The following is a 63096-nucleotide window of genomic DNA, read 5'->3' as shown; positions in this document are numbered from 1 at the left end:
TGTAGGAAAAACATTAACAGATTGACAGTAGAGACTAAGGGCCCAATCTTATCCAGCTTTCCAGCTCCGGTGTAGCCACAATGCAGCCCCATGGAAAGGGAACGCATGTTCCCATACCTTGAGAAGGCCCCAGTGACTGCCCCTCCACCATGGCACAACTGCACCAGTAACTGGAAAATTGGATAGGATTGGGCCCTAAGTGTAAATACAGAAAGATGCACTCAGTGAAAATAGCCACAAATGCAGTCATAAGAAAAATGTCCAAGAAAATCAAAGTACAAGTTCCACAAAATCATCATAGCTCTAACTGCTCATTTCCAGTGGGCACAATATACCTGACAATGCCTGCTCTCAGTTACAAAGCGACAGGTCCTTCTGTTCCCATGTCCATCAAATTTGCAGGTTCCATGAAGGCTGTGCGTGACTCCACACATGTGCAGTGAATCCAGGGCTCTAGAGCAGGGGTCTCCAAACTTTTCCGTACAAGAGCCTAATCATAGCCACACAGTATATTTCATACTTTTTCACAGGCCGAAAAGGATCAGTTTTATAAATGAATGAATGACATTTAAATGAACGCCTAAGTTCTATTGGGATCTTTTTTTGTAATCAGCATAATATAATTCAGAACAAAAGAGAAATAGAATTGGAACCTAATAGGTCGTCTAGTCCAACCCCTATTGAAAGCGTGAGTGAGAGACAGTTACAAAGAAATAATACCATGCTCAAACTGAGAAATGATATATAATGAGTAAAAATATCAAATTTCAAATTAGCAAATGCTCTGATAAAAAAAGATAAGTTGCTGAGGGTCAAATAAAATCTTGTGGTGGGCCAGATATGGCCCCTGGACTGCAGTTTGGACACCCCTGCTCTAGAGCTAGAGAATGGATGATACTCAAACCAACTCCCTTTGAAAATCCCAGATGAGCTTGTAAGAAGCTGCACCAATCCATGCAGGTGTTTTGATATCACCCTTTGCTCCACCTGATGGCTGCAGGTATCAGGATGCAGCCTGCTTGTCTGAAATACTCTCGTATCATCTGATGCAGAGGAAGATTTTTAATCATGTCTATTATCCTGATATCGTGGTAAGCTTATTGCAAAGATTCCTGAGACAGTATATGTGGAGCACTTGGAACATTCAGAAAGGGCGATCGACAATTATCCGCAAGGGGGCAACGTAATCATTTTGATTATCATCATAACTTCTCCGCCAAACGAGTCCTCGCTTACTTCTGTGTTCGTTGGTCAGACATCTGTTGTTGGTTCATGGATTTCTTCAAGGGACGGGAGAGATCAGACTCCTTCCCAGTCCTGACAACAGAAGGCTGGGTGTGGCTACAGCTCAGCTGGGTGTTGCCCAAAATATTACCAGGGTAACGATACAGCAAATATAACTTGTTCCTATGGTTACTAAAACAAAGAAACACATAAGGGATGCAAGAAAGGGTTAAAGCCTGGGATCTGAATACTACCTCCCACTCTCTAGATTAGGAAGGGTTGGGGGAGGAAATAACTTTTTTAGCTGCATTATTGTTTGTTTCCTTAAACCGTTTATATCCAACTTTTCCTGCAAACGGCATCAAAGAGTAGTTTACCTATGTGCCAAGACACAGAACAGTGTGCCATAAAAATAAAACACACCCATTAAATGTGACAGGCAACAGTTCCCCCCATCTGCTTCATTTCTAAACCAGGTCAAAGCTGCACCTGTTGAATCTCAGCATAGGATCCTTGCCAAGACAAAGGATGGCATCAAGCAGGAGCTAGGGAAAAAAAAATAATTTATATGGCATCCACCAAATTCACTAGACAAAGTGCTAGTCTCACTTTCTACACTCCACTTAAGTCTTCACTTAAGTCTCACTGTCCAGTCTAATAAAATATCAGACAGAACATCTATTTGATTTTTCTTCTCCATAACTTTATTTCTGTTCAGCCATAAAGCTCAATGGGTGACCTCAGGCTGGTGAGTTCCAGTTTAACCTGCCTCACAGGGTTGTTGTGAAGAGAAAATGGAATAACTCTAAGCAGCTTGGAATGTGATGGCCATAGGCGCATGTGCCCTGAACCAATATGGTCCAAGTGGAGCAGATAAAAGTACCTGTGGTAGGAGGACAGAGTTGTTCTTGTTACAAAATCCTTCATAATATATACTTAGCATTGCATAAGACACTTCTGAATAATCCATGCTACTGATAAGTTCAGCTCCTGCATTAACTATGCTATTACCTCATTCAAACACATGCATGAAGGTGACATGTTTAATTTTAGGGGGGAAGTTCTTGGGGGGGGGAGCAGAGAGTGGGAGTGAACTTTCTTCAAACTGCCTTCCCCTGGCCACTGCAGACTGTACTGCCTGTCATCAATCTGCAGACCTGAATGCTGCGTTCTGTGAACATGGAGAAGGCGCCAGGAAATTTCATACGTTGAAAAAAAGCTTTGTTAACAGTAACGCTTGTTCTCTGAGGTTGGCCACCCAGCAAAAAATCCAAGGACTGGATTGTTTTCCAGAAGCACTGCCATCCCTGTCAGAATGAAATAGCGAGGAAACTGGTGCAAAATGGGTAGCAGATTCTTCTCCCATTGGGAAAAAAAGCAACACCACAAAAGAGCGATCTGAATTTATGACCAAGCCCTTGGAAAATGTTACAGTCTGCCTCATCGGATGAGACCAGAAAGTCACCAAATCCAGCAGCATTCCGCCTCTGGAAGCCCACGGGTAGGGCATGACAGAGTAGCCCTTCCCTGGTGTTTATCCCCTGGATCTAGTCATAGCTACATGCCAAGTCAGATGAGCTGTCATGGTCCACCGGTCCAGATCAACCTCTTGTGTGCCTTTTTAAAGTCAAACACAAGTGAGCTTTGCCACAAAACACATTCTATAAGTCAGGGGTGTCAAACTTGTTTCATACCGAGGGCCGAATAGCATTCATGATGCCTGCTGAGGGCCGGAAGTGATGTCATTAGGCAGGAATTAGTGACATTAAACAGGTCATATTAAAAAATAAGCACATTTTTCTTACTTAGGCACTCATTAGCTGCAAACAACAGAAGAGAAAATACACAAATCTTGATCATATTTCAAGATATGGGAGAGCCCAATTTTCATGTTGGCTGCCCTTTCAGCAGTAACACCACAACACTGCCCAGCAGATAAGAGCCTGAGGGCCAGATAAAAAGCTACTGCGGGCCACATCCGGCCCCCGGGCCTTATGTTTGACACCCCTGCTATAAATTAATTATGCACTGCATAATTCTGAAATCTGACACCCTTGCAAGACAAATCGCATGGAGCCTCCTTATTCCTTTTCCCTTTGCAGTTGTCAGCTCCCTCCTTTTGCAGAGGTCATCCTAATCTGCAGACTACTCTGAATTAGAAACATAGCACAGAGTTGGACTTGATTTCCAAAGTTTAAAAACTTCTACTCCCTCCCAAGAATTCAAGAGAACTGTGGGTGATCAGGCCACAAATCTAACTAGCGGAATCTTTAGAAGGAGAGTACAAGACTGAAATGCAGGCCAAAACATGTTATTTCCAGACATCAGCTAGATTCTGGACGTTACGCTGAGCACTATATCATCAAAGAATACTGGTTGTTGCATTGGTAGTCAGACAAGCATGTGCCAGGGCAGTTGAAAGCTTAGGATGGAGAGACCATGGGAGACTGGCAGTCACAATCTGCAGCTTTGGATGTATCCTGTTGATCTTTTTCTCCATGAAACGCAGCTTGTTTCCAACACTGTTTTAATATTATTTTTAAATAAAAATCTTTCAAGCTTTCAAGCTGTATAGCTATTTGAATGGGGGGGGGGCAGGATGCTGCTCAACTGAAGCCAAACCTTGGCTGCTGATAGGCCATTCCACTGAATTGGGGAAGTGTGGCAAAAGGGCATGTGGCATTTGGGCACATTCTACACCCTTTCTGTCGCTTCCGGTGGGCTGATCAGATCCTTTCTGGCTCCATCCAGAAGGAAGTCTTGCCTGTTAATCAGGGGAGTGGTGGTGGACTCTTGTTTTATTCATTTGCTCAGGTGATGTCCCCTTTGAGAGGTGTTTAGCATTCTCCAGGCTGCAAGAGAGGGCATGTAGCTCAGAGGCTGCTCAGCTAGCGTGTGCATGGGAAAAGGGCTGGTGTGTAAGTGAACAAAGGGGGCAGCTTCCCTAAGAGGCAGATCAGGGGAAGTTCCATCCCCTTCACAGATGCTTTTCTTTCTGGAACTCAGGTCATGCTCCCAGGATTCCATCTGGACCCCTACTTGCTACTGGACGCCATCTCAAGTAGGCCACTTGCTCTGGGGAATGGGATGATGCTGCAAATTCTGATCTCCTTTTCTGAATGGGAAAACTCCATTCTCCTGTTGATATCTGTTGGACTTCTGCCGGCATCTGCACTCGTGATAAGTCAGGAACACCTGTATCAGTGCCCACCTGGAGAGTGAGTCACACAATAACACATCACAAAACCCCTGTCCTCCCAGTGACATATAGGCAAAATCCCAAATCTGATCAATATAGGGGTGTTTTGGTCAGTCAGGTGATCTACCTGATGCAGCAACTCCTTTGGGTGCCGCTGGGTGGAGTCATAGTATCCAAACTGCTGCACAGAATTGGGTGTACCAGGCCTTGGAGGGCTGTCTTCTGGAACTACCATCGTGCTTCCTTGATCTCCTCTCCGAACCCCACTCTGAACTCTTCCCCCTTCTAAGCTTAGGAACCAGCATAAAAGGTCAGGAATTTTCTTGTGCAATCCCTTCCCTTTCCACTGGTGGCTACCACCTTTCACCCCTAAGCTGCACCCTAGATACGCATTCATTTTGTGCTTGTTCATGCCCTTAATAGAGCCTCATCCTTTGAGCCGAAGCACCTTCTCTCCCAGTCTCTTCTTTGCAAAGGGAGCTCCACTGAGTTCTGTGCAATGCTGCTTTGCGCCCAGTCTAGACTTCTTTATCAACAGCAGCAGCTTTTGTCATTCCGGTCATGTTTTCCCTGGAAGGGCTGCTCTCCTGTGTCTTTTTGATAGAACCCATTGATTAATAATTCCTCACGCAGCTAACACCTTGGTAACAGGTGAGGCTGGCAGCAATTCCAGCCGCAGAACACATTTCAAGCAAGGGCTAAGGGCCTCCGTTACAATAACAGCACTGATATAATGTCCTCGTTAGCCTGGGAAGGCAGCTCATCTGAGAGAAGGAAAACTCTGATCCCAAACCTCCACTGCCTTGTGGCTACATCCAGTTATGGAAAAGGCTTCAGGAGTCAACCTCGAGGCAAAATCCGAAGCCGGAGTCCCTAAGGCAGTTCATGGCTGAACACAGTCACGTTCTGGCAACTCCTGCCACGCCGCTGGAACCAACCGTATTGGCCTCTGCCTTTCCATTGGACCATTTCAGCGACGTGGAGAGGGGGGATTTGCTGCATGGGAAACAGTCTATCCTCCATATCTACTTTACCCAGGCTTCGTGCACTGGAAAGGACACTGTTCCAGAACCACTATTCAGAGTGCAATACCAAAGTCTTCCAAGACTGAAGGATGCCAACAGTCCTGTATAATGTCCGCACTGTAAATTACTAAGGCACCTTCTAGCTGTGAGTCTAAAGTTACCTGCTGGAGATTCAATTGTTCCTCTGGTCTCTGGAGGACCTTCACTGCAAGAGCATAGAAAGGTGCTTAGCAGTCCAATCTTTAATTGGATTAAAGATTTGGACAGCCCTGTCTTACGTCTCTTTTAGCAGATTTGTAAAGACAGTGCATTATGGAGAAAAAAAGCATTCTTTGCCCAGCAAAAGAAAGACACCTGACTCAAGCAGAACACCAGGTGCAAGGCAGTGGCAACAAGATGCAAGTATCTTGTTGTCTTGTGCGTTCCCTGAAGCATCTGGTGGGCCACTGAGATACAGGAAGCTGGACTAGATGGGTCCTTAGACTGATCCAGCAAGGCTTTTCTGATGTTTTTATGCTTAAGTTCTTAAGCACTGGCTAAAAACACAGATGTCAAGGCCTGCAGATTGAAGTCTAGCTGAACCACCTCAGAAAAAGTGGGGTTCAAACTGGAACTCAGGAAACCCTGCGAGTTCGTGAAAGGTGATCAGGTACACCTCAATGAGAGGAGTCATAGTAGGAGGGCAGGAGGTCTGGTAGGGCAGGAGGTCTGGTCTAGAGGGTAGAGCCTCCATCTGCCTGAAGATAACATCCACAAGGTCGCCAGTTCGAGGTCACCGGCACCGTGCGACCTTGAAGCAGCTGACAAGCTGAAGCCGAGCAATTCCATCTGCTCTGAGCGTGGGAGGATAGAGGCCAGAATGTGAAGCCAGATCAGAATGAAACACCTGAATGTAGTGGTTCTTGAAAGAAAGAACCTTCTTTCAATTGTAAAAATCCCTATTTAATAAGGGATTTAATAAACCGCCTTGAAATAAGTCTTGAATAAAGACCAAGAAAGGCAGTATATAAATACCTGTTGTTATTATTATTATTATTATTAATAATAATAATAATATTATAGCATACAAGCTTTCCTGAAAAGTAACCTTGCCATCTTCTCGCACATCATGCTGCTACAGGTCAGTATTGGGTGCGTGCCAGGTTGCCATTGTGAAGCGTTGACACTGTCCCCATAAGTGAAACTGGAAGTCCCGTGCACCTGGGTTTGCATAGCAGTGCACAAGGAGAACAGGAAGGAGAGGATGAGCTGCTGGAAAGGCAGCTGAGATGCTACCTACACCAGGTGGCTGCACAGGTGAGCAGCTGTGGAGAAGGGTGGATTCTAGAGACACTTTTGGTTTTGCAACTCTTGCTTTCTACGAGGTCAGATCCAGCAAGCTCAGGGTTGGCTACTGCCTTGACTTTCAGAGGCCTCCCTGGATGTTAGGGACTGAGGGCCCAATCCTATCCAATCTTTCAGTGCCAGTGCAGCCATGCCAATGAGGCAAGCACTGCATCCTGTGGTGGGGAGGCACTCAGAGACCTTAAGGGATGGGAACATTTGTTCTCTTACCTTGGGGTCGGAAAATTGGATAGGATTGGGCCCTAAGAGCCTAATCTAATGCATGTCTATTTAGAAGTCATTCCATTATAGTCAATGGGGTTTACTCCCAGGAAAGTGTGGCCAGGATTGCAGTCCAAGTCCCCTTAAGCCCTTTTGCTGCAAAGCTGGTGCTCTACCATTGAGCTATGGCCTAGAGTAGGGATCCCCAAACATTTCAGTATGAGGGGTATATCATATTTTGTACATTCTCGCGCATTGGAAAAAAATCAGTTTTATAAAAGAATGAATGAAATTTATGAATGAATGAAATGAATGTTTTACTTGATCTTTTTTTGTAATCAGCATGATACGATTCAGAACAAACGAGAAATGTGACAATTACAAAGAAATAATCTGTAATGAGTAAAAATGTGGAATATTAGCAAAGTTGCTGAGAGTCATGCAGCATTCTGTACTGCAGTGAGTCATGGACTCTTCGCTCACAACAGGAGAGGAAACTGTGCGCTTTCCACATGTGCTGCCTCCGACGCATCCTCGGCATCACCTGGCAGGACAAAGTTCCAAACAACACAGTCCTGGAACGTGCTGGAATCCCTAGCATGTATGCACGGCTGAAACAGAGACGCCTGCGTTGGCTTGGTCATGTCGTGAGAATGGATGATGGGTGGATCCCAAAGGATCTCCTCTATGGAGAACTCATGCAAGGAAAGCGCCCTACAGGTAGACCACAGCTGCGATACAAGGACATCTGCAAGAGGGATCTGAAGGCCTTAGGAGTGGACCTCAACAGGTGGGAAACCCTGGCCTCTGAGCGGCCCGCTTGGAGGCAGGCTGTGCAGCATGGCCTTTCCCACTTTGAAGAGACACTTGGCCAACAGACTGAGGCAAAGAGGCAAAGAAGGAAGGCCCATAGCCAGGGAGACAGACCAGGGACAGACTGCACTTGCTCCCGGTGTGGAAGGGATTGTCACTCCCGGATTGGCCTTTTCAGCCACACTAGACGCTGTGCCAGAACCACCTTTCAGAGCGCGATACCATAGTCTTTCGAGACTGAAGGTTGCCAATACAGAGATGCTGAGAGTCAGATAAAATCTTGTGGGCGGGCCAGATATGGCCCCCGGGCCACAGTTGGGAGACACCTGAACTACAGGAAGATTTGGACAAAGGGGGTCTTTTTTGCTATGATCTTTAAGTGCCTGCTCAGCCTGGCTTTATTTCTGTGAGGTAGCCAATCCCAGCATCCTAGAATAAACCTACCCCACCCCTCTCACATCCAGGCACCTCCCCTGCGCACAGCTGTTGAGGGCACAGGTTGGAGTGGCAGCCCTTATGGGGCAAATGACCCGTGCAAAACATCCCTCCCTGCATAAGCAGCCCTTCTCCATAGCAACAACCACACAGCCCCTGAGATGACTGGCTGTTCTTTAAACCCCTTCCTCTACCCCACCCCCCATGCACTGCCTCCCCAGTGTTGAGAAGGAGCACAGACATGGGCATCTTCCAAACCAAAAGTTGTTTATTTAAAAGTGTAATGAAATTTTCTTCATATTGCTTGGATGAAATGAGAGACAGCAGCTTGCAGACAAGAAATTCTTTTTTTTTTTTTTTTACTACAAATGGAAAATGGAAAAAGGTAAAAATAAAAGCATTTTAACTTGTACCTCGAAGCACAATATATACACAGAGAAAAGCCAACAGAGCGGTCAAAACCAAGATGTTTCAATCAATACATTAGATAATTACAGATTGTGTCAATAAATACCCATTTTGTTTTGTTTTCAAAGAAAAAAAGTGTTTAAACAGGCAACATTTTACACATGGGATGGGGATACACACATACACTCTCAGTCTCACATACATACATACAAATCAGTGCACCCTGGGGTGTGAGGGGGTTTGGCACCAACACAAATAAAATGAATAAATTAGAGAGGGGAAATGATATATCTCATCACATGCAGGCACAGAGAAACCAAGGAATGTTCTCAAACTTGTTGCTTTAGTGCCAAAAATACAAAACAGTACCAAAAGCCCCTGTCTTAAAGTGATATTTCATGGAGGCTGAATTAAAAAAAACTCCCACCAATGAAAAATAAAAAACCTGGGATATATTTCTTTAAAAAGTTAACATCTTTTCTGAATTTCATTGGCCTACACTTGAATGTCACTTTGTTCTGTAGACCTTTTCTCTAACTACTGAATTTTGTTTTAAAATTTTTTTGCATAGACTGGTTGGGACAAAGTCTTCCCTATAAAGGTTCCCCCGCATGGAAGAAACTCCCCAAGCTTTGTATCTCACTGGAAATCAAAAGTGCCAGGTTTATAATCTCAGACAGGCAAGGTCGCCAACTTCCTTCCTTCATGAAGCAATGCCGCTATGAGTACCATTGGCACGTGCTGGTAAAGCCGAAACCACAGTGGTGAGCCATAACTGTACCACAGGGGTCCGGTCAACTGTCCAGCCACCCAGCGCAACAAACAAAAGTGAGCTTTTCTCACTTAAGGAGACAGCCATGTGTTGACTACTACATTGTGCCAAATTATTATTCACTGGAAAGAAAAAACTTTGTTTCAACCAAGTGAAGCAGTCTTTCTAAAGATGGGGTTTTTTGGGGGGGAGGGATGAGAAGAAATGCATTTTTGGTGTGTTAGGGACGCCATTCAGCCAAGATGACACCATGTAGGCATTAAAGTATTGCACCTGTGAACAGTCCACAAAATGGAAAGTTGAGCAGAACATGGAACATTATACCTCTTGGCCACAATTCCTCAACACACTCACTACAGAGTCATTCCTACCAAAGTGTTACAAGAGTTGCCAACCTCAGCTGCAAGCTCAAATCACACTGACCTTAACAGGATCAACAAAGACACCAGTCAGCCTTGGAAGGTTCAGACACTTGGGATTTGAACCTTTCAATCTTCGTGCATGAGTGACAGCGCATGGATTCCGCTCAGCACCGTTTCATTCTAAGCACATGAGGCTTCCAACAGCTATAAGGAAGCTCCATCTCCTGGCTTTATTCAGTTACAGAATTTGTGCAGAAGGATTGCACTTTTCTCTTTTTAAAGCTGCTAGGTTCGATGGCGATCTGGGAACAAACTGGATCCATACACACTGGTACTGCTGCTAGAAGCACTTGTAATTTCCTAGAATACAGGCTACGTGTCTAATTTTACGTATTCTGTGAAAATTGCCAAATAAGTGTTCTGCTGCCCCATCCAACTGCCGTGCACACCTGTTTGCCAGGGCCCTTGTACTAAGCAGGACTACGGTTGAGAGATTGCATGTCATCCACCACATGGAGGGTCTTGCTGTGGTCCCAGGTCCAAGAGTGCTATTATCCAGCACACACACGGTGGATGGGACTATACAAGAGGCCATGGCAAGAGCAATGCTATAATGATCACCAGCCAAGAGATGGCAGAGGAACAGAATGGTCAAGCAGGAAAGCAGCACCCATCCTTACTTGCCAACTCACTCCCTCTCCCATTTTCAATGGTACTGTTAGATTCCCCTGCCAGACACACCAAGCCCTCTTCCAAATTGTTCATTGCTGATCTTGGGGTGGGCTTTATAGTGGGGGGGGGGCATTTCTGACACAACGTAATAGCCAACACAGATTGCAATGCCTTCATTTTCCTTTAATTACTTACAACAGCTTGTTTATAAAAAGTACTGGCCTGGCAGACTTCCATGTTTTCTTTTATCCCTCCCTCCCCCACTTCCAAGGACTAAGAAGCATTCTGACAAAGCATGTGTCTAACCAGAGTTTGCCAGGAGCAAACTGGCATCCCTCCCCAGTCAGGGTGCATCACCACTTGAGTATACAATGTGCCCCCCCCCCACAACATCATCTTGTTCTAGTGAAGAGAACTCTTGCTCACTTAATAAGAAAGTTATGCTGGCTGGACCTCATGTGCTAGAAAGAGAGGGTGGGTTGTGCACTATTCCCCTCCTCAGCATGGCAGGAAGATTGTGCCGTAGCCCAACCTCATGGGCTACACACTGGGGCTGATGCTCCCAAATTCCAAAGCTTCTAAGCACAGTGTGCCTTTTTTATTTTTGCTTTCCCCACATCCCAAAGGCTACAAAGTCCTCCAGTGGTTCCCTCTGCACTTTCAGGCACAGTAAGAGATCAGATCTAGAAAGAGCTCATGGCCAAATCCTTATGAGAACAATTAAATAAATTAGAAAATTGTTGTTTTTTTTTATAAATTATTACATTTTTCTTCTTTAAATAGTTCATACAATTTCTTTCGCTTATAATAGTTTAGGGTTTTGTTATTTGTCCACAACAGAATTATGGACAATACATGTAGCTACAAGTCTCTTAAAAGAATGGAACTGAAGAAATAAAGATGATTTTTAACTGAATAGCAATGCACAAATCTACACTCTCCTAGAACAGCAGGTGTCAAACCCCAGCCAGCATTTGGAAAAAGTTGTCCCTGTGTGGTGCTTTCTGTTTCGCACCACAGCATCTTAACTTTCCAGCCAAGTGCATCAGAAACTCCTGATTGGCTGGAAAGATAAGATGCTGCGGCACAGAACAGAAAGTGCTGCACGGAGACACCTTTTACCCAAATGCAGTGGTCTGTGGTTTGGAGACCACTGCCCTAGTAAAACACACAAGCACACCTTGCACACACCGCGTAGCCAAGACTGAGTGGGGCCCTTCCTTTCTGCTCCTATGCAGCACACAGGGAGCCTCTAGGACTTGGACCCACATTCAAGGCCATGGCTGCAATTCAGGAAGCCCCTTTAGCCATACCCTCCATTCCCAGCAGGTCTTCTCACTGCATTGCCGCTGAACTTCAGAAGCAGCTTGTGCCCAAGAGCACGCTGGGTTGCTCTTGCAAAAAGAAACTCCCCCAAACCCTGAAGGTTATGCACACACACCCCTCTGAATTGCAGCCCATATCTGCAAAAGTAAACTGGTTTGGAACTGATTTTACCACTTCCCTCCTTGGAACCCTCATGGTTCTCCGAAGGGGGCAGAGGGACCACCACAAGGGACTTCTCAGCCGCTTCGGAAGACCATGCATCTCAAGGAAGCCTTGAGGACCTCACAACAGCAGAAAGGATTTTAAGATACAGGTCTTGGAGAATACAACCAATCCACTTGAAAGGAAACACCTTCCTGTGTTTTAGCCAAAGGAAGGGGAGCGAAGTGGGTACCCAACAGATACACCTTCTTAGGTTCTGTGCTGCTAAAGATCAACTTTTCCTTCAGGACCAAGACCAACGACATTGCTACTCAGGTATGAAAACATAAATAAATAAAAGACAGATATATTATGTAAGAATATGATTGTACACAATACATCTGAGGTATTACTAATTTAAATAAGGGTCCATGCTCCGTTCAAGCTTCAGTGGCTATTTAAATTGTGGAATTTTGCAATAAATAGAGAGAGAGAAAAAAAAAGGATTTGTATATAATAGTGTATGGGGTCTTTTTTCTCTGTAAACTTTTTTCCCATTTAAGCAACAGCTCATTCTCAAGCAAACCATTTTCACAATAAATATAATTCCCAAAGCAGTTTGAGAAATTGTCTGCCGACATTGACAATGTCCGCAGAAGGTGCTTGGCGGATGATCTTGAATGTTAAACGCAAAGAATACTTCTCAAGAGGTTTTGTTTCCCCCCCCCCCCCATACAAAATGCAGGCAAATTGTACTGGTTTTGTGAAGTGGTCGTCTGCCTCCCCTGCCCAGCCCACCCCACCCCGACACCTTGAAAAGGCCAAAATGTTTTGCACAAAAACAGTAGGAAAACCGATTGTAGCTGCAGTATTTCAAAGTGTCTGAAAAGGAACAACAGATTTCCCCACTTAGGAAGCTCTCTGCAGCCTTTAGGTCTCTTGCGGGAAAGGCTGCCAATTCACAATGAGCTTTTTAGTTCATGCAAGGGTCACCCCTCTTCTGCTCTTGAAACAAAATTAAACCTTCACTGTCTCCATTAGTGATGACTTAATGGCATCTTCTAGAAGCTGATTGTCTGTAAAAGGTGCAGGGGTTTCTGGGACAGACTCAGACAAGCCAATCAGCGATTCGAGAAAGCAGCTGCTCTGGTCCCCAGACTGGGCAAAGGTGGGGCAGTTTGGCAACTGCAGCTGCAATGCTGAGAAGTTGTCCAGGTTCTCGTACTCCTTTAAAGAGTTATAAAGGGGTCCCAGGTTGTAGTCTGAGAAAGACTGAAAGAAATCCAAGGAGTCCGAGGAGAGGCTCAGATCCATGTAGTTCCTGGAGCACTCCTCTGCCACCGACGGCACGCAGCAAGGGATGCCCCCACACAGGGCTCCACCTGAGGTTTCCTCAAGAAAGCAGCTGGCATCCTGATTGGCGTTCTCATCCAAGCATTCCGTGAGATTTGACAAGTGGCTCAAGCAGTTGCCAGCACCAAGCTTATCGACAGAGTTCGTTACGCACTGGTCTTCCACGTCCGCGCTGAAGAAATCGGCGGGGTGGAAAGAGCTCAAGTTATCTTGGCAGGTGCTGGGGGCGCTGCTGTCATCCTCCACATCAGAATCGTTGAAATGGAGTATCCGTGCCAGGCCGTCGTCGTCGATATCGGACTGCGACTTTTCCGACGGGATGGCCTCGTACTGATCTTCCAAATCCTCGCTCTGATTGGAGGACACTGAGGAATCCGTCATGTCACTGCTGCAGCTGTTCTCACCAATCGTCTCCAAGTCAGTGTTGAACTGGAAGGCGGGCGTCAGAGGCACGGTCCTTTCCTCAAACACCGCCTTGCCCACGGAGGACCCAAAGGGATGGAGCCGCTCCCTGAATGGCAGCTCCGGCTCCGGGGTTCTCTCGTTGCTCGGCTGATTCTTTTCCAATTCCAGTTTCATGATGGTATGAATGAAGTGTGTCTGTACACGTGCCTGGTTAAACTCGATTCTCCCTTCCGTGTTCCCACAACCATCCTTTGTGCAGCCACAAGGAAATGAAGTGTGATCCATCTGTGAACACAGACATTCAATTTTAGTCGTATGATGATCACCTTCTGCTTGATTCAAAAAACTAGCCATCAATCCACCTGGATGATCTTGGCTTAACTCAGGGGTGCCCAAACCCCGGCCCTGGGGCCACATGCGGCCCTCAAGGCTTCTCAATGCAGCCCTCAGGGAGTCCCCAGTCTCCAATAAGCCTCTGGCTCTCCAGAGATTTGTTGGAGCCCGCACTGGCCCAACGCAACTGCTCTCAGAGTGAGGGTGACTGTTTGACCTCTCGTGTGAGCTGTGGGATGAGGGCTTCCTCCACTGCTTGCTGTTTCACGTCTGTGATGCAGCAGTGGCAGCAAAAGAAAGGCCAGCCTTGCTTTGTGCAAGGCCTTTTATAAGCCTAGAGCTATTGTAAGACCTTCATTCATTCATATAAGTTTATCTTTAATATATTCATTTATGTAAACTTAGGTAAATTTATTCAATTTTAAATGTAAATTAATTCTTTCCCCCCCTCCGGCCCTCGACACAGTGTCAGAGAGATGATGTGGCCCTCCTGCCAAAAACTTTGGACACCCCTGGCTTAACTGATGCTTTTAACTTATAAATCACTTTGGACCGATGCACACAACCACTACCAGCTCAGGAGAATATCCTGAGAGAATCTCCTTTTTAAAAGAAAATCAAATAGATACAACCCGCCTGGAACAAAAATTTAACTATATATACACATGAATGGCACTAGATAAAATATATAATTTCATTGTTTTTACTCTTAATTCATAAAATATATAGAAACATGAAAGAACGAAGCTGCTTTGCCCATCTTGATGCTTTGAATAAAAGGCATGACAACCCACTTTTAACCCATTTCTGCCCAGCCACTAGTGTACACATTTGATCCCTGTTGCGTATATGCAACGTTGGGCAGAAATGGCTTTAAGCACTGAAAGACCCCTTCAGATACAACATTCAGCTTTCAGGGTCTGGGTCCTCCATGAGGAGCTTTAAGGAAAGGTCACACACCTGACACTTGATCCCTGCCAAGCTGCAGCTGCACGTCTCTGGATCGCAGAACTCCTGGCAGTCACAGCCACAGTCCTCACGGGAGAGGCGGATTCCGTGCAGCTCCCGCTTTTCCTCTTTGTCAATCTTCTTGACACCAAGGGCCTTAAGCAGAGCCCGCCTCTTCTTGGCTGGGTACGGCTGCAGGAAGCCATCCTCCAGCTCCATGCTGTTGAGGTCGATGTCGTCATCAGAGATGTCTTCGGTGGTGAGCCGACTAGCCTCCTCCGACTCTTTCGTACCGTTCATGGTTAGCTGGACAGGGAGAGAGGTCAAGAGGAAGCCACCTGTTAGAGGACAACAACAGCCCCCAGGGAACTCTGAAGCAGCAAGACCAGCTAAGCCCAGTGTGTGAAGTCATGGACTGTCTGGCTATGAGAAAGACCTGGATTCAAATCTCTACTCCACAAGTGTGCTCAATGACTTAAGCATTCTTGGGATGGTTCCAACGGGAGTTTCCCAACTCCAGTTATTCAGGCGCCAACTTACCAACATCACGCTCAACCTTAACTTCTATCAGAGGCCTGCCATTTGCTACTTGCAGTTGGAAAACTACACAGAGCAACTTCTGGTCACGTGAGTCCTTTTTTCTCCTGGACTCTCAAATCAAGTCTACCGAAGGGGTGGTGGTGGTTGCAACCGATTAGGCAAGTCTACTTATGTGTCACTGCATTCCTTTCTTGCTACAGAATTTCTAGATAACACAGTGACAATCTCCAGGTATCTCAAAACAGCCTGGTTACTTCTGATTCAAAATACCAGTTGTTCCTTGCTGGAAACATGCAAAGGCAGAGCTTAAAATGATGCTTGGGAGGCACCATGGTGCCCGCTGCGACCAAACCCTCCGTGCGTTCCCACTTACTTTCCACTTCAGTGCCTCCAATTTCTCCTCTTTCAAGCGCTCCTTCAGCTTTTCCCTTCGAACGGCCTCCTGTTCCTTGGAGAACTCGGTGAGCGTGAACTCCTGGGAAAAGCTGTGCTTGGTGACCATACCCAGGGTGCATCCCCCCCGGCTGGGCACGCTGGTGAAGCCCTGGCAGCGCTGGAAGTAGAAGACTGTGACACGGTCAAACTCCACATTGTTGCGCTTTAGCCGCTTGCTCTTCTTCAGGATGGATGTTGCTGGGGACAGAAAAGGAAGGAACCTCAGCATGCATTCACGGCTATCAACTGTTTCTACAGGATGAATCTACAAGGACTAGAAACTTGCTTTTTTGCAGAAAAACAGCACTTCAAGGTATCTTAGAGACAAATGTTAAAAAGGTTGTCTTCAGGCCTTTTTCACAGGTGGCAAGTTGCCTCTCACACACACTCTGTTATCTTTGCAAGAAGGGAGGTGCTGGCCCAATTATATATAGGCTTACACTTGTGTCTTAACAGACACTTTGTGTACCCTACAGCAAGAAAAAACAGCAAGCCTGAATCCTGTGCCAAGGAGACCCCAAACACTGTCATCAGTCTGTGGAACTCCTTGCCACAGGATGTGGCGATGGCATCTGGCCTGAATGCCTTTAAAAGGGGATTTAACAAATGTATGGAGGAAAAGTCCATCAGGTTAGCTGTGATGGGTATGTGCAACCTCCTGATTTTAGAAGTAGGCTACCTCAGAATGCCAGATGCAAGGGAGGGCACCAGGATGCAGGTGACCTATTGACCAGTGTCCTCCCTAAGGCATCTGGTGGGCCACTGTGAGATTCAGGAAGCTGGACTAGATGGGCCTATGGCCTGATCCAGTGGGGCTCTTCTTATGTTCTTACTGCCATCACTTATGTCAACTGGCCTCATCTGTACAAGTCTGAGATTCAGACACATTCCGGCAAAGGCATGGAAGGAGGAAAGAGTCAAATACTCAAGCTGTCCCTGCAGAGCATTAATGCAGAGCTTTGGAACGTGCAAGCACTGGACATATTCTCAATACTCCTCACAGCAACTCTGTAAGGTAGTACAGCGAGATCTGAATTGTCCAGGCTCACAATCTGGAGCCGCAATACTCCAGCAGCTCCCCCCTTCCTAAGCCACACACATTCTGAGGCATTACAGTCCTGGGGGGACCGTGCCACAAGTCCTGCTGTACATTTCGGCCAGTTCCTATTTCAGCCTGGAGACAGGTGCGGCAATACACATATCACAGCGCTCAGAAGCCTATCCACACGGGGGGCTGCTGCTACACTTGCCATGATTTTCTCCAGGAAATCTGCACTCCAGATAGCACCCAGGGACATGAAATATTCATCAGCCATTACTCAACCGCCACGGCACGACATCCACATGCTGCCGGCCAGGTGACTTGCAAGGACCTTTGCAGGCCAGGCGGTTTAAAGAGAGCACCGCAAAGGGTTTTGTTGCAGGGGGGAGAGAACAAGAGCAGCCGCGCAGCTGCTTTGAGGACATTTCCTTTGCTGTCCGCTGGGAGGACTACAACTCTACAGCTTACTCTCCAGGGGCTAATTTGACGGCAGCTGCAAAGCAGTTAATCTTCATGCAGGTGATCCCAGTATAAACACGGCCAGCTCAAGTGCCTGGTTTATCTTGAAGCGCCTGCAACATGATTTTATGTATTTTAGACGGTTTAATGTTTAACCTTGCTGCTGCTGCTGCCGCCGCCGCCGCCATCAGGTGCTTCCTCCCTCAGCGACTGCCGGTTTAAATAGAAGCAAAAGAGAGCGGGGGGGGGGTGCCTTACATTTCCAGGAAGATGGCAATTCCCGGAGAGGCACAGAAGTGGCAGAGCTGGAGATCATTTGCACAAGGACACGAGGGAAGCACCAAAGGCCCAGATGGCTCTAAACTGCTGGAGTGCATCAAAAAGCCTGATAACTTCGACCATCTCCGTGCCCAAGCAAAAAACTGGGAAGTCTTATGTTCTTAACTCAGACCTCACCTGCAGCCAGGATCAGGCCCAAGGCCCATTCGGCCCAGCAACCTTTATTCCACAGCAGCTAACCAGGTGCCTCTGGGAAGCTTCCAAGCGAGGTTGGTTTGGCGATCAAAACTCCTCTTCTGCTGTATGCCCCCAATAGCTGACATTCAGTGGCAAATTGTCCCTGCACCTCCAGGCTCCCTGCAACCACTGTGACTGATGACCATGAATTCCCTGAGCACCATCTCACCCATCCCCACATATGCCCCACCTCTGAACTGAAGTTAGGGGCCAGGCATCATGAACTGAAAGGGAATAACAGCATTTTCTTCTGCAATCCCATTAGCAACCCTGTAAGGCTAATCGTTTCTATTTGCTGATAGGGATTCCAGGAAACAGAAAAAATGCTTTGCCTGCCTTTAAATCCCAAAGATGCACTTTGCTAAGGGCTGGTGGAACCCTTCCAGGATTTGAACTCAGGTCTCCAGATCTGGAGTCCCTGAGGTATCTGATGGGCCACGGTGAGATACAGGAACCTGGACTAGATGGGCTTTTGGTCTGATCCAGCAGGACTCTTCGTTTGCTCTTATCTACCCCCCCATCCCACACTGGTTGCATATAGTCCCAACCCTTTTACAAGAAAATCAAAATTCCAAGACAAGGGAAAGCCCAATTCTGAACCAAACCGGTCTCAAGCGGCATCAGATTCATTCACATGGCCTGACCATTTCAGGAGTCTTCCGTATTTGGGGCTGCAAAGTCCAGAACGTCAGTCCCAAAAGAAACCCGGGAGGCTCACCAGCTGTGCTCAGCACCTGCTGCGGTTATGCAAATTAACCACATTAGCCAAATTATGCAGATTACTGCAGCCTTGCAGTTTACAGCATGTGCCTATCCAGCTCTTAGTCCCAAATATTTCATTACACCCCCACTGAACTCCAGATGCAACTCCAAAGAGTCAGGGTGTTGCTATAAGCCCAGCAAAATAATTGATTATAAAAACTCTCCCTTGTTCTACTACAAATAATGGGGTATGCTCAGCTTATACCGGTTTACCTTAAGCGGGCAATTTACTGAATTCAATTAAACGGAGACACGCAGAGGTCAAACCAATCTAAGTGCATCCGTGATACACGTTTGTGCTGGTTTAGCCGGATCGATCAGGAATCCATTTACTTAAAATTGGCCCAACTCTTCCTCATATTAAATAATGAGGCCCAAGCCTCCCCGGGGACGGGAGTGGAGCTCAACAGCTGCTCAGGAATCTGCAAGAGGCAGATTAAAAATGCAGTCTCTATAGTGACCAGTTTTCAACCCACCCACACGGACATCCCCTCCACAAAGGGCGTTTGCTGAGGCAGGCTGGCAAGCTTAGTCACTGCAGGGTCATCACTGTGATCCTGAAAGGGGGCGGAATGGCATCAGCACTTGTGGCCGATTGTTTAAAAACATAACTCAAATCATGCAAGCAATCTTTTAAAAAAATGGGCACATATTTTTCCACCATTTAGTGCCCAGGTGATTTGATCCTCCTTACATGGAGTACTTTTACAGGTGCACAATATATTCTAACTTCACCCTCCCCCGGCCAGAACTCTCTAAGACACCCCCCTCCAGGCATGGTATCTGGGGCAATGCAGCCCTCTGCCCCCTTAACTATGCCACTGATGGAGAGTTACAAGCAAGTGGGGAAAATGCCCAAGAAAACAGTCTTAGGATGACATTTCTTGGAATCCAAGCCTTGATCTGGCCAGCAGAGAGGCAGGAGCCTTTTTGGTTTCTCCCCAACCACCTTGGTCAGTGTGTCTTTATCAAGAGTGTGGGGGACAGGCCGATGGCTGGAAGGGGTCTCTCGACCACAGATGCCTGCGGTGGCTGCTGTAAACACCGCCTACTACACACATTCTGAGGCTTCTGCGCAACTCATGCTTCAATCAGACAGAACTACGCAAATCAACCCTCAAAAGGTGCCCAAGATCCTGCTTTGATTTCTGCTGGCTAACCAGGTATTCATTACCAAGGGGGAGCAGAGAGAGAAGAGGAAATTAATTCTTCTTATTATTATACTTAAGTATTTCCAGTCAGTCCTATTCCCTCAAATTGTTTGCAATGATTTCTCAAAAGAGCTGAGGAACACAGAAAGTTCATTGTGGCTGCACGAAAGCCAGAAATAAAAGACAGACTCTCAGTTGTTACTGGACGTCCCAAGCACTCGGAGACTGCGGCAGGTTTGCAAAAGTTTGCTAAGTGGGCCTTAGATGCAAAAATAGTCTTAGCAGTTTGTTTAAAGCTACTTCTCTTTGTTGGAAAGGAAGCGGACTGTATTTTTGCAGGCGGGAGGTGCAAAACTTGGAACCATTTGGAAAGGATGCTAAGTACAGAGGCCTTAACTGATCAGACACAGCTAGAACATTATTTAACGCGCTGGGCATTTTGTTGAAAATTCATAACTAATTTCTACTTGGATTCAATCAGATGGTTTAAAAAAAATACTATGTTTGCCTCAAGCTATTTTGTCAGCACTTTAGAAACATGTCACTTAACTTGGATTATGTATTCTGGCAAAACACTGAAAAGCATGATTTAAATGTGCTACTCAATGGAGTTGACACCTTCAAGGCTCTCTCAGAATCTCCTTCAGCCCTTACTTCCCCCTCCCCCATCAATTAAACCAAGCAAAAGCATTTATGCTTCTTTTGGAAACTAACCAGTCAACCACACTCAAAGGTTTCATAGCCTGACGCACACCCTTAAGTCTATCCAAAGATTTCGTGAATTGGGCAAACCCCTCAGAACTGCACACACCAACCTGCCCAGCGGACAGCAAGACAAGGGGCCGATGAGAGAAAGTGGGGTTCCAAGCAATACTTACGGGTGAAATTGGAGTTTAAGGCCAAGCTGGGCTTGAGGTCTCCTCGAGAGTTTTCATCATCCGATTCCCAACCCAAAGAAGTCGAAGAGGAGGAGGAAGGAGAGCAGGAGGAAGAGGAGGAGGAGTAGGGGGCGTCATCTTCAGATTCGTCATATTTTCTTTTTAACACCCCCGTCATGGTGAGTGTGGGGTTTTCATATAACTGAAAAAAAAGAGGAAGCACAATTTGGGTTACTTTGAGAGATCTTCAGTAACGACCAGTCACTATCGCACTGCAGGAAAGCAAACCCTAAGCTTCCCCTTGGAAACTGACAAGGAGAGCAACACTGGTAGGACAGGCACCTGAACACAATGCTGCCTTCTACCAAGCCAAACCAGGAGTCCCGCTGACTCGGCATCGCTGAATTCGTGCCTCACCAAGACCTCAGGTAGCCAGTCATCCTAGCCAGCTCTGCTACCCAAGAATCTTTCAACTGGCAATGCCAGGGACAGCACCCAGAAACCTGCACGTGGGCTGCCTGTTCTCTGCTACTCAACTACAGACAGAGGAAGCTCGCCACCTCACTGGAGCTTGCAAGAACGAGGGCATGCTGTTGCTGCTCCATGGCCCAAACGAGAACATCAGCACGAGCCAATCGAGCCAGATACCAGCGTCTACAAAACACCTTGCTGGGGTTCTTGCATCACAGACCTGCAGGCAAGATGAAACCCAGCCCTTCCCGATCTAGGCCTTGAGCCAAGGAATGACGCTGGGCACTCTCTCCAGCAGTCACGCACCCAGTAGGTGTTTCGACAATCCCCTCTGTGCAGCAGGCTCCTCGGCCAGGAAGCCCTCCTCTCCTAAGCGTCAAACGTGATTTGTGGTGCAACACATACAAGACACACAGCCCTCTTCAGGGTACACAGAATGACGGCACAGGGTTTCAGAACCTGACTGTGCTCCTCCCCAAAGACCCCCCGACCCCAATGCGACACGTGCAGAGGGTGGAGGAGGAAAGAGACCACCACACAACAGAGGCACATGGAAAGAAGCGTGTGTCACGCTCAACCAGGACTCCCGGTCTTTCATTCCACCCCTTCCTGCCTTGCTGCTAATTCATGGACCCAGAGCTTCAGCCAGCCATACCTCCTTGCAGGGAAGAGAACCGCCTTCCACATTCATAAGTGACCATCACAAAGCAGGCAGGTCTGTCTGCAGTTGCCCATGTCAGTCAAGCCACCCAGAATCAGTCCACGTCGGCAGCAACCTGCCTGGCATCCCGATGCAGCAGTGCAGGCCCTGGCTTAGATTCCAACCTGTTCTTCATTTATTTTCCAGTGTTTCAAACTAACAAAAAACTCACAACCCCACGACAGTGGCAACGTCTTCCCATGCAGAGGCAACCACTCGACAGTGTCTAACAAACTTGAGGGGTTGCCAAGAATGGCCCCCATAAGCGGCCATCCAACCCCCTCCCCACACTCAAATGCCTGCTCCAGGACAGGCCAGGAGGACTGTGGGGCAAAGCAGCGCATTGCTGTTTTATTGCATGCTCATTCTCCCCTCCTCAAGGCAGCACACAAGATTCTCCCCCACCCCACCCCTGTCCTTTAATCTTCCCAACCCTGGGAGGTGAGACGAGTGAGGATGAGAGACAGCAATGGCCTCAAGTCAGCCAACAAGTAGAATCCATTCCCAGAGGAACCGGGGTCCAAATCCTGGTGGTCTTCAACCGGAACACAAACCTTTGCACCACACGCACTCCTGCCCCCCAAATTGCTTTATCTGCCACTCCAGGGGGGCCCCAACTCTTTCCCTTTCTGATTTCTCTTAACAAGTGATATGGTTAGCAGCGAGACTCCATGTGCATTTCATATAAATGCTATTTCAAAGCAATCACATTCACTTCCAAGAAAGGACCACTGCAGATCTGCCCCAGGAAGCATGCACACTCTTCATGCCCACAGACTACACCCCACAAAGGCCTATCTACTAGGAGACACCACCTTGTCAAGGAATCTCGTCACCATGAGGTAGGGTCTTGTTTAACCCCCCCTCCCACTACTGCTTGGATAAGAGACTGGAAGGAGAAGCTGGCCATTTCTAGCCTGTTCTCTCATTCCACCTCCCTACCCCTTGGCTTGGCCTCCACAATACCCCTGTGATCCCGGGCATCCTGTCGCCAACCAAGCCCCAACAGCAGAGTAGGGTTGTGGCAGCAGGATACCACAGGCTGTTCCTGGGAAAGATGCTCAAGGCTTGCCTGGTAAGCCAGAGGGCACTAGAAATCAACTGGCAGAACACTGCCATCGGGGCATGTTGCAGTTGCCTTGTGCAATGCCAAGTGTGCATGCACACACCCTGCCCCAAGCCGGTGGGGCATTTCTCAGCCTACCTATTGCAGGTAGCAAGCTCCACCCAGACTGTGGCACACCCCAGTTTCAACCAGTCTTCACCATGGGCCACACTGCACCCAGGACCAATGGGGCACTCATTCCACAGACTACACCCAACCCCAAAACTCCAACCAAGCCCCAGTTCTTGCTCAGAGAAAAACCAAGAGCTCCTGACTTGCCTCGGGCAGGAAGGTGCTCTCAAAGTGCAACTGGAATGTCATCCAACAGGCTCCATCTGCCTATCTGCCTGTGGATGTCGAGGACAGTTCTCCACCACTCAGGCTTCTGATGTGGGCAAGCCCTTCATGCTCGCAGTCCAGGGGCACATATGAAGGAGGCTTTTCCTTCAGCCCTTCTGATCCTCCAAAGTGCCTTGCTGGGCAGACTGCTTGTTTACCAGAGGCTACAGAGGAGAAGCACACAGCCAGACGTCAGAACAACAAGGCTTATTACTCACACGGTGACTCAAGCCACATCTGCACACACCGGTTGATCCAGGCCACACAAAAACAACCAGTTGCAACGTATGAGAGCAGAGATCCCAAACGGCGGCGGCAGCAGCTTGGGGAATGTGGTTTCCACAGAAGCAGACGTGATGTTGGACAAGTGCAGGCAAACTCCAGGCTCACAGGACCTACTTGGTTTCGTCCCAGAGCATTCCCCAAGCTCCACCAACCAGAGCCAGGTAGGCTGGAAGAGGTGGAGCCCTCCACGAGCCATGGACTGGGATAACCTGCATGCATGGAGCACATATTGACATCAGAGATGATGCAGGGATTCTAACCACTTAACTGAGACCTCTTGGTTGCTGCTTCTGCTGGGCTGCCAATCGGGTGCAAGTCATTCAGTGGCCAACCAGGAGAGCTTGATCTACTTTTGGCCCACCCTGGAACAGGAGAACCAACCTTCCCTTCTAGCATCCAGGTTGGCAAAGGCGTTGAGATCGAACTCGTAGCCACTCAAAGGTTTTCAAAGGGCGGGTGGGTCTTTGTTTTGATTTGGACATTTAGCAAGAGAAAGATGGCTTATTGCTGCCTGCTTTCAGAAACAAAGCAAAAAAAGCTCTGCGCATGCACCTTAAGGCGGTTTGGAAAGTTGGCAGAGTTTTTTGGCTTTGTTTCTGAAAGCAGGAAGTAATATTCTACCTTTCTCTTGCTAAACTTCCAAATCAAGACCCCCTTTCCTGACTGAGGTTTTGCATTCAACAAGCCCCTGTTCTTGTGTCCTCCCTAAAGATATTCAACCATCTCCAACGCTGGTAGACCCTGTTGGTGCTACGCCAAGCAGATCAAGCAAATGCCAAGCTCCAGCATTGAGAACTGCACCCCACACTTTCAAAAACTCCTCTGCGGACCCATTTTAAACTTTGCCGATGTGCCCCACAGTGCAAACCTGAAGCATTCACAATGTCCTCAAAAACACAGTTGCCCCTCAGGCAACAGCAATGAAATGGTTAAAAAAAAAATACCTGCTTCACCACAGGTCACCTGTGATTGCAAGAAAAAAAGTTAAACATTCACTAGAAACAGGCAGGGAGCTGGTCATTCTGCACTTTCTAGATAGGGAAGGAGAATCCTGCACAACAGTTGCCCTACAAGAGCGGGTGGGGGAGCAAGGTGGCGTTATCATGCAAGGACAGCATTGCTCAATGCAATTTTTTTACCACTCCTCCTGACGGCGCACAGTGATCCTTGCGTGCAATCATGCAAGATTCCACAGGCTGGTTGGAGCACCAACCATGTTCTTCATCCAAGGTCAGTGCTGAACAGGAAACAACCCACACTGAAAACAGGGTAACATCCATCAAACAAAACAGCGACTCATCCTTAACCCCCTTCTTCCCCAGTCAGGGGTGGAAAGCAACATCCTTCCTCCTCCAGGTCAACGTCCTTCCTCCTCCAGGGAAAGAACCAAACGTGTCACCGATCAAAGCCTTCTCTGCCTTCATTCCTCTCCCCTTGGATTCAATCCATGCAGTCCATGGCAGGGTGGTGGAGGTGGGGAGGCATGCCTCAGGCTCCACTGCTCAGGAACTTCATGCCCTCCCAGATATTCTGAATTTTCCTTGCCCACCATAGGCCCGCCCACCCCATATTTGAGAGGTCAGGCTCCCACATGTGGACGTGGGCAGTCCACCCCTAGCTCAGGAGAGTGCAGAATACATGGAACGATGGCTTAAGTTCCGGGGACCAGCGGAGTCCGCCTTCCCACTTCACAGAGTATAGCAACCCTCGCCCATCCAACCTGTTTGATCCTCTGTTGGGATAACCCCATGTCAAGGGAAGGGAACGAAGGCTGCAGGTGGGCTGGCTCTCCCTCGCTTTCTGGCCCCCATCCAGGAGGGAGGAGGAGGCAGCCACCAATACCTTCTACCAGTTCCAGAACACACTGTGCCCCATACGCAGCTTAACCCCTTGGAAGCAGCCCATTCAGCTTCAGCAGCACACACAAAAGCAAACGGCACAAGGCAAATTAAAGACGCGCCATCTTGGGGAAGAATCTGGGGCAAGCTGCACCCAGGCCAAACCGCAGTGGTGCAAGAGCACAGAGGTGCTTTTCTGGTGGTGCTGGCAGTGGCAGGTACAAACACCTATTGCAACTTCTGTTCCTTTTCAACCCTAAATGTTGGATTCTGCCTCCTCTCCGTGCACAAAATGAACATTTAACTTTGGCAACCATCCAGAGAAATATGAAAGTCACCCGGTCACCCAGCTGGACTTTGGACATCTATGCCCAACACCTTGTGCAAAATTCTCCATACCCCAAGATTTGGCTCCATCTCAGATGGTAAAGCTATACTGACAAAGAAAGTTGGCAAACACACTTCTGGATCTCTGCCGAGCCCCAAGACATTTGCATCCAAGAGTCACACCGGGCAGAACTCATGAAGCCGACCGCAAGGCTGGGCCAACATCAGGCCTCTGCTGGACCAAACCAGGCAGCAGTTTTAGCAGATCCAGGTCAGACACCTGGGTCTCCAGGGAGGGCACCAGGATGAGGTCTCTTGTTATCTGGTGTGCTCCCTGGGGCATTTGGTGGGCCGCTGTGAGATACAGGAAGCTGGACTAGATGGGCCTATGGCCTGCTCCAGTGGGGCTGTTCTTATGTTCTTAACTACAATTCCCAGGAGGCCTTGCAGGTCTCTTGTTATCTGGTGTGCTCCCTGGGGCATTTGGTGGGCCGCTGTGAGATACAGGAAGCTGGACTAGATGGGCCTATGGCCTGATCCAGTGGGGCTGTTCTTATGTTCTTAACTACAATTCCCAGGAAGCCTTGCAGGTCTCTTGTTATCTGGTGTGCTCCCTGGGGCATTTGGTGGGCCGCTGTGAGATACAGGAAGCTGGACTAGATGGGCCTATGGCCTGCTCCAGTGGGGCTGTTCTTATGTTCTTAACTACAATTCCCAGGAGGCCTTGCAGGTCTCTTGTTATCTGGTGTGCTCCCTGGGGCATTTGGTGGGCCGCTGTGAGATACAGGAAGCTGGACTAGATGGGCCTATGGCCTGAGCCAGTGGGGCTGTTCTTATGTTCTTAAACTACAATTCCCAGGAGGCCTTGCAGGTCTCTTGTTATCTGGTGTGCTCCCTGGGGCATTTGGTGGGCCGCTGTGAGATACAGGAAGCTGGACTAGATGGGCCTATGGCCTGCTCCAGTGGGGCTGTTCTTATGTTCTTAACTACAATTCCCAGGAGGCCTTGCAGGTCTCTTGTTATCTGGTGTGCTCCCTGGGGCATTTGGTGGGCCGCTGTGAGATACAGGAAGCTGGACTAGATGGGCCTATGGCCTGATCCAGCGGGGCTGTTCTTATGTTCTTATGACACATTCTGCTGAGCCCACAGGACGTGGCTGACACACTCCAGCATCCTCAGCAGCAACACAAGAAGTGCGGGGTGCGCCACTCAAATTGTGTGTTGTTTCATCCAGGTCAATCCAGAACTGCCCCTCTCCGAAACTGTTTGGACAGTGTATGTGTGTGTGTGGGGGGGGGGAGGGGGTAAGGTCAGCTCTGTAGTTTGAAGATTAACTTGGTTAATTTAGGCAATAGCAAGAAGAGATTGCATTCCATCAGCGTAGGCAACAAAATGAATTGCATGACATAGCACATGTTAGAAAATATTTCTATTCCCAGCATGTGATTAATCTGTGGAACTCCCTGCCACAGGATGTGGTGATGGCGTCTGGCTGAGATACCATTAAATGGGGATTGGACAGATTTATGGAGGAAAAGTCCATCACACATTACAAACCATGATAGGTACATGCAACCTCCTGGTTTTAGAAGTAGGCTACCTCAGAATGCCAGGTGCAAGGGAGTGGCACCAGGATGCAGCTATCTTGTGTGCTCCCTACAGCATCTGGTGGGCCACAGTGAGATACAGGAAGTTGGACTAGATGGGCCTTTACCCTGATCCAGCAGGGCTCTTCTTGTTCTTATGTGTGTATTATATAGGTCTACTTGGCCTGATTTTAGAAATGGGCTGTCAGATGCAAGGGAGGGCACCAGGATGCAGGTCTCTTGTTATCTGGTGTGCTCCCTGGGGCATTTGGTGGGCCGCTGTGAGATACAGGAAGCTGGACTAGATGGGCCTATGGCCTGATCCAGTGGGGCTGTTCTTATGTTCTTACAAGACAATGGCTGGCTGGTGTTTTGTGGTCAGCTTACACAGTGGCAGCCAGTTTTGCCCTGTGTTTTCTGTGAACTGGCTCTCTACACAGATATTCTATTCTATTCCATCAGAGCAATGTTCCAGATGTGCAACAGTTAACTCACAAAGAGAGAGACAGCAAAGCTCAAGCAAGCGTGACATCCATGTCCTTTAATCAAGATGTCCTGGCGTCCCAGATCTTTGACAAGGAACAAAGTCTACTCACTGAAGGGGACATACACTTTGCATATGGCCAGAAACTATTGGCTCCCTCAGAGATTCTACACCACAGCAACACTTTCACACATCAATTCAAGGGTTTGGTCTTGGTATTCTGAACACACACCAGGCAGGCAGGCCTGTCGCACTAGGGAAAGAGTTTGAATTATCTCTTCTGTAATAGGAATAAATGCATATACAGATGTAGCACCACAGAGGGAGGAAGGGGGGGTAATTCCTATTATTTTATTGCCCTGTCAATACCATATGCACAGACTGAGCAAAGCTTCGTTCTTAAATAATGAGAAAAAAGCTTTTAGCAGAATTTCTTCCCCACTCACCCCAAATGCATCAATCCCAGTGTATCTATTTTCACCCCTCCTTTTAATTAGTTTAAACTGGAACGGTGCCCAGGTAAAGATTCCAAAGGGCAGCTTCACACATTATGTGAATGTTAAGATATACGAAACTGGTCCCTCCTGCTAAACCTCAGGTGTAATATACAAAATAATATATTTTGGGGTGGGATGGGTGAATTGATGTATGCCCACCTTGCAAAAATGCACAGTGAAAGCTGGCATGAGATAGTTATCTAAGGCTAAGAGGTGGAAAATCCCTGGTCCATCTCTTGCTCTTGCTTCTCGCTACCCTAGCTTCAAGCAGACTGCTAATTTTTAAGCCTCAGCTGCCCTCACCCCATTTTGCAGTAGTCAAATCATAACACTGGCCTACCTTACAAGACTGTTGTAATGTGCATGAATTGCTCTGAGCATTCAGGAAAAGCACTATATAAATCCCAAGTATTCACCTTTATCCATTTATACTAAGTGCAGAATTTTGATTCTTATTTTCAGCCGAGCACATTCACAGTTCAGAGGCTTCACTTGCTTCCAGTACTAACAACTGAAACAAAATCTGGCCCAAGGGACCTGAATTCCTGCCTCTGAAATAAATCTGGATGCCCAGGCAATAAGCTTAAAAGTTCATTCTTGCCTTGGAGTGGGGAAGACAGACCATATATAATAGCAGTAACGCCTCAATGCAGATTTGTATGTAGGCCATAAAGGCAGACTTCAGAATACACCCACATAAAAACAACTTAATACAGTTGCCTTAGAGGGGAAAAACACCTACAGTTTTGCAGGCAGTGAGTCTAAATCAGTAATTCCCTAATCACATGCACCGTTGCCATGGCAATGAAGTTAAACGAAGTGGGGGGGACCCAAATACAAATCAGAAGATGGAGAAAATAGAAAGGTGTCTTCTTGTTATTCAGTCGCCACCCTCCACAATTTGTGGGTCCCCATGAATGGGGTTTTCAGCTTAACGGACGTATGGTCCCAAGACCGTGCACTGGCCACTGGTCAAAGAAAGACCACACTGGGATTTATTTCATCATGTTTCTACCCTGCATCTTTTCCACAACCAAACTCTGCGCACGTGGAAAGGCAGAAGTTGGATTGAGAGTTCTGGACTGGCCAGAGTTCTAGAGCATTGAATCTTCCCCATCTCGGATCAGCTCTTGCCTCTGCAGAGCACAGGGAAAACCGGGGGGGGGGGCAGAGATGGCCACAGGACCCAGCAGCTGGGGGGGGCCATCATGGGGAGCCAATACAGTTCCACTTCTGTTGTTTTTGCTGCCACAGACATCAGGAGTGGAATGCTGGAGGTGTATCTTGTTGGGTAGAAGTGTGGCTTCAATAGTAACTCTGAATCAAAGAAAAACATGCTTTGAGTATTCAAAAAGCTTGGGGAACGCTGATCTAAATGTAAAGGGGGTGAGGTAGGGGGGCAGCAGGAGAGAGAAGAGATTAACTTTTTTTTTTTTTAGCAACCTGAAATAAAAATATAATCTCTTCTCCTCTTGTTCCGTTGCCAAAAGAGACATTTTGTTCTGGGCTTAGACTTGTTACTCATCGAGTTGACGGAAAGCAGCTTTTTGAACAAAAGTACATCATGGAGCGGATCAAACCCGCAGGAATTCCTTTCTGGCAGGGCCGAGTCCTGCTATCCTGGGAATACTTTCTAACAAATATTCAGCCCAGATGTGCATTCCACTCTCATTTGAACATCCCGTTTGCAGAAGGGGGTGGAGGCCGTGGCACAAAGGGAAGCCCGAGTCCAGACCTCAGCCGGGCCCACTGAAGTGTGCAGGAATGCGGGGCCTTGAGAGACACCCGCTCTCCTCCCCTGCTCAGATGTGTCAACAGCAAACTATCCGGGAGAGGGCTGCCTTCAAGGCGCCATGCTGTATGCTTAGCCTGCCGAGAGGGGGCAATGCTCTGCCCAAGAGAAAACTCTGAACCAAAGGCACCCCCTAGAACAGGGGCCAGGGAGGGGATCAGGGGCTGCAAGCAGAGCTGGGCGTGCGGCACACTAGCCAGCAATTGTGCACACAGCCTTAAGAGGCCTGCAGACTGCCTGCGGTGACCTACCATCACCTGCAGGTGGGGAAGCTGCACAGAAGTTCTCTGCAGGGGAGAATCCAACAACTGTGTGGCCAGATGCCAGCTGGGCTCAGGGGTAAAAGCCTCCTCTGCCCTGCTATTTCTCCTCCGCCAGCTGCTAGCACTCAGGACCCACACTGCCTTTGTACTCGAAGGGACCATTTTGCCATCCTGGTTAGTAGCCACCAACAGACCTCTGTCTCTTTGAATTTGAGGAGGGGAGAAATAAGAGCAAGTGGCCTCCCTTGCAAGGCTGCTGTGCAAGTTAACAAAAAAAACCTGCAAGTGCAGGCTTATTTTGGATGAGCAGCAAGGAGAGACACACGGTCCTAAATAAAGTCCCAGCAACGTCACCTCCCTCCCATGGAAATCCTGGTTTAATTTGTCCTGATCGTATCCTTTAAAGTTTCTCCTTCCAATCAAAAAGACTGGAAATTTGAAATTCTCAGGATAGGATGTACCCAGCACTAAGCTCTCTAGCTTGCATGGAAGAACCAAACCCTCTGCAGCCCTAGATCTATGCAAATGTATCCAGACCATCTTATGCCACAAATACATTTAAAACATAGCACCACAGTTTAAAGATTAAGCAGTCATTAATTTTGCCCTGCCCACAGGTGTAGACATTTCGTTCCTGTTGCATATACGCAACGTTGGGCAGAAATGACTTAACTCTGCCCCCATCTGCAGGGCTGAGAAGAGAGTGTTAGAACTGTCATAGCGCTGGGTTGGGGGTGGGGTACAAGTTAATACAGTTCTATCCCATAGCAAGAACCAACAAAGCCATTGTCTCAGAACCCCAAATCTGCATCGACATCAAGACCTTTTTTCAATATGAGAAGTAAATGAGCCTCGAAGCATGCGCAGAGTGCCATCTACCCAACACTGACTGCAGTATGAGGGGTCAAGGAGTCAACCCATTGAAAAATAGGATTCAGTTCCAGTTCATCTTTTTGTTTCAGACTTTAACAAGTGGTTGAGAAACCAGTTCAACACTTTCAACCGGTTTAAGGCACATTTCCTGAAGAATAACATCAAAATTCTTTCATTTGCAATGTAACTTTACATTTTCTTTTCATTCCTTTTCTTCTTGAGGAAAAAATATTATTTGCAAACCTGCTTGATTTTAGTTTTGGGTCTGAACGCTGTTCACGGGGGGGGGGGGGAACCTATCAACCAATGTCTGGGTTCAGATTTGCCTCCCGGATGGAGTCAAATTTGGAGATTTGGCACTAAGGTTTCATAAGCTTGCTTTAGCTAAAAACAGACCCAGAGGCTGCCATAGGACAGTTAAAAAAAAACAAACCCACACACACCATTTCACATCGCAGAATAAAAGCACCAAGAAACCAACTTGGGATGCTCGGGCGTCCCAATTTAGGGGATGTGACTTTTGGGAAGGACTGAGTACCAGTCTGCACAAGAAAACAATGACTGCCTGGCAGCCTGAACCTATCAAAGCTCATGGTTTGCAGAAAAGAAGTGCAAGGACCCTTACCCCAAGGGCAACTTGGCTCTCCAACGCCAGGCTGGGCACCAGCTTCTGCAAAGATAGCCAAACCCCACAAACCAGCCTTGGCAACACTGCTGGGCAGGCTGTCGAGCCTGCAGCGACACTTCCCAACACCGGTTCCATGCCTACAGAGCTGGTGCCAGGCAAGTGGGCAGGAGATGATTGGCAGCAGCGTTCTTTCCTGAGCAAACAAGCTCTCAGAGTCTAGGATGGCACCATAACACATGCCCACATTTCACTAGTCTTCAGGCTGCTGACACCACCCACACTGTACTTATTTTCAGATCCCGTTGCCATAAATAACAGTGCTCAGTTTCTTGGAGGAAGCTTAACACACACAAAGAAATTGTAAAAAAACAAGGAAAAAAATTTCTCTCTCAAAGGTGGGCTTGTCTTAGGTTCACAGGCAGGATCTAGATTCTAGACAAACATCATGGATGGGGTTGGGTCAGAACTGGATGCCCGGTAATCCACTAGGTTAGGGGACAGCCGCCAGAGGCTGTGGGCCAAGTACGTCCCCCTGATAGATGCCCAGGAGACTACAGCTAGGGAGAGAGTGATGTGTGTGGCAACCACATTTACAAATGGTTCGCTTGAGGACAGTGACGTTCAACCCACGTGCTGCAAAAGGGCAGCAAGTGTGCCGTTGGGGTTAAGGTCACAGCGGTTGAAAATGGTTGACTCTTCCAGGTTCTGCGATTCTGTTTCTTGAGCAACTGTCTGCAGTAACGAATTGCCCGTCTTTCTTCCTCTGCAGGCAGAGCCAATTTGTTACTACAGACAGTTGCCCTGGAAGTAGAGCCGCAGAACACAGAGAGTCTCCTAGAAGCTGGAGATGGCCATCACAAGAGGTGAAGACAAATCGATGGTAAGGCCACACCTGGAGTATTGTGTCCAGTTCTGGTCGCCGCATCTCAAAAAAGACATAGTGGAAATGGAAAAGGTGCAAAAGAGAGCGACTAAGATGATTGCGGGGCTGGGGCACCTTCCTTATGAGGAAAGGCTACGGCGTTTGGGCCTCTTCAGCCTAGAAAGGAGGTGCCTGAAGGGGGGCATAATTGAGACATACAAAATTATGCAGGGGGTGGACAGAGTGGATAGGGAGATGCTCTTTACACTCTCACATAACACCAGAACCAGGGGACATCCCCTAAAATTGAGTGTTGGGAGAGTTAGAACAGACAAAAGAAAATATTTCTTTACACAGCGTGCGGTTGGTCTGTGGAACTCCTTGCCACAGGATGTGGTGACGGCATCTGGCCTGGACGCCTTTAAAAGGGGATTGGACAAGTTTCTGGAGGAAAAATCCATTACGGGGTACAAGCCATGATGTGTATGCGCAACCTCCTGATTTTGGAAATGGGTTATGTCAGAATGCCAGATGCAAGGGAGGGCACCAGGATGAGGTCTCTTGTTATCTGGTGTGCTCCCTGGGGCATTTGGTGGGCCGCTGTGAGATACAGGAAGGTGGACTAGATGGGCCTGTGGCCTGATCCAGTGGGGCTGTTCTTATGTTCTTATGAGAAGATCATAGAGATCAGTGTGCCATGAAAAGAAAAACACTAAAAATCACTACTTTAGGAGGTAGGTGATCACTAGTGCACCACTCAACTCACCTTGTTCTGAAAGGCAGCTGCCACGCAGGATCCTGGAGTGTCCCCTCGCAAGCCCACTAAGTGTCACCAACACTCTTCTCATTTGCCTTGTCTGCTTGCACAGAGGCACAAGTGACCAAGGGAGGGACTACTAACAAGCCTGAGCCATGCTTCTCTAGGGAGACTGTGACACACGGTTTTCTGGATGTGGCAATCACTTGCTTGCACACACAGAGCCTGGCTGCCGAGACACCTAGAAATGTGATGCCGGCAGCCAGGAATCTGAAATATTCCACCAGGCCTGGCATCCGCACTCCATACAACCCACACCTTCCCAGAAGAGAGCAGGAAGTGCAGCGCCTCTCCAATATTCCAAGTTACTCCAAACAGCACTCTGGGGGGACTTCCCGCGTGGCAGCAAAGCTCTGTTACTCTCATTTCCTGGGCAAGCACCCCGGGGAGATAACCATAAATGAGACACTACACAGAAGGAGAGTTGACTTAAGGAAGGGTTAACCAGATTCAGCTGGCTTATTTTAAGGAACAGCAAACTGGGCTTCCCACTCCTTCAGGCCAAGATCGCGCTGAGGTTTCATAAGCTGGCTGCCGCTAAAAATAGACCCAGAGGCTGCCACGGGACAGTTAAAAAAAACCACACACACCATTTCACAGCCCAGAATAAAAGCGTGAGTCAGTTGCCAGTGCAAGGAGGGCTCTCTCCACACCAGAGCTTGACAAGGCACTTCCACCCTCCCTCCTGCCCACCCCAACAAGACCAGTCGCAAGGGAAGGCGCAAACTGCTTGGAGAGCCCCGCCCGGTCATGCCTGCAAGACACAATCCACAGAGGTTTTCCAGCACACATCCCATCCAGATGAACGGGGGCTGCACAAGAGAGCCCAAGGCTGGCCACACAAACATCACTAGAACATCTGCACCTGGCGGATACAGAGCCAGAGGGCTGGACTTGGGCCAGGAAGACAGGAGTTGAGATCACCAGTCAGGCACAAAACTCACTAGGTTGCCTTGGACCAGACACGTTTTATTGGCCTGGCCTACCTCACAGGGCTGTTAGGAGGAGAACCTGGAGGAAATCCCATTCACTCGCCAAGTTGAGCTCAGGGTGGGATAAAACTGTGAATCAAGCAAGCCTTGGGCTATATCTTGGTCTAAATCAGGTGTGTCCAAAGTTTTTGGCAGGAGGGCCACATCGTCTCTCTGACACTGTGTCGGGGGCCGGGGAAAAAAAGAATTAATTCACATTTAAAATGTGAATAAATTTACATATGTTTACATAAATGAATATATTAAAGATGAACTTATATGAATGAATGAAGGTCTTGCAATAGCTCAAGGCCTATAAAAGGCCTTGCACAAAGCAAGGCAGGCTTTTCTTTTGCTGCTGCTGCATCACAGATGTGAAACAATAAGCAGTGGAGGGGAGCCCTCATCCCACAGCTCATGCGAGAGGTCAAACAGTCGCCCTCACACCGAGAGCGGTTGCGTTGGGCCAGTGTGGGCTCCAACAAATCTTTGGAGGGCCAGAGATTGGAGACTGGGGCCTCCCTGAGGGCCGCATTGAGAGGCCTCAAGGGCCGCAAGTGGCCCCAGGGCCGGGGTTTGGGCACCCCTGGTCGAAATGTACAAGACATCCATCCTTCAAGTCGCTCTCACTCACACAGGCACTCAGGAACCAATCGCTAGCTAATCATAACTGTCTCACAAACCTGCTGTAGAGACAAAGGCACTCCAAGGCTCAGCTCATGTCATTCTTCTCTCTCCAAGAGCTCTGCATGGCCCTCCTCCTTATTCTTGCAGCCACCATGCAAGGTCCATTAAGGTGAAGGTTGCTTCCTGACCTTTGTGGCCCGGTTGTCCTAATCCAACACTCTGCACGGCACCCACTCTCTCCATGCACAAAGGCAGGCCCACAGGCTCCTGCGTAAACTCACCTCCAAGATTTCCACAAAAAAGATGAGCAGTGATAATCCACGCACTGGAAATAAAATATTGGCATCTAGAGGACCAACCTGAGCCTCTAATGGGGAGCTGAGCGCCACAAAAGTGAACACACACACTCTGCCCTTGGTCTGTAGGCAAACCATCTATTTGATTACTCCTCATGAATTATTCACAGCAGGTTCCTGCGCTTGTCCTCTGGTGGGTACGCGCTGTATGGAAGCTCAACACACACGTCCCTCTCTCCGTACAGCAAGAGGCCAGCCAAAGAGACACAGAACCCCTCCAAGGGAGACACCAGGCACGTGCAGGAGGCAGGCAGCAGCCAAACCTGTACAGGACTTAACGTGCCATCGCCTTGTTGAAGAGGCGCAGTAGCAGAGGCAAAGGAGCACCCAGGGCACTAAGGCGCCATCGCTGCACCCCCGCAAGTTTGCAATAAGGGCACTGAGCATTTGCACTGGCTGATTTGGGTGCAACAGGCCAGACAGCAACAATGTGCTCAGCGATGCCCTGAGTTTCAACAAACAACCTACACTTTCAAGGAAGAGATGAAAGCAAGACTGCCAGTGCAGAGGTGGGGCTGAGCTGGGAACTAGGAAACCCCAGTTCAGATCTTCATAACAACCCTCCATCATGAACTTGCTGTGGCCCTGAGGCAAGCCACTCTCCACCGTCCTCCTGTCACTCAGAGATCATAAATACTAGCCTTCCTTAACAGGCCAATTTTAAGGATCATCGGTCCACCTGCACTCTCTAAAGCTGAGGTCACCTATTTAGTACTTGCGCTGCTCCTTATCTCACGCATTGCAACAACCAGGAGGGAAACAGCCTCTCGCCATCCACTTCTCAATAACTGGTAGGAGGCAGATAGATGTCCACCAGGAAGCCCCACTGAAACAGGGGTCACATGAGCAGGTCTTTGCAATGCCAGGTAAATTAGGACTATATCACCTGTCAGTCATCAAGCCATATGCAGAGCACTTTCTCCCCTGCCAAGCACCCCTTAAGCTGCCTGATGAATGTATGAAGCTGCCTTGTAAGGCTGAGTGAGGAGGAGCCTAACCAGCTACCTGACTGTCAGATGAACTCCAGCATCTGTCTCCATCACCTGCTACCTGGAGATGGCAAGGACTGAGCCTGGCACCTTCCATCTGCAGAGTAAGGGCTCTCCCACTGAACCACGGCACCTCACCTGCCTGGTTCTGGTAAGCCACAGGTCACTTTGTGCAAATCTGATTTAAAGCAGATAGCCACTCAGTGAAAACACACACCATTCTACCGCTTGACCTCAGCAGAGGCAGCAATATATCCTGCTTGATCCAGCCTAATACGCACACTCTACATGCAGTGATTTTCAATCAGTGTGCCATATAAGCTCTGCTGGCGTGCCACAGGAGTTTCAAGCACAGTGGTTGAAAACTCTTCTGGGTTCTGCAACTCTGTTTCTAGGGCAACTGTCCGTAGCGACAAGTTGCCTGTCTCTCTTCCTCCACTGGCTTGCCTGCAGAGGAAAAGGGACAGACAATCTGCTACTACAGACGTTTGCCCTAAAAACAGAGCTACAGAACCTGGAAGAGTCTCCCAGAAGCCAGAAGTGACATCATAAGAGGCGAAGACCACAGAGAAGACCATAGAGGTTGGTGCGCTATGAGAAGAAACAAGAAATTGAAAATTGCTGCTCTATAGACTATTTCTGCAAGCTATAGGGGAGCCTCATCCAAGTAGACGCCACCTTCACTTCAGCAGATGTCAAAAGGGCACCAGTTAGTAACAAGAGGGCACCATGGAGTACCCAAGTAACTACTCGAAGGCTGCACATGTTACTTGCAGATCAAAAACTTTCACCCTTATTAACAGGTGGTTGCCACCTGCCCCTTCCTCCCACCAAATTGATTTGGAAGCAAAGAATAAATCTTCTCTCCCAGTTTGTACCCAAAGTGGATAGTTGATAGCTTTATCCCCAAGCGGAAGACCACGGCACTCTCTTCTTCAAACAACAAGCACCAACAACAACTGATATAAGATGAGCACTCCCGCTTTCAGCAACAAAGGCCTTTTAAAATGTGCATTTTTCACAGTACTGATGGGTTTTGAACTTGTTTGTTTTTGAACCAACACTAACTCTGGTATGTATGTATTAGGCATATTCTGTATTAGGTTCCCAACCTTGAAAGTACAAGGCGTAAAAAAATGCCCAAGTGGTAACTTTCCTTTGTGGACATGAAAATACATTCAGGCTTAAGTGGTGCTATTTCCTCCAGGCACATCAAGAAGCCACCTTAGCTGAGATTTTGCAAGATATACTATATTTAAATGTCATTAATACACAGCTGAATCCTATGCCAAGGAAGCAACTGCCTGTAAATACTTTCCTGGGAATAAGCCCCACTGAACACAATAGGGTTTACTTCTGCGTAGACAGCCTCAGTATGAAGGATTAATTAGTTCATTGAATCTTTAACTGACCTGAAATCACAATTTCATTTTTTTTTAAAGACCCCATTGAAAAAGAATTGCTATAGAACAGGATCAACCACTGCGTGGAATCCAGCTCACATTTGGCCTGTTGCATCCATTTGGGCTTATTACAAAAGCTTCTGCATTAGAAGGATGTGTAAGGAACAACACCACCAGTTTGTATCCTCTCTCAGGATACCACAGACTGCCTGTAAAGCTGCTCGCTGTGCATGCGGCAAAGGTCACTCTGGGTTTGTACCAGTAGGTGTTGCTGTAGCTACGAGGGAGAAACTGCTTTGGAAGTTTGAGTCACAGTAACTAGAAGGAGCACTGTACAGTACTGCACAGTACTGCACAGGAAAACACCAAGGGAATCTCTTTTGGACTGATTCTGCTCTTCTAAAAGCGCACTAGCTCCGCGGGAATGCCGCACGTCTTTGTGCATACAGAAACGGTCTAGACGTTATAAAATAATCAGTTCAGTATATCTGCTTGCGCTGTCTGGGAACAAGCCAGAATCAAGAGTGGGGTGCAGGGAGAGAAGGGAGAGCCAGACCAATTTATTCCTCCCTATTTCAGAAGAGGCAGAAACTAGTTTTATTGTTACGCTTCTTTCAGTGTTAAAAAAACCCACAAGACTAAGGCCGTCTTATTTCATGGTGACCCGACTACAACTCTGCAAACTTAAAGCCTAGTAGCTTAATTGATTGATGCAGAATGAAACTCTGCCAAGTGCCTAAAGAGGAAGCTTGCAGGAAAGACCACAGCCAAGTAGGCTGATCGGAGGCAGGTTACGAGGAATTTGAGTTTCGCCTGATTCAATGTGACTTAGGCCTTTGTGCACAGAGATGGGCTTGATCTTAGATTTTTTTTTCCATTCACATCACAGACACCCAGTCAGTAGTATAGCTAGTGGGGGTGCAAAGCACTAAATTTTGCAGGTGCCTGAACGCACTGTGCAAGCAGGCCCTCTCCCTCCCCTCCATTCGCATATGCCTCTGTTTTGCTCCCACCGCCCGGAATGGCTCCGAAGGGGAGGGAGAGGGTCTGCTTGCACAGCGCATTCAGGCACCTGCAAAATTTAGTGCTTTGCACCCCCTCTAGCTATACCACTGCACCTAGTGTCTTAGAAACACAAATTCGAGCCATTCAAAGCTACGCCTGACTTTCCATTCCATTCCAAACTGGCTTTGAGTACAAACAACTTTACCCGCTACATACCATGCAACAATTAACGTTTTCCCCCCTCCACCGGACAACATCTCTTTCATCAAGGATAAACAACTACATCAGCCATAGAATGCAGGTTACATGCACCTGGCACACTTGACCCAGTAAGCACCAAACCGTGTGCCAGGGCACACCAGTGCGCTGCAGGTTGAATGCAACATTTTGGTACATGAGAAATGAAGGGATGAAAGGTTCGTGTGAAGATCCACAGCGCCCAGTGTGACTGTCTGATTTCCTGTTCTAAGGTTGCCTCCTTCCAAACAGCTTCTGCTAGCAGTGGAGGTCATTCTGCCATGTCTCTACATCAGCTGCGGCACAAATGATTAACCTTTCAGAGGAGGCTGCCCACTGCAGCTCTTTATGAGTTGCTGCCCTTCCTTCCATTCAGGAGGGGCACCCCATGATTCACATTGAAACACAGGAGCGACACAATGGTTAATTCATCCTCTTTTACAACTGGAAGGTGTGATTCAAGAGTGCAGTGTGTGCCTCAATTTTAACTTCAGAAGGGGGGAAATGGCAGCTGTCAGAAGTTTGGGAAAGACTGAAATGACATCAGAGGCTCTGAATTCCTTCCACCGGATTCATCCGCTCACACAGTCAGCTGCGTGCAGCCGTGATGCAATGCCATCAACTGGCAACCCTGACGTTTAGAAGAAAACCTCAGCACCTCTGTTTGCTCCGTGGTGAGTCACTGCCCTGGCATCAGCCGACAGCAGCCCAGCCCAGTGTTTCCCTGATGTTACTCTGTCACAGGAGGAGAAGCAGGGAAGGCAGGCAACAAGCAGAAAGGGGCAAAAAAGATCTGCATATCAGAAAGAAGGACAACCCCTGGCAGAAACTGGGAGGCAGAGCCCAGGCATCTCCAGAGCAGGCTGTGTGCCAGCAGAGGGGGGGCTGAAACCATGTCTGCTTTTTGATCCAGGAAGGCTGGAACCCAAGCGGATTCTAGGTAGTTGGCGGGGGGGGGGGGAGTTATCCTGTATAAATACCTGTATTGCCAGTCCCTTGAGAGATGGCCAGCCAGGAGCTGTAGATCCTTATCTCCCAAGGGTGGAGAACTTGGGCAGACTCACTTATTGGGAACAGCTTTATTGCCCAGGGGGAGAGGGAGAAAGGAGAGAGCAGTCGCAGGGACTGGTTGAGCGGCCACCAAAGTGGACAGCAGCACAGCTATGCGCTCAGAGGGTGATTCTGACCTGGAGGATCAGCCAGGGCAGGCTGCAAGGCAGGCACTTGTGTCCAGAGCAGGTGAGGAGAAAGAAAGACAAGAGAGAGCGGGTTCAGATGATGTTGGGAGGTGAGGCCAAGGGGACCTTCCTGGGCAGAGGAAAGGAAGCTCCAGCAGGACTGCAAAGCCCGGATGAGCTTCCCACTCCAGTGCCCACCAGGTGCCCAGGTCAAGCCCCTGCTCTGTGACAGTGTGCAGCCCCAATGCCAGCCCCCCACCACCTCCCCAGGCTGATCTCTCCAGCGAGCCCTGCCAGAAGCTCCCTGCACCACCAGAAACTGCAATCCTATCCACATTTACCTGGGAGTAAGCCCCACTGACTCTCATGTAACTTACTTCCGAGTAGACATGCCTAGGATTGGGCTCTAACATCCCCCCTCCAAATTGCAACCAGTCACAGAGCCGCCTGCGGACGATGGAGGCCCCCCCGCACTCCCCCCACCCGAAATCCCTGCTGCGCGCCGGCTTCAGACGATCAGTCACCGGACCCGTGTCCATAGCGCCCCCGCCGAGCTAGGCAGCCGAGCCTGGCTCCGCTGCCTCCTCCTCTCTACTCCGCCATCCAACAGTGGGGGCTCCCCCAGCCCGAGACTTCTGCCCCCTTCTCCAGGGCGCCCCCTCCTGACTGCTCCCTCCCCAAGATCCCCAGCAGCGGAGCGGGGGGGGGAAGAGGAGAGGGAGCCCCCCACCACTGACCCCCCTTTGCAACCCCCCAGCCACCGATCCCCCTTGCCACCCCAAGGCACCGGGCTCCCAACAGTGGGGGCTCCCCCAACCCGAATCTTCCGCCCCCTCCCCAAGACCCCAGCCTCGGGGGAAGGAGCCCCGAGGGGGGAGGGAGCCCCCCAACACAGCCCCCCTCTGCCGCCCCCCGCCACCGATGCCCCTTGCCACCAGGGGTGCCGCGCTCCCACCCCCGGGCGCGCAGCGGGGCGATCGCGGGACACGTACCGGGGCCAGTGCGGGGGCTGCGGAGGCTGCGGGCGGAGGAGCGGCGGCGGCTCAGGCGCGCATCGCTGTCGAGACTGGCGGCGTCTGGGGCTGCGGAGGGCTGGCTGGCCGTGCCTGGCTCCGCCGCTCCTCCTCCAGGCTCAGCTGCTGCCCTTTTTCGTCAGTGGAAAACTCCGCCGCTCTGACGTCGGCGCCGACACGCGAGGAAGCCCGGCCCAGCCCTGCCCGGCCCCCAGCCCGCTTCCTGCCCGGCGCAGCATCGCCCTGCCGCGGAGGGATGCTGGAGCCCCGCCTGGCTGCCTCCCAGGGACACCGGGCGGGAGGGAGGCGGCGGCGGCGGCTGAAGATCCTCTCTGTCTGCGGATTCACACGTGCAGGGCGGGGCGCCTCCACTCCTCTCCTGCAGGCGGTGGCGTAGCCCCCTGCCAAGCCTAGCGCCTTGCCCCCCTCTGGCTACAACTCGAGGCTCCATGCCAAACTTAGTGCTTTGCCCCCCTTTAGCTATGCCACAGAAGGGGGCAGCTTGCATACCATGGGGAGGCTCCCTGCAAAACATAGCGCTTTGCCCCCTTTAGCTACGCCACCAAAGGGAAGGGGCTGCTTGCATGCCACAGGGAGGCTCCCTGCAAAACTTAGTGCTTTGCCCCCCCTACACCTCTGAAGGGGAGGGCCACTTGCATGCCATAGGGAGCCTCCCTGCAAAACTTAGTGCTTCATCCCCCCAGCTACACCTCCAAAGGGGAGGGTCCACTTGCACACCCACGCAGAAGCACCTTGCCAAACTCAGTGTTTTGCTACACTTCCAAAGAGGCCACTTGTAGGCCCCCCCCAAATTCCCTCCCAGTATGCTAATGCTTGCAGGGGTGTGGGGGGGAGCCACAATCCCAGCCAGGTGGATGCTCAGATGACTGCTGCATAAGGAGAGCCATGGGGTTCCCAATGTGTACACCCAGGACTCCCATGCTGATGGGTTGCCAGTCACAGATCCATCACTGCCAGGCTGACCTCAGAAGCCCTACCTGCTGATTTCAGTGGCTGCAATCCTGTCCACACTTTCCTGGGAGTAAACCCCATTGAACACCTGGGACTTACTTCTAAATAGACATGCATAGGATTATTGCACTGTCTCAGCACAATTCTCCCCACCCAGAACTTAAAAAGGCTGCAATCCTATCCACATTTGCTTGAGAGTGAGCCCCTTGACTACAATGGGACTCCTGAGTAGACATGCATAGGATTGGGCTCCAAGTCCCACTGTGTTTCAGTGTGCATAGGGTGGCAGCCTTACTAGTACAGCATTTGAAAATGAGGCTACCATCCTGTCTCACGCGTAACCCAGGAGTCAGGCTCACGGAAGGGAGTAAATATTGTAGGTTTGTCCGTTACGCAGCCGGATTGGGTCAGGGTTAAAATCACTACAGGGGTTGCAAATGTTTTATTTTACATGCATATATTTAAAAAGGTGGCCCAGGACTCCAGTGTTGTGCTTTTATCATAATAAAGAAGCACTGTGACTTTTTTTCTGAGTGTGCAAAGCACTTCTGTACTATCTTAACAAGTCTGTATGATAAATATCATCTGCAGAGGCAGGAGTACAACCAGGGAAGTTCTGCTTTACAGCCCAGAGCCCAATCCTAAATGGAAGATCTGCCAGCACGGCAGTCACTGAGCTAGCAGAGGCAGGTCACAGCACCCACAGAGTAGGCAGCACCAGCAGGGAGGCCTGGGCCACCCCACTGCCCTGCCAGCTGTGGCAGAGGTAAGGTTAGCGCCAGGCAACAAAGGAGTGTGAGGAGGATGGGTTGAAGGGGCTGTTTTGGGGCAGGGAGGGCAGAATGGAAGCAGATCAGGCCCAGGAGGGGAGCAGGATTGGCAGAGTAGGCCCCCACCATATTCTAACTCCCCTTCCGGGCCAGCTGAAACTGAACGCTTTCCACATGCGCTGCCTCCGAGGCATCCGAGGCATCACTTGGCAGGACAAAGTTCCAAACAACACAATCCTGGAATGAGCTGGAATCCCTAGCATGTATGCACTGCTGAAACAGAGACACCTGCGTTGGCTTGGTCATGTTGTGAGAATGGAAGATGGCCAGATCCCAAAGGATCTCCTCTATGGAGAACTCAGGCAGGGAAAGCGCCCTACAGGTAGACCACAGCTGCGATACAAGGACATCTGCAAGAGGGATCTGAAGGCCTTAGGAATGGACCTCAACATGTGGGAAACCCTGGCCTCTGAGCGGCCCGCTTGGAGGCAGGCTGTGCAGCATGGCCTTTCCCAGTTTGAAGAGACACTTGGCCAACAGTCTGAGGCAAAGAGGCAAAGAAGGAAGGCCCATAGCCAGGGAGACAGACCAGGGACAGACTGCACTTGCTCCCATTGTGGAAGGGATTGTCACTCCCGAATTGGCCTTTTCAGCCACACTAGACGCTGTTCCAGAACCATCATTCAGAGCGTGGTACCATAGTCTTTCGAGACTGAAGGTTGCCAACAAAGAATTCCCAAGAAAGTATGCGTAGGATTGCAGCCTTAGCATAGGATTGTGTATTAATATTTTTGTATATTTCCTGTTTTGCAGTTTTTTGTAATATTTGTATTTTATTCAGATTCTATATTTTTCCTTTGATTCTTTTTCCTTGTTGGTTCTTTTTTATTTGTATTCACAATTAAAGAAGGAAAAATGATAAAGCAAATCAAATAATTAAAATTGTTACAGATAAAAAAAAATCAGGAAACATAGCAGATTGGCAAAACCAGGATACAGGCCAAAATGAGTTTTCACCAGACCTTTCAGAATGCCAACATGGCTGAGCTGTTGGGGCCTCCAGAGCTTCCTCCTTGTTCCGGCCAATTGAACCTTGCTGAGAACCAGGCCCCAGAGCAAATTGAAAAATAACGTTGTTATTTTGAAACACTTTTTAATTGCATGTTACCACTAAGCCTATTTGCACTTACTTGGGAATAAGCCCCCATCAGGAATTGCCTCCAAGAAAACATGTTTTCTGTGAGCGTTCTACAGGCTTATGCACATTTGCATGGAAGGAAGCTGCATTGTGTTCAATGGGCCATACTCCCAAGCAAGTATGCCTCAGGCTGCAATCTCACATCATGATCTTGTTCACATACCAAGGTCTATTTTGCTGGCCCCTTGCCCTGCTGGAGCTAGATTCTGCCTGCCTTTCTGCAGAAGGAAATTAAGATCACCCACCTCACTCTGAGGACAAGAGCTGGGTGTACCTACTTTGTGTTTAAAAGAAGAAAAGAAATTGTGCTTTGAGGTCACCCACATTGCAGTAGGCTGAATAAACAATCCTCCGTATGTTTACTTGGAAGTAAATCCCAGGACAGCGTTTAGGACTGCAGCCTTAATCACCCACTTTGCATATCTCCTTTGTGCTTGTGCTGGTTCTGCAGAAAGGGCAAAGTACTATGCAAATAACTGGAGCTGCAGTGAACCTCCCCTCCCCCCTGCACCTTAAGTTCTTGCTCATTTGCTCCTTTGACTTCTAAGATTTCACCAGGCATGGCCCAGACTTTTTCATGCCTCTGTTCATAGACACAAGGGCTAGAAACTTGATTTTTTTTTTTTAAAAAGAGATTATCAGGATATTGAATTATGTATGAAATTGATTTCATTCATATATGCCTGTCTTAGGGCACAATCCTAACCAGGTCTACTCAGAAGTAAGTCCTATTTTGTTTAGTGGGGCTTACTGTCAGGAAAGTGTGGTTAGGATTGCAGCCTTAGGGCCCAATCCTATCCAATTTTCCAGTGCTGGTGCAGCTGTGCCAATGGGGCATGCACTGCATCCTGTGGTGGGGAGGCAGTCATGGAGACCTCCTCAAGATAAGGGAATGTTTGTTCCCTTACTTTGGGGCTGCATTGTGGCTGCACCAGTGCTGGAAAGTTGGATAGGATAGAAAGTTGGGCCCTTAGAAAACTATCCCCTGCCAGCTTTCACTGTGCATTTCTGCAAGATGGGGGTGCATAGATTCCCTCATCCCATCCTAAAATATATTATTTTTGTATATTACACCAGAGGTTTGCCAGGATAGACCAGCTCACTTTTTCGTGTATCTTGACGTTCACGTAATATGTGAAGCTGCCTTTGGAATCTTTACACAATACACACACACACACACAAACACACACACACACACACACACACACACACACACACACACACACACACATATATATATATATATATATATATATATATATATATATATATATTGGGGGGGAGCAAACAATAGGGAGAAGTGTTCTATAATAAGCGAGTCCAATCTTTTGCTATTGGAAATAACAGCATCACTGGTAGAAGCAGGTTAGTTTCCAAGGTAGACAAAAGTGCTTTCTCACAACAACACACAATAAGCCTGTGGAACTCACAGCCACAAGATGTTGTGATTGGTGCTGGCCCTGGTGTCTTCAACAGGTGAATGGATACATTCAAGGTCAGTTCTATTGATGGATGCCTGCTTGCTGTTAAAGAAGGAATTTGGGTTGGTCTGTGTGTGGTTGGTCTGTGGAACTCCTTGCCACAGGATGTGGTGATGGGGTCTGGCCTGGATGCCTTTGAAAGGGAATTGGACAAGTTTCTGGAGGAAAAATCCATTACGGGTTACAAGCCATGATGTGTATGTGCAACCTCCTGATTTTAGAAATGGGCTGTGTCAGAATGCCAATGCAAGAGAGGGCGCCAGGATGAGATAACTCTTGTTATCTGGTGTGCTCCCTGGGGCATTTCATGGGCTGCTGTGAGATACAGGAAGGTGGACTAGATGGGCCTATGGCCTGATCCAGTGGGGCTGTTCTTATGTTCTTATGGGTGTTATCAAAGGCACTTTGACAGAGTGAAGATAATAGCTTTTCCAGAAGGATACCTCTATGCTAGAAACTTATGTCTGTTTTAAATCCCTGTAACTGGCATGTCTTTCCCAAAATTAATCCTGGGAATTGTAGATTCAGAAGTTTGCTAAATCATCTGTAAGAAATCTGCTCTGAAACGCAGGTTAACAATTTTTTTTTCCTGCTCCCGTGCCTTTAACAGCCTCCTAACCTAAATTAATTAAGCAGGTGACACTTTTTCCATCCCTTTACCTTTGGAAAAAAAGCTTCACCTGAGATACTGGGAAGGGTTTTTTTTGGTAAAGATCCCACCCTCTCCCATGGCTTCAACCTGCTTACTTAGATGTGGAACAGCTTTTTAAACTGGTGTAAGTTTGGTGTGTGCATATACCCAGAATACTGGAGTAGCTTAACAAAGTGAAGCTTTGTAATCTACAAAGCTTCTGCAAGACTTTATTTGCTTTACCAGATGTGTATAGTTATATAATCACATCACAGTAAATCAGATATATGTTCAGAATCTACCACTAAATGAACATTTTGCTCTCCAAGAGTCATAAAAGCATACCAGTTAATTTTTTTTTTCCATCTTTGGTTCATGCATAGTGTGTTAAGTTAGAATTGCCTACAACAGTGTTTCTCAAACTGGGATTCAGGACCCACTACCCCAATTTCAGGTGGGTCCCTGTTCATTTCAATGTGTATTTTATTTTTAATATATTAGACTTGATACTACCACAGACTGCATTTTGGGAAACGTTATAGATCTGTGCTTTGAACAGGCTTCTATGTATATACTTTTAAAAATGATAGTCAATGAGGTATACTCCTGTGTATCTCTTAAAAAAAATCCCCAAACAGTCTAAAGGCTGTAATCCACACTTAATGTAAGTGTGGATTACAGCCTTTAGACTGTTTGGGGATTTTTTTTAAGAGATCAGCAACTGCTTGGAAGGTTTAGGAGGGTTCGTCTTAATTTTAAATGAATTTTTACTTCTTATAAACTTTGATTTGTCATAGGGGGGTGTTAAAAATTTTCCTGCTGGATGATGTCACTTCCAGCTATGACATCACTTCTGGTGGTCATTCTAAAAAGTGGTGCTATAAAGTTTGAGAACCACTGTTTATTTCTGTACCTTATTAATGGATTTGTTTGTACTTTGGGTTCTCTCTGGCCTTCAACAGTTGGCAAACAAGATCCTGGCTGCAATATGTTGTTGGCATCCTTCAGTCTCGGAAGACTATGGTATCACACTCTGAATAGTGTTCTAGAACAGAGTGTCCTCTCCAGTGCGCGAAGCCTGGGTAAAGTAGATATGGAGGATAGACTGTTACCCATGCAGCAAATCCCCCCTCTCCACGTCGCTGAAATGGTCCAATGGAAAGGCAGAAGCCAATACGGTTGGTTCCAGCAACGTCGCAGGAGTTGCCAGAACGTGACTGTGTTCAGCCATGAACTGCCTCAGGGACTCCGGCTCCGGGGTTGACTCCTGAAGCCTTTTCTACAACTGGATGTAGCCACAAGGCAGTGGAGGTTTGGGATCAGAGTTTTCCTTCTCTCAGATGAGCTGCCTTTCCAGGCTGACGAGTCCCATCTACCCGGTGGCTGTTCTTGCCTCTTACGACAAGTACAGCCAAACTGTACAATACTGTACAAACTGTACAATACTGTACAAACTGGCTGCAATACTCATGTATGATAATACCCCACTAGTACATTTTTGCTAGGTTGTAAGAATGTAAGAAGATCTTGTTCTGTTTAGGAGAAGGCAGAGGTAACCCTTCTTGCAGTAGATGGCTCCAATCTGTTAAAAGGTTCTGCAGTGTTTCTCGGTGACAGGCAGCCATTAAAGCTATTCATTTTTCATATGAAGAGCCTGTGATGGGGAGCGTTTCCTGCCACGTAGCTGATAAAGACACAGGAGCCACCCCCCCCCCCAAAGATAGCAAACCTGTTTCTACAAGGTGCACACTGAGCCTACATAAACTGTTTTCTGGCCTTCTCTCCACTCCACTCCACTTTAGAGAAGCAACTGGAGAACAAAGTCCATGATTTCAAAACAGAGATAAGAGCATTTGGAAGGGGGTAGGAGGAAGGCTGGAAAGGGGACAAACGGTCTTGTTCCATCACCGCATGGACAGAGTTGCCAGCAGGGCCAGGCACATCCCTCTCTGCACTAGAATAGAACAAGCGCAGCTTCTCTTGACATCAACTGGACAAAAGGTGCTGCCTGTTGCCAGGGCTGGAGTCTGTGGCATTTGTACCAAGGCAGCCCCCCCCCCCAATTCCTCTCTAGAGGAGTCCCTCAAGCTGTGGTTTCCTTGGTGGGAAAACATCCTGGAAGGGCATTCAAAGCTCAGCAGTGCTGCTGCTGGCTGCAGTAGTGTAGCTAGAGGGGGTGCAAAGCACTTAAGTTTTGCAGGCACCTGAATGCACCATGCAAGCAACCCCTGCCATGCAAGCAGCATTTGCCTCTGTTGCACTCTCACCACTGGGAATGGCTCCAAAGGGGAGGGGCCACTTGCACAGTGCGTTCAGGCACCTGCAAAACTTAGTGCTTCGCACCCTCTCTAGCTATGCTTCTGGCCAGTGGCATTCTGGAACTGCCTCTTAATGTGCATCAAGTGAAGAATACACTGCAGTCTAAGCTCTTCGCCACATGGAGCCTTCTTCTGTTTCCTTTAAAAAATAATACTTGCTCCCTGGACATCTACTAATGGTATGGGAAGGCTGCTTGAAGAAGGCGGGAGGGGTGAACCTGGCCCCCTCTTGGATTTTAGAACAGCCCTCTGAACAGCTCTTGGATTTTAGAACAGCTTCTCTTGCCTGTGGCTTGTCGACAGGAAAGGCTAAACCAGGGGTGTCAAACATCTGGCCCACTGGCTGGATGTGGTCCACAGAAGCTCTTTATCCAACCAGCATGATGTTTGAGCACTATCATCAGCTGTGAAAGAGCAGCACTGGGAGGGACCAATGATCATGCAGGGTGCTCTTTTGGCAGTGCAGCACAAGGCTCAACTGCATTTATGTCAGAATGCCAGATGCAGGGGAGGGCACCAGGATGAGGTCTCTTGTTATCTGGCGTGCTCCCTGGGGCATTTGGTGGGCCGCTGTGTGATACAGGAAGCTGGACTAGATGGGCCTATGGCCTGAACCAGTGGGGCTGTTCTTATGTTCTTAAACTACAATTCCCAGGAAGCCTTGCAGGTCTCTTGTTATCAGGTGTGCTCCCTGGGGCATTTGGTGGGCCGCTGTGAGATACAGGAAGCTGGACTAGATGGGCCTATGGCCTGATCCAGTGGGGCTGTTCTTATGCTGAGCAGCAAAGTGGCGCTTCCGTAGAAGCAGCACTGCTGAAAGGGCAGCCAGGTTGATTACTGGACTCTCCCATAGCTTGAGCATATGGTCGAGATTTGCATATTTTCTCTGTAGTCATTTGCAGCTAATGGGTTCCTAGGTGAGAACAAAGTGCTTATTTATGGTCATCACCTGCTTAATGAGGTCACTTCCTGCTTAATGACAGCCCACTGGATAGATGTGGTCCACTACAGCATGGTATGGGGGCTATTGTGCTGAGCTTCCCCACACCAAGTTTAAATCCTTACAAATTGTATAGGGGGACCTTGGGCCAGTCACAACACCTCCACCTAACCCACCTCACAGGGCTATAAAGGGCACCATACATGCCACCTGAGTTCTGCGGAAGAAGAGCAGGATAAACATGTCAAAAATAAATTTGGCTGTAAGCTTCTTGGGGCAGGGACTGGTCTTCTCCTACTCTATACAGTAGCATGCACATGGATACTGCTATATAGATAAATGGAGCATGTTTCTATCTATGGCTCAGAACACAGGATGTCTGCAATGCTGTGTAGTGAAGCAGCTGCATTTACTTCAAAGAAAGGGTCAAAGGTACATTCCTTCTTTCTGCTTGGAAACCCTGAGCCACACAGCAGCTAACAGAGAGAAAATTATGCAGGGGATGGACAGAGTGGATAGGGAGATGCTCTTTACACTCTCACATAACACCAGAACCAGGGGACATCCACTAAAATTAAGTGTTGGGAGAGTTAGAACAGACAAAAGAAAATATTTCTTTACTTGGCGTGTGGTTGGTCTGTGGAACTCCTTGCCACAGGATGTGGTGACGGCATCTGGCCTGGAAGCCTTTAAAAGGGGATTGGACAAGTTTCTGGAGGAAAAATCCATTACGGGGTACAAGCCATGATGTGTATGGGCAACCGCCTGATTTTAGAAATGGGCTCTGTCAGATGCAAGGGAGGGCACCAGGATGAGGTCTCTTGTTATCTGGTGTGCTCCCTGGGGCATTTGGTGGGCCGCTGTGAGATACAGGAAGCTGGACTAGATGGGCCTATGGCCTGATCCAGTGGGGCTGTTCTTATAAAGGGTTCTCCCCAACTCCCGAGGGAAATCCCATACAGCTTGGTTGGATCTGTCCAGCTTTCTCTTCCACCCCACTAGTGCCAGAAAGAGTGGCCACCAGAAATTAACCAGCCAGGCTGAACTAACCCTTACCATGTTCTCCTGATGTTTACCTAGATAGAGACAGGCCCTGCCCTGGTGCAATCAATGGGTCGTTCTGAAATGGCAGAGGGGAAATTATTGCTATGGGGGAAAGTGTATAGAAACCACTGTAGGAAAATGCTTCCCAGAGTCTTCTTCCCCGGGGGGGGGGGGGAGAGGCAGAACATAGGGAATGACTTGGGGCCCAATCCCATCCAATTTTTCAGTACTACTGCTTGTGTGCCAATGGGGCATGCGCTGCATTCTGTGGTGGAGGTGCAGTCACAGAAGCCCCCTCAGGTATGGGAACATGTATTCCCTTAGCTCAGGAACATATTTTCCCTTTACAGCTGCACCGGTGCTGTAAAGTTGGATAGGATTGGGCCATTAAGTGCTAGAAAAGTCCCCAAATCTGCTCTGTAACTGTCTTGAGATGGCATGCAGGAAGTTTGAAGCAGCCTGTATTATTTTACCACATTTATATCCCAACTGTATGGAGCTCAGGGCAGCATATATCTGTAACTTTGCAATTCTACTTCACATATGGTTCTTCTTGTCCCGCTCCCATTTATCCCCACAACAATCCTGCAAGGTAGGAAGGATACAAACTTTTGCAGCACCTTAAAGCAGCAATTTTCAATGCTTCTCACAACCCACTGACCTCTATGGTCTTCCCTATAGTCTTTGCCTCTTGTGATGTCACCCCTGGCTTCCAGGAGACTCTTCCAGATTCTGCAGCTCTTTTTCTAGGGCAACTGTCTGTAGTAACCACTTTTCTGGCACTCTTCCACTGCCAGCCTTGCTGTTGCAGAGGAAGCAGTTTCCAGGGAAGCTTTGCTTCCCGTGCTATATAGACCCACAGTTGGTGTTTGGGCTCTTAATCTCTCCATTGTCTCTCTAGTCAAACAGATTTTACAGGATCACATTGATATAGGCAGAGAAACTCATCTGGGGGCCTTGGATAAGAACATAAGAAGAGCCCCACTGGTCAAAGGTCAATCTAGTTCAGCTAGCTGTATCTCACAGTGGCCCACCAAATGCTTCAGGGAGCACACAAGGCAACAAGACACAACCTGCGTCCTGGTGTCCTCCCCTGCATCTGGCACTCTGAGGTAGCCTTCCTCTAAAACCAGGAGCTTGCACATACCTATCATGACTTGTAACCTGTGGTGGACTTTTCCTCCAGAAATGTGTCCAATCCCCTCTCAAAGGCACCTAGGCAAGATACCATCACTACTTCCTGTTGCAAGGAGTTCCACGGACTAATTACATGCCGGGTAAAGAAATATTTTCTTTGGTCTGTCCGAACGCTCCCAACACTCTATTTTAGTGGAAGTCCCTTGGTTCTGGTGTTATGCGAGAGGGAAAAGAGCAAAGTGCAAGGCAGCCTCCGGAAGGTTTTCTAGCGCTCGCCCTTATGGGAAAACAGATTTGGCACTGAAAAGATGGGCTGCCTTTTGAGGGTGGAGCACAGGCAGAGGCAAATTGATTGGGCACATGGCAGCGATTGCACACAGAGGACCGATGCACACTCACAGATGCAAGTTGATGTTTCGTAATTCACCAAATTGCATCGAATCATTGTGTTCCTTAATTAACCTTACCAGCAGTGCACTTCCATTGCCAGTGACATTGTGTGCAGAAACCGAACATTTTTCCTTTTTTCGCTTTCTCATCAAGCTTCGGCCTGCCCAATTTTTCTTTCCTTTCAAGGCTCTTCCTTTCTTCCCGTAACCACATCGGTCTTCGTAAGAAGCAGCTCCAGCCGACAGCACCACCAAAGTGACTCTGGGCTGCCGTCGTTCCGTCACTCTGTGCGTCGGGCAGCCCAGCGCAGCTCAGATCTGTTGACGCTGATGAAATGGCATGTCAAACACCGACTCTTGCCAAAGCGAGCTACAATAAACAAACATTTTGGTTTGGCACCTCCACTGCTGGCGTTGCTGCCTTGCAAAGAGGCCCTGAAGAGAAAAGACCGACTACAATGGAGCTTCTTCATGAAACGGGAGGAGGGGGGAGGTAAGGGGGTACATGGGGAGCCACTGAAATATGGCAACTTTTCAATACTACACATGCACACACACCCATCTCCAGTTCCAGGTTTGTAATTGATGTTACTGGCAACAAGCCAGTCTCGGCAAGCGGTCCCGTCTCGAAAGGACAAAACCCTCATTACTGGAAATTCTCCCAAGGTGTACTGGGGTCTCTCCTTCGTGTCGCCATGAGGTAATAGGAATTGCCAGGCCTATTTGTCTGGAAACATTTCTTGTAAAACTAATGGCTTCTGTCTCTAGAACAGCGATAAATGAGAATGCAGCAGAAGGGGATTTTTTAATTAAAACTCAACTTAAAATGAAAGACAACACAGGGCTCTTTATCAGGAGGTGCATGCATAAGGATTTGGGGGGGGGGCTGCCATTCTGTCATGCTGCTGAAAGTTTTGTGGCAGCGGTGGTCGTTCTTTCTAAGGGAAGCTGAGAAGGTGTGCAGTAAATCTGGGAAGTTGGTAACTGACATATAACAAGAGTATTTTTTTTACCTGGAACCGGTTCTGCTAATTCATGTTGCACAAAAAACACTACAATTCTTTCTTGTTCCTTCCAGTAACTGTGTGTGTGAAATTCAGCGGGGAACATTGAGGGAGGCTTTTCTGCCCTACACACTTACATAGATTTTGTAGCGGTATAACTGTCATGGCTTCTCCCAAACCATCCTGGAAAATGTCCTTTGGTGAGGGTGTGGAGGATTTTGCTAGTGCCCTCTGGCTTACAGTCAGCTCAGTTCAGTTGGCATCCTTAAGTCTCGGAAGACTATGGTGTAATGCTCTGAATGGTGGTTCTGGAACAGAGTGTCCTCTCCAGTGCACGAAGCCTGGGTAAAGTAGGTATGGAGGATAGGCTGTTACCCATGCAGCAAATCCCCCCTCTCCACGTCGCTGAAGTGGTCCAATGGAAAGGCAGAGGCCAATACGGTTGGTTCCAGCGGCGTCGCAGGAGTTGCCAGAACGTGACTGTGTTCAGCCATGAACTGCCTCAGGGACTCCGGCTCCGGATTTTGCCTCGAGGTTGACTCCTGAAGCCTTTTCCATAACTGGATGAAGCCACAAGGCAGTGGAGGTTTGGGATCAGAGTTTTCCTTCTCTTAGATGAGCAGCCTTCCCAGGCTGACGAGTCCAATCTACCCGGTGGCTGTTTAGTCGCCTCTTACGACAAGTACAGCCAAACTGAGGGCCTATTCTTATCCCCAGCCCCCACGGGAAGGCTTACAGTACAGCTCCCAATATTTCTTACCTCTGGATGACATTAAATGTGCTTGCGCTTGCAGTGCAGATGCACCATATCCAAGCTTTGTGGTTGAGTGACTAGATTTCACGCTCAGAACTTAACCCAGAACTATTTACAGGCGACTGAGTTTTCAAACAGGGTTCTTGCCGGTCTCCTCTTTTTCCTTCCAAATGTGCAGCTCCGAGAGATTCAGCAGAGCCCTGCTGGCTCAGGCCAAAAGCTTGAGCATCCTTTTTCCCACAGTGGATCACAAGATGTCCCTGGGAAGTCCACAAGCCGGACAATGGCCATCTTCCCTTATTGCCCTGCAGCTAACTGGCCTGCATACTTACTCCAAAGTCAGTTTGATCGAGTTAAGTGGGGTTTACTCCCAAGCAAATCTGCAAAGGACTGTACAGCTGTAAACTCCTAGACATCCTGGAAGTTTGCACGCTGAGCGCTTCTCGTTTTTGGAAATTAAGCAGTGCTTAAAACAAAGGAAAGATTTAAGCAGGAAGTATGTAAATAAAGTGGCAAAAAAAATGCTGGCTGAGGTCTCAGGTTGTGCACCAGCTTACAAGGGTGGGGGGCCTTGTTTACACAGCAGCTTATCTCAAGATAACAGCAGCTGACTTACTACAACTGGAAAATGGTTTACAGGAAAGACCCACAGTATGCTTAAGATTGCAGCAAGGGGCATCTGCAAGGGTTATTTTGGGGTGGGGGCAGAGCAGACTCTCTTGAGACTTCACAGATGAACACAGGGCCACCCCTGTGTCTTGGTCAGTTGTGTGTCCACTATTCCCACTTCAGAGATCTCTCTTCCCCCACCCCAGACCATGACATTGCTAAAGGCTCTTCTCTGAATGCCCTGCTTCATTTTGCAATAGCCTGGCATCTATTCATTGCAAAAGCAAAGAGGGTGTGAGTTCCTGTAGTTATATATTAGGAAAAAGATAACGCTTATTCCGCAATACAGTGATTTTCAACCTTTTTCATCTCGTGGCACACCGGCAAGGCACTAAAATGGTCACGGCACACCATCAGCTTTTTTGACAATTGACAAGGCACACTGTGCTGTCAATGGGGGCTCACATCCTCCAGTGGTCCTATTGATAAATGACTCTCTCTCAAATTCCCGTGGCACACCTGGGAACCATTTGCAGCTCACCAGTGTGCCACGGCACAGCGGTTGAAAATGGCTGCCATAATATATTACAAACTGTTCAGAATGTAGCTTATCAACTGTGTGATACACACCTGCTATTCTGTGTGAATAGCAGGTTGTGTATCACACAGTACCTTAGGCCCAAATCACACAAAATGGTGGACAGTGTCTGCTAGTCTTCTGATCTGATCCAGTGGGGCACTTCCTCTGAAGCCTGGGGCATGTCTTTGAGTCTCTTCTAACTCAGTGCTGCTGTGATGACACAGGGGATACTTCTGAGCTGCCTAGGATGGCGGGATACAAAAATGAGGAAAGAATATCATTGTACAGTCAGTGAACAAAGCCCTGTTTTCCAAAAGCATCCTGTTAATTTCAGCAGTGAGACTGATCAGGTAGTGAGCTTTGTTGGTACAGACAGTCTCTTTTTAAAATGATCACTGGTTTTAAGGCATACTGTACAGTACTAAAAAAAAAAAAAGTGAAATCACCAACACAGCAAGAACAAAAACACTTCTTGAACAGCAGGCTCTGTTACACGACACTAATAGTTCAAACCACAAGGGAAGCCTGTCTCAAAAATACATGCCCTTACAGTTAATGGAATTCTCAGTCTCTAGACTCAATTGTCTACTTGTAGCTCTTCTGAACAGGGTCAGCTTGACAAAATTCACAGCTGGGCAAACCTTCAACTCCTGTATCACCCTTTTTTGGGAAGGTTTGGAAGGATCTTTCCTCCAGTGCTTCCCAAACACCCAGGGTCAGTCCATCAATTAGAGCTGCCTGAGGCAGTTGCCTCATACACCAGATAGCAGGGTACCTACAGCTCCTTCCTTTTCTACCCCATGGCTTGGAAGAGAAGGAGGGCAATAAAGCATAAGAAGAAATGTGTAAGAGAGGGGAGTGATGGGCTAAATTGTCCGTGTGTCACTTCCTGTTCTGCTCCACTCTCTCTTCCTTTTCCAGTCCAAGCAGGAAGAGCAGAGGCTTGGAAATCACCAAGTACGGCGAGAGCATTTGGCACCCTGCTTCTGGAGGTCTTGGGCAGGTCCTGTGAACACAGAACCATATAAGGATAATTGTGTGGCGTGGGGGCAGCAGGTGAGGCAAAGCCACCCCTATGAGTCCTTAAAAAACACTGCTGCCACCACTTGAGGAGCGCAAGCACTCACAACCCATGCGCTCTGAGCATGCCTTGTGAGTGTTTGCGCAGCTCGCATGGTAGCAGCGCTTTTCAGAAGACTCCACAGGGGCAGCTCTGTCTCACCTGCCACCTCTACAAGCACATCCCTGGTGTGATATGTTGTTTTGCAAAAACAACAAAGACTCTTGTGCCCTTTAAAGATGAACAAGTGTACTGTAGCAGGAACGTAGACAGACTCCAATCCACCTTGTCAGTTTTCTGTGGAAGTGAATTGTAGCCAAGAATTGCTCTTGCTAAAAGACTTTTGATAATCTTTAAAGGGCCAAAAGGATCTTTGTTGTGTCTGCAAAAAGAATCATATCAAAGGGTGAGTGCAGAATGGAAGACTATGCATTTCAGAGAATATTGGTCCTCGTATGAAATTCCTCTTGGGATAGCAAGTTACAGCTGAGTTGGGAGGAATTCTGCAAATTCTCTTGCTAGGTAAGAACTTATTTTATTTCCTACCCCCCACCCACCCCCAGGACTGAATAGGTGCCACTCACTTATTTAGGTGGGGAAAAAGGCATGCATCAGGTGATACCATCTGGGTGGGCTAATTCGGCTCCCTTTCTACTGTGACCAAATACACAGGCCTACAAAATAAGTTCTTACCTAAGAATTCGTTAGCGAATGCTTCAAGCAGGTTTATCATGAGGAAGTCACGTTGTAGGCTTCCTCATGAGAAAGCTGCTTGAACCATTCACTAAAGAGGCTATGCCATGTCTCCAAAACTAGATGTGATAGGGCAAAACGGATGGCATTTTTGGAATCAGCACCCCAAATATACCCAGGAATTGGTGTAACGTTTAAGGAAGCAAAATGCGTTTTGGCCTGTTATCAGGGCACACCACCAGTTTATTGACAATTGACAAGGCACACCATGCTGCTGGAAGGGTGTTCACCTGGCCCCCCAATGGCCCTACTAATAATAAATTAACCTGCCCCAAACTTCTGTGGCACACCTGCAGACCATTCACGGCACACTAGTTGAAAATGGCTGGGTTCAACTGTTAAATGGGATGGAATGCCAGGCCAACACTATCTGCAATTTTTTTTTCTACTCATGCCACTTCACTCTCAGGCTCATGTGCACTCTGTGACACAGTGACAACATTTTTGGACAAGAAGTGACTAACAAGCCACCTCTGGATTGGCGGGGCCACATGACGAAAGCTCGGCGTCTGTCTCAAACCCTTATATAGGCAAAAGTTTCTAGGCATGGAAAAACCTCCTGACCGCAGCCAGGCTCCATTCCCTCCCCACCTCACCCCTAGAGCTCTCCCAAGAGCTGAAACAGTCCCTGTTTCTTGCAAAATGTGACTTGCAAAGCTTTTCAAGGGAACTTTGCCAGAAGTGAACCAGACCCTTTAGGAAGCTGGGGGGACTCAAAGAGAAGATGAGGAAGGAAAAAAAAAAGAGAAGCGTGAGGATTTTGAATGAGAAACAGTTTGACAATTCAGTCAAGGTGGTATGTGCATGATTGTGTGAATGCATGCGCACACGAAGTGTGAACTAACTTGGGAATCCGCAAGAGTCATTAGAAAATGACCCACCACAATGTTAACATTCTATGGAGCCCACTGTGTAACAAGACGCAGATAAGGGAAGAAGCCAAGCCCAGTGCCTTCTCTCAGAAAGGGGCCCTGGCTTGGGGAACTGGGCTCACTTGGAACTGCTGAGTAAGACACCATAGGCACGCAGCATGAATCAGCAAAAGAAAACCTGCAGAGTCATTTGCCGCTCTGTTGAAATCTGGCAGCACAACAAACCCCAGCTAGACTTGCATGCAGAGAACAGGAACACAAATTAAATAATGTTCAACTAATGGCTTAATCAATCAAATAACACAGACCTACAAAATTGAGGGTCAGAAAAGTTTTTCCCAAACGCTATGGTGGTTTGATATGAATTTGGGGTGCCGATTCCAAAAATGGCATCCGTTTTGCCCTATCATGTCTAGTTTTGGAGATATGGCATAGCCTCTTTAGTGAATGGTTCAAGCAGCTTCCTCATGAGGAAGCCTACACCATGGCCTAGTGCTGATGCTGAGAGTTTGGGGTAGCCACTTCCTTTCTTCTCAACTGGGGAAGGAGGAGCAGTAGCGTACCTGAATGGGGGGGGGTACTTTCGTGTTACTTGCGTGTCACTGCCTCAGTGGCCCCAGCGGCGAGTGAGCATTTACATGACGCATTGCAGTGCCTGCAATATTTACTGCGCAACGTCCTCTGGCTACACTACTGAGGAGGAGAGCAACAGTGCCCAGAGAAACACCAGTTCTGAATTCACACATGCAGCACAAACAGTTCTGAAATGCAGTACACAAGTGCTGTCGTGAGTGAGAAAGTAGGCAGCGATCCCATTCCCCAGGAAGCAGCTTGAGATTCACCACTTGCTTCTCCAGAGCGTTTGCTCAGTTAGGTCACTTGGAAGCCATACTGCCAGCATTTGTCGCTGTGAAGGTTCCAGAGGAGGTGGTCGGGTGGGGGAAGAGTTTGCACATTCAAGCCTTGTCTTCTTCACTCACAGATTTAGCTACATTGTATTAAAAATGAATAAAAGCCCATGTAATACAGCAGCTGTGCCTCTTCTTTCTAAATGGCACGCGAATCCAGACAAAGCCTTGTTTGAACCTACCTTGAGTTATATTTTATGCTCCCTAGTAGTCTAAAGATGACCGTGCAAATTTGCTGTTTAATGTCAGTGGCGCAGCAAGAGGAGTTGCAAAGCTCTAAGTTTTGCAGGGAGCCTCAGCGTGGAATGCAAGCGGCCCCTTCACCTCCAGAGCCATTCAGAGTGGGGGGAGCCAAATGGAGGCATTCATCTCTGTTTTGCTTCCCCACCTGAGATGGTGACAAAGGGGAGGGGGAGGGGCTGCTTACATGCCACAGTAAGGCTCCCTGCAAACTTCGTGCTTTGCACCCCCCCTAGCTACACCACTGCCTAATGCCATGGTTAGAGGTGTTCTTAAATGTTTGTCTTTTTTTCACAGATTTTGTTTTTTCTCAAGAAGGAAAAGAGCAGAAAGCAGTGTTATGTGTTTTTATTCCAGGGGCACATTTTTATTAAATATAATTATAAATTATAATCACATTAAAAGTGTACTGGGTGGGTGATATAGGTGATATAGTATCGGCAACTACAGCCACAGTCAATATCCATGCACCACCAACCCCTGTCCAGCCCAACCAACCTGCAGTGACCAATAAGTAGAGGTGTTTTATTTTTTCCAGAGATTTTGGGCTTGTTTGTTTGCTATACAAAAAATGAGAAGTACAGAAAGCCGTGTTATGTGTTGTTTTTATTTTGTTATCACCGAAAAGGTTCACACCTCTAGCCATGGGATGTGCAGGCCTTTGCCACCACTCCAAAAACCAGATGCTCTTTTGCTCCAAGAGCCTTGCTTCCAGAAAATTCCAGAGAAATTAAACTGCAGAAAGCCTTGCAAAAGTGCCATGTTTAGAAGTGACCTGAACCAGGGTAACAGAAGGCCCTCTGCGCCTGCTACTGTCTCTGAAACGCTGTTCGGGCCACTTGAGGCACGGTTTCAGCTGGCAAGCCAAACCCCCTGAAACTCTGTGCAGAGGAGAACTTTTCAGAGACTTGGGAGCAGAGGTATTGTGGAAATATCCTTGCCTGAGGCTCTTCATGGATCAGACTCTTTGCAGGATGAGACCAGTTCAAGGAGGATCCACAAATCAGGGGCTATCCATTAAAGCTCAACAGCATCCCCATTTTTAGATTGGGGGGGGGGGCACAAATAAAGGCTAGAGACCACTTTCACGCTCTGTTTGGGAGCACCCAGAGGCTTTTGGCCAGATGCGGTTAGAATGCTGGAATAAATGAACCAAGACTGTGGCAGATTGGAATGATACATTTCTTCAGTATAAACAGAAGTTTCTCTAAAGCTACAGGTTCCTCTATTTGGAGTGTTAGCAAATGCTATTCAGATTATTTTCTTTCCTGTTTCTTAGGTAAGAATTGGTGTTGTCTCCCTGGCACTCAGAAATAGTCCAAAGAGTAAACTGAAATGTTCCACGCAAGCCAGTGGCGTAGCTAGAGGGGGTGCAAAGCACTGTGTTTTGCAGGGAGCCTCAATGTGGCAGGCAAGCAGGCCCCTCCCCTTCAGAGGGATTGCGTCCAGGCCACGCTGAGGCTCCCTGCAAAACTCAGTGCTTTGCACCCCCTCTAGCTATGCCACCGAGCAACCCAATGTGTGCAGTGTGAGGATGGCCCTTTTTGATAGGGAAAGCAGTTTCAGGAGGCTGGTCTTCTGAGCAGGGAGGTGGAGTATGTGATTACTCTCTCGCCGCTATTGTCCACTTCAAATTGTCATATACCAGAAACTGTTTTCCCCCTTGTTGGGGCTCTAGAGGAGTTCCTGGCCCATCTGATTTCTTCTCCCGGTCATCCTCCAAAACTGCTTTGGCTCTGACGAAGCTGTGGATACGTCTCACAAACATGTATCTGATTCTCTACAAACAGGAAGCAGCTGGAGGTCGTTTGGACTGGAGCGGGAAAATGGTGGCTTAAGTACCCCATCCAAAATGTCAGCCATTCTTTGTGTGCGATATACGTTTGTGTGCATTACGCCCTTTGCCTCCCCCCCCCCAGGATCTTAGGGGTACCTGATGCTGTTATTTCTTTGAGACCCAACCGCTGAACTGATCTGCACCTCAGAGGGAGGCTCCCGAGATCCCCATGGCAGGCTCACCCAGGGCCAAAGGACCCACAACTCAGGAGATCTATGAATGGAATGGCCTCTGTGTGTGCATTTTAAGTGTTAATTGCCACCACAATCTTCCCGCAATTTGGACTGAGAACATAGAAGATTATTAATAATACTGGGGAGAAAAACCACTTCCCCCAATCTTCCACTTAAAGTCTTCTGCTTTCTAAGGCACAAGGAGAAAAAGTTGATTTCCTTTGTTACGCAGTCCATTAAGTTCGGTTTCTTGCATCTGTACCATTCGCCACAACTTTTTATGGGATTTAACTGTCAGCAAAAGGTTATGAGTCCCAGATGTTCAAAAATGGATATTGTACATAAGTAGAAGTTTACTATGTGGCACTTGCAAAAAAAAAAACAAAAAAAAAACCCCACCAAAAAAAAACCCTCTTTAAAAAAAAACCCCTTTGCAAGTTTTATGAAAGGAAGTTGAAGGTTTTATTTTCTTTTTGAAACTGATGTTGCTGGTGCCAAGTGCTGATATATATCATTCTGCCTGGATGTGTCAACCCAGAGGATTGAAAAGTTCCTGTGCCTTTTTGGAATAAAAGAGCAGAGTTGCTGAAACGAGGGCGGAGGGGAAGGAAATGGATAGGTTGAGGCTTAAACAGATTATTAGCTCAACAGGTGCTTCAGTGTTGTACAATCCAGTTATACAGCCCCAGTGAAACTCTTGAGCAGGAGGTGATCCTATTGTCCCACTTAATGGCTTGGCCTCTAAAATGACCACTAATTATAATGGGCAATCAAGAGGAGCTTGGCATGCAGAGCACACCTGGGGGAAGAGGAAGAATAAATCAGGGTTGTGCAGGGCAATGGCATAGCTAGAGGGGTGCAAAGCACTATGTTTTGCAGGGAGCCTCACCGCAGCGTGCAAGTGGCCCCTCATCCTGCCCTTCAGAGCCATTCCAGGTGTACACCTCTGTTTTGCTCCCCCCACCCACAATGGCTCCAAAGGGGAGGGGAAGGGGCTGCTTGCATGCTGTGGTGAGACTCCTTGCAAAACTTAGTGCTTTGCACTCCCTCTAGCTATGCCACTGCTGCCAGCGGGGGCTGTCTAACTTTAGTTTCTGAAGCTGACTGGCTAGAAATGGGAGGCTAATTTTACTGGGGGGGGGGGAAGGGACTGATGAGGTTTTAGGATAAGTACTGTCTGCACAATTGCTTGCTCGCTTTAGTTCCCAACCTGTGCATTTGTGAATAATCAGTTAGTGGCGAAGAGACTGAGCTCTCCTGGGTGGAATATTGCCTCTGTGCTGGGATCAGTGCCAGGATCATTTGAGCCCTGGGGTACCAACTGTTCTTGGATGTTTTCTGTGTGCATGCAAAGGACATGCTCTACCTCCTCCCACTCACCTTGCTTGCCTTTTTTCCCCTCTACAGCCCCAGATTGCTACACTGGGCCTTGCCACCCTCAAGGTCAACCCACAGTTGGACCTGGACTAATCTTCATTAAGAGGACGGGGCAGTTCCTCTGTCTTCCACTCTGGACTGTTCTCATGCAAAGATCCCAGCACCTGGAAGCATCAGAGATCACTGACTTCTGGGGAAGGGAGATGTGACTTCCAGCTTCCAAAAGACTCTTCTGGGTTCTGCCATTCTGTTTCTCGGGCAACTGTCTATAGTAACAAATTGTCTGTCCCTCTGCTGGGAGGAAGAGAGACAGACGATTTGTTACTACAGTTACATTAGAAACAGAGCTGTGGAACCTGGAAGAGTTTTTCAGTTATTTTGAAGTGCTGTGCTCCAAACTCCTTCAGCACACCTGCAGACCTTTTGTGGCACACCAATGTCCTGGGGCATGTAGGCTGGAAATTGCTGCTCTAGGAACTATGTGACTCAGTATTTTCCAAGTGGGATGTCCCTGCTATCACAAGACCAGTGGCAGCCATGGAGTGAATCGGCAGAGGCCCTGCAGATTCATAGCCCCCCCAGCAATAGGCCCACACCCTGATGCTGCCACTGTCTGTCATGAACTCACTAGGTGGCCTCAGGCAAGTTAGCCCATCTTA

The 63096-nt window shown here is 48.1% G+C and overlaps 1 protein-coding gene across 1 annotated transcript; it reads right to left on the bottom strand.

Annotated features, from left to right (window-relative positions):
* Positions 1-12749: 12749 nt before the first annotated feature.
* CSRNP1 (cysteine and serine rich nuclear protein 1) lies at positions 12750-41487 on the bottom strand. The gene is made up of 5 exons (XM_066628926.1): positions 41370-41487; positions 20745-20946; positions 15875-16134; positions 14974-15267; positions 12750-13965 (listed from the first exon to the last, which is right to left on the bottom strand). The coding sequence occupies exons 2-5, from the start codon at positions 20920-20922 to the stop codon at positions 12940-12942; spliced, it is 1758 nt and encodes a 585-aa protein (XP_066485023.1). The 5' UTR covers positions 20923-20946; positions 41370-41487; the 3' UTR covers positions 12750-12939.
* Between the last annotated feature and the right edge of the window lie 21609 nt (positions 41488-63096).

The sequence above is a fragment of the Tiliqua scincoides genome, chromosome 5 (genome assembly GCF_035046505.1).
Source record: "Tiliqua scincoides isolate rTilSci1 chromosome 5, rTilSci1.hap2, whole genome shotgun sequence".
Classification (NCBI taxonomy): domain Eukaryota; kingdom Metazoa; phylum Chordata; class Lepidosauria; order Squamata; family Scincidae; genus Tiliqua; species Tiliqua scincoides.
Note: the sequence above shows the minus strand (reverse complement) of the source record. Positions and strands in the feature narration are given on the sequence as shown.

Excerpts from the sequence above, each read along its gene's own strand:
- CSRNP1 (XM_066628926.1), bottom strand. The coding sequence starts at position 20,922 with ATGACGGGGGTGTTAAAAAGAAAATATGACGAATCTGAAGATGACGCC. Across the intron at positions 16,135-20,744 it reads CTTAAACTCCAATTTCACCC|CAACATCCATCCTGAAGAAG; the intron begins GTAAGTATTGCT and ends TTCTGTCCCCAG. Across the intron at positions 13,966-14,973 it reads TGGCAGGGATCAAGTGTCAG|ATGGATCACACTTCATTTCC; the intron begins GTGTGTGACCTT and ends CTGTGTTCACAG.